The 72,089-nt window shown below is 34.5% G+C and overlaps 4 protein-coding genes across 8 annotated transcripts; 1 reads left to right on the top strand and 3 right to left on the bottom strand.

The window, feature by feature from the left end:
• Positions 1-18,423: 18,423 nt before the first annotated feature.
• Positions 18,424-36,350, bottom strand: LOC129889340 (tRNA (cytosine(38)-C(5))-methyltransferase 2). 2 transcript variants are annotated; one of them, XM_055964603.1, is made up of 9 exons: positions 35,930-36,345; positions 34,985-35,078; positions 34,732-34,850; positions 34,479-34,601; positions 31,798-32,113; positions 31,595-31,689; positions 20,205-20,270; positions 20,029-20,093; positions 18,424-19,220 (listed from the first exon to the last, which is right to left on the bottom strand). In XM_055964603.1, the coding sequence occupies exons 1-9, from the start codon at positions 36,104-36,106 to the stop codon at positions 19,145-19,147; spliced, it is 1,131 nt and encodes a 376-aa protein (XP_055820578.1). In that variant the 5' UTR covers positions 36,107-36,345; the 3' UTR covers positions 18,424-19,144. The 2 variants fall into 2 exon arrangements, 1 of the variants encoding a protein (XP_055820578.1); XR_008766885.1 differs by having other exon boundaries at positions 19,149-19,220; positions 31,595-31,696; positions 35,930-36,350.
• Positions 24,538-26,148, bottom strand: LOC129889341 (uncharacterized). Its single transcript, XM_055964604.1, has one exon. The coding sequence runs from the start codon at positions 25,775-25,777 to the stop codon at positions 24,683-24,685; it is 1,095 nt and encodes a 364-aa protein (XP_055820579.1). The 5' UTR covers positions 25,778-26,148; the 3' UTR covers positions 24,538-24,682.
• A 9,113-nt stretch (positions 36,351-45,463) lies between the features above and the next one.
• On the bottom strand, positions 45,464-45,847 carry LOC129890661 (uncharacterized). The gene has a single exon (XM_055966166.1). The coding sequence runs from the start codon at positions 45,845-45,847 to the stop codon at positions 45,464-45,466; it is 384 nt and encodes a 127-aa protein (XP_055822141.1).
• A 3,117-nt stretch (positions 45,848-48,964) lies between these two features.
• LOC129889339 (pentatricopeptide repeat-containing protein At3g54980, mitochondrial-like) lies at positions 48,965-54,022 on the top strand. 4 transcript variants are annotated; one of them, XM_055964602.1, is made up of 4 exons: positions 48,965-51,677; positions 51,773-51,838; positions 53,291-53,364; positions 53,946-54,022. In XM_055964602.1, the coding sequence occupies exon 1, from the start codon at positions 49,062-49,064 to the stop codon at positions 51,615-51,617; it is 2,556 nt and encodes an 851-aa protein (XP_055820577.1). In that variant the 5' UTR covers positions 48,965-49,061; the 3' UTR covers positions 51,618-51,677; positions 51,773-51,838; positions 53,291-53,364; positions 53,946-54,022. The 4 variants fall into 4 exon arrangements, with proteins under 4 accessions (XP_055820577.1, XP_055820576.1, XP_055820575.1 ...); XM_055964601.1 differs by having other exon boundaries at positions 53,291-53,808; XM_055964600.1 differs by having other exon boundaries at positions 53,291-53,808; positions 53,902-54,022.
• The last annotated feature ends 18,067 nt before the right edge of the window (positions 54,023-72,089 follow it).

Below are 72,089 nucleotides of genomic sequence, written 5' to 3'. Positions count from 1 at the left end.
GATGCATATACAGGTGTTAGAGATCCTCAACAGGCGCATCGTTGAAGATCACTTCTACTCTCAGATTTGGTCCTTTCTCTTTGCATCGGGAGGCACTCTGGATTAGTTATCTTTTCTTTAAGTATTTTTTTTGGATAGCCATGGACTTGTGTCGCACCCTATTTTCGAACGGGATCGAAATAGTTCGCAACATAAGAGTGGCTATGCCTCTGATTTTGAAATTGTTTAGAGTCGCCACCTAATTTTAAGGAAAAATATTAGGAAAACCATTGTAAATGTAAACTCTGTTTTGATTTGCGAAACCTGTGAGATTTTAAGTAAGGGTTTTAGTTACTCGAGGGGAGGTATTAGGCATCCCTCAGAGCCTATCCGAAGATAGTCCTTAAATTTAGTTTTAGAAAAATGATTAGGGATATTTATTCATTTTGTTTGTTTTAGAAATATTAAGAAGAAGGATTTTATTAAATTTGAGAAAATGGTGAAAATATAAGGTATGTCATATATATACGTCTTATATATGAATGAACCAAATTTAATAATAATATATTTATTGTATGGTAAAAATAAATAATAAATAATATACTTAAAATATATGAAAAATTTATGTATGGAAATGCATATGTATACTTTAAAATCATTTAAATAAATAAACTTACCTAATTTATGGTAACTAAAATGAATGTCTATTATTAGCAATGGTTACTTTATTTGTAGCCATTATAAAAGAAAATAAATAAATAAAATGAACAAGATAATAGACAAGTGTAGATATATGGATGTATAATGTGTCGTAAATGTAATTTGGGTGCAACTTCTAATAAGATTAATGATGCCTAAAAATCATTGAGTTTTAAAATATTAAACTACCTCAAATATATACAAACAAAAATATTTAAGGTCGACAGGAAAAAATATCTATATTCTTATTTTTTCTTCGGATCAGCGCCGGCTCATTAATCGGAAGACAAAATGTGAAGATTTGTCATTTTTCTGCTCGGATCGACTTCCATCATTTACGAAGGGCCTAATTACCCCTATCCCTCTTAAATTTATTTATTATTATGACCCTAAAGCGATCTAAAAGAAAATAATAAAAAACTAACGTCTTAAAAGATGTCTAAACGTCCCAACTTAATATCCAAGAGGCATTGGACGCACTATTTAGAGTAGATTTTAGACCAAAGGAAATATAGGCATCCTAATTAGACACATCGTCAAACAAAACAGATAGGACAAGCAGTTAGCACATAAAATCTCAAATAAGCCTCTAAATTAATTAATTAACATACTTGAAAACACATATAAATTGTGAAGGTCATAATGATTATGTGTGTGCGTACAATCAGACACAGGTATTATAAACATAAAAACTTGAATAATATGACGGACAAATTTAATTACTTAGATGATTATAATAAAAAGAAGTATGCTTGATAATTTTTAGTTATTAACTAACAATATTTTATAGAATACTATTCATATGACTTTAGTTAAGAGCATGCTAAAAAATTTATTAAACGCTATGGATATGGTTTTCTAAATGTTGATATACTAAAGATGCATTAAAATATAGACATGATTTCAAATATAGAATAATATGATAAATATTTATTAGAACGCTAGGGGCATGAATTCTACTCATAATTGTTATGAAAAAATATTTATGAAGGCCTAATATCCATATAATTGACATGTTAGAATTATAATACCTATAAACATAATTGTTATATGATAAAATATGCGAGAAATATTGTTAGATCTCATGGATCCAATAGGCTCAAAATATTCTTACCGACATAGTTTTCTATATGCTTGAAATAATATTAAACCCTATAAACGATACCTAGATGATTAGTACGTTGAAATTTATTTTAAATATTATTTATAGACATGGTGTCTAAATGAAATGATATGTTGAAAATTGATTAAAATTGTAAGCATGGTTTTTAAATAAAATAACATGACAAATATTTATCAAATCCTATAGACATGGTCTCTATATATAAACTATGATAAACATTTGTTACAATTCTAGAGGCTTGGTTTTAATAAAAGGTGCTAAAATATTTATTAAAAATCTAGAGGTATGATTTTTTTTGTTATAATATTATACTAAAAAATATTTTTATAACGGCCTATAGACATGAATTCTACATAACAGATTAACTATTTATTAACTTAAACGCATGATTTATATATATTGACCACATTCTACATTAAACATGATTTCTATATGGTTAAAAATCTTATGGCCATGGTTTCCAAATAAAGTATATACTGAAACATTAATTAAATTCTATAGATGTAGTTTCTATATGAGTCAATATGATAAAAATATTTGTAATCTTGTAAGCGTAAATTAACTCTTATAAAATACTAAAAATATTCATTAAGTACTAAAGACGTGATTTATATATATTTCTTACGGTGAAAATATTGATTTTATATGCTTGCAATATTATTCAATTTTATAAACATAGTTCTATATGACATAATATTATAAAAATATTTATTAGCAAATATATAGGTATTGTATCTATTAAAGTAGCCTATTAAACTTATTAAATCTTAAACATGATTTCTATAAAATTTAACATGCTAAAGTCGTGTAGGTATAGTTTCAATTAATATGCTAAAAAATATTAAGCTTAAACCGTGACATATAATTTAATTAACATGCTGGAAATTATCTATCGAAAGCGTATGTACATGATATGTAATAATAGAATGATTGATAGTTTGAATAAAATATACAAGAGTTGGGCATGTTGTTTAATATATATAAATATATGAAAAATATTAAAATTGATAAACTAATTAAAGTGTAGGGTTTATCAATATTTATTTGTGTGGTAAACGTATTTCATCTAAAATTAAAATCTGAAAGTCAACAAAAATAATTAAAATAACTAATTTCTTTCGATATTTGTTTAGCGCACGCAACCACATAAAATTTGTGTCAAAGTAAAAAAAATTGCAAGTAGCACGTAGATTTCCCCTCCCCTTAGACTATCCCCAATTTTATTATTATTATTATGAAGAGTAGAGTTTACAAGATTATTACAAAATTAAAACAAAAGGTAAATGAATAAATAATACAAAATGTAAATGAAATAATGACATTTTAAACTTTCGCACTCCTCGTGTCTTGAACTTTGAAGTTCAAGTCCTGCTAAATCATAAAGAAAACACAACCAATATACAAATATATATAGAGGTATATCATGATTATATAATTTTGCTACAACAAAGCAAGCAAATAGAACAAGAACACATTTCAAAATAATAAACCAATATATCAAAGAAAATGGGAACTAACCTGGATACTTCATGTATTTATTTTGACAAGATATAATATGTAAGAACCTAAAGTAAAGACAGTACAATAAAATAGGAAAAGAAAGTACTAACCGGTTAATATGAGTTTTATGTCAATGAAAAGCGGTAGCAATATCCGAGATCCAAACAAGTCGAAGTAGCAAAGAGGCAAAGGAAGAAACTTAAAAGCAATTATCAAGTTTTCTTTCCTTTTTGTTTTGGAGTTCTTCTCCCCTTTTCTTTATTTTTTTATTTTTCTGTTTTGTTCTCCCTTTCTCGTGTGTGTCTTTGTGTCTACTTATATTGATCAATCTATGGGTAAAAATGCCATTAAGTCCATAAAGACAAATGGTCAAAAACTTTAATTCAAAAAAAAATTCAAATAAGTGGACAATTAATCAAATTCTATCAACTTTCCAAGATTTACTCCTCAAATTACTCAAAAGATGTTTCATTTCAAAATAGTGGAGCATTAATCTTAAAGTGGTGGGACATTAAAATATTTAAAGTTGATAGTAACTTTACTTTAAACTTTCATAAAAGGACAAAATTAATTATGACACAATACAAAATGATTATATCATATTAGCAATTACTATAATTATTTTTAACACTAAAAACTTTAATCAACAAAAATTGTCATATTAAGTAAAACAAACTTAACCTTCTTCCTAAATTCAAATGGGAAAATAAGATGTCATTTATCAATTAACTAATCCGATAGACATCCGGATTAAACGATATGTATTTTATACAATGGTGAATAATACCAATCTTATTGTAAAAAATTCTCAACTATACTTGTATATAATTAAATACAAGAATGTAAACATGGACAGAAAAACAAACAACACAAACATATATAATAATCTTAATCGATTAATAAGCAAGTAAACATCTAAAAATGAACTATATTTTTGTGCATAATTAAAATGTAAGAACATGAATATGAACACTAAAATGAACATGAACATAAACATGAACAAAAAATAGATATATGCTTTGTAATACTAATCGATTAGGAACTAAACAAACAACTTTGAATCTCAAATTTAACAAATCATTTGAAGTAGACAACCAACCCAACATTTTTTTTAAAACAAAACTATAAACGGAGTCTAATATAAAAAGATCTAAATCTTCCAAGCAAAGAACTTATCAAGAACATAGAATACAAAATATCATCAAAACAACATATCTACAACAATCATATGAAATTTAGATTTACAAGAAAACATAACATACTTATCTATATACACATATAATGAAGTAAAATTTAAATATAACCATACCAACATATACACAACAATCATATGAAATTTAGGTTTGCAAGAAACATAACATATATATCTATATACACATAACGAAATAAAAGTTAAATGAAACCATACCAACATATACACAACAAACAATCGTATGAAATTTTAGACTTGCAAGAAACACAATATATGTATAAATCTATATACGTATATAATAAAATAAAGATCCGTTTTTGATTTGTCGTCCTGTTCGTTTAGCAACGACGCTCGAAGGTCGTCGTCACTGGTTGGAGGCCGCCGTTGTTGGTGCTGCTGTCTGTCGTGCGGCGGCTGCTCGTTGGAGAGGGGCTGCTGCACGGTGGAGGGAGAGAAGAAAAGGACGCGAGTAAGAGAGAGAGGGAGGTGGCGCGGTGGAGGGAGAGAAGAAGAGAGTGAGGGAGGCGACGGCTATGGCCTTTGTTGTCTCTTCTCCTTTGGAGAAGATGATGAATAGAGAGAGAGTTAGGTGAAAGAGGTAGAGAGAGAATAAGATAGTTTAGGATTTTTGGGGTGTGGAAAAGATAAGAACGAATGGGAGCCGTCCGATCAAAATGCAATCTACGGTTGAGATTGATTAATTGTCAAATACATGTTGAATAAGTAAAATGTCATCTAATTAATTGTCAAATACATGTTGAATAAGTAAAATCATAAATTCATAAAATTATAATATTATATATATAAAGTAAATATGCATGTTCATACAATATAAATATTTGCGTATATACATATAAATACCACATGTATATAATACATACTAAAAATAGCTGTTTAATAGGTATGTTAACATAAACAAATTAAAATATATAATAAACTTAAATAATAACCCTTTTATATACATATGTACATAAGACCTATTAAAATAGATGTAATATGTATTTATTAATATGAATAAGTAAAATTACAAAAATAAACTTAGTAAATAACATATTTTATAAAGAAATACTTATGTATATACTAAAATAGATATGACATACATATTAACTAAATTCACAATAAACTTAATTAAGTAATAACTTTATATGCATATGCATATAAGTCGTATTAAAATAGGTATGCAATATGCACAAATTAATATGAATAAGTAAATTGGTAAAATATACTTATTTAAGTAATATTTATACAAAGAAAACACACACACGTATAATATATACTAAATAATGCGGAAAAAAAAATATTTGAATGTACAAAGCTTGTTATTTTCATAAACGGTAAAAAAAAAAGATGTTAATAATATTAACAAAATAAAAAAAAATATTATGAGCTATGAACGCCAAAATATATAATTTTTATCATTATATTTTATTTTATTTTTGTAAAAAAAAAAAACTAAAAATATAAATTTTTTTATATATATATAATATAAGAAAAATAATTTTAAAAATGCTTATCTATTAAGATAGTGATTCGAAAAAATAATTATAGGTCGGTCAAAATTGGGTGTCAACAACTTGTCATTGGCATCTTTTGGATAGTATTAAAAGCTTCATAGACAGATAACGACAGTGTTGAATCATTGTTTTGGTTTTCAATACTATTCTTTGACATGGATTTGAGTTGAGATTTAGTTAAATATGTTATTCTTTCATGAGTTGTTGATTTGGTTAGCCCACTTGATTGTCCCTTTTTTGTCATTTAAGTCTTCCGCTGAATGAATGAATGTGTGATTGGACCAAGTATTTTGATTGGGGACCAACAATGGTCTTTGAGTGTTGGTCATACCCAGGATACCCTCTCGGAGCGTGACAGTCTCTCAGGTCATTTCGCTTAAAAAAAGGAAGAAAGGTAAAATGACCTTTTTTTACTCAACTCATTAAGTAATGTTTAGGTTAAGTGGGGTAACCCTTTAATTCTTTCTATAGAAGGCTTAGTTGAAGAAGCACCAAGAAATTTGAGAATTTTAATTAAGGGTGAAAAAGGACTTTCAAAATTAAGAAAAAGTGACTCAAGACTTAATTGTTGAGTAGAGGTGATAATTTTAAGATAAGTCCTAATGATACTAATTTTAAAACTCTCAAGTTTTATTATTTACATAAAAACTCTATTTTTCTCACCCTACCCTTCTACTGTCGTCGTCACCACCTCCACCACCACTAACTCTTCATCCTCTTCCCCCATCACACCACCTCCACCATCATTGCCATCTCCTTCTCCTCCACTGTCATCGCCACAACAGCCACCACTTCCACCTTCGTTGTCATCACCACCTCTACCACCATTAATTCTTCATCTTCTTCCTCTATCACCACCACTTCCTAGTCTTCCACCACTACCACTTTCTCCTTTACCACCGCCGTTGCCACCTCATTCTTCTCTACTGTCACTGCCACAACAACCACCACCTCTACCTTCGTTGTTACCACCAATATCAACACCTTTTTTGTCACTATAAACACCCCCTCCTTCAACAATTGCTAAAGTTGTTACAACAACTAACTCATATATTGCAACAAATAGAGTCATATATTGCAACGGGTGCCCTATCTGTTGCAACATATGTCATCTGTTGTAACAGATAAACATATGTTGCCATAGATGGGACATATGTTGCAAAAAATGACTCTATTTGGTGCAACATATAAGATATTTGTTGCAACAGTTATGATCACATCTATTGCAACATATTGCTAATTTGTTGCAACATGCAACCTGTTGTAACATATTGCTAACATATTGCAACAAAATATAAAAATAATGACCAAAAAAAAATAAAAAAGTGCAATAAAAATCGATGAACGTCGGTGTTATATCCCGCACTTTTGGGCATTCGTAAAGAGAAAAAAATATTTTTGGCTTGCAAGGAATGAGCTTGTGAATTATTTTATTCATTTTAATTAGTACCGGTGTGATGTTCATGAAACAATTGGTGTGGAAATGCGGAGGAAGGCTGAGAGAAAAATTGGGAATTTTGAAAACTAGTTTGTGAATTACTAATAAGACTTATGGTTTTGTTGGGCTCAAAACCATAATAATAATAGTAATATTGAGGCTCAACAAAAGAAAAGGCCCAAGTCTTGGAAAGTTAGCCCATTAATTAGGTAGCCTATATATATTTATGTTGATGACTTTTAAGTCATCTTTATCCATTAAGTTCTCTTTATCAAAAAGAAACTACAAGAAAATTCTAGAGAAAAGGAAGGAGAGAAAACTCTAGCTAGAGAGAAGAAGAGAGCTCGGATTTGGGAGAAAAAAAGGTGAGTTCTCCGATTTTGTTCCATGAATTAATTATCTAGAGTATATCACGATTATATGGAGGTATTAATAGTATAAAATCATGGCTTGGAGCAGCACTAAACGGGTAGCAAGCAGCCACGACATTTTAATCGCGTTAAAAGAGTTTCCGAGGCGGGTTTTGGCGAGTTTTGGCCAATTTCGAAAAAGGTAAGGTCTTTCCTTTCAATTTGAAGTTTATGGTGTTGTTATAGGGTGTATTACACATCCTTTATGCTTCTGGAAGTGTAAGAACATCATAGAAATGCTCAGCGAAAGAAACAATCTAAATTGAAGTCGTCGTAGTTAAATTGTAGTCGAAATGAGGCGTTGTGCGTGTGAGGGCTGCTGCTGGTCGTGTGGTGGTGTGTTGAAGGGCCTAAAAATGTTCTAAAGGAGGTGGGGGAGATGCTGGTTGCAGCCACACGACCCCCTCTTCGTATGGTTAAAGGTTTTGCAAAATGAAAACTAGAAACTCTATTTTTGTATCATAGTTTGGAGCTAGTTGTTTGGAGCTTGTATTGTGTAAGGTTGAAGTGATTTAATTGTAAATATGCTGCTAGTTGTTGTGGTTGGTATGATTTTTGATATTGTGTTCAAGTTGAAATCTCGGGGATGTTGAAGTTATAGGAGAAATGCTGCCCAATTTTTGGTAGCATCGGAACTAGTAACAAACTAGTCGGGGGTAATGGATAAGGAAATGACTCCTATTAGTACTTGGTTGTAGAGTGGGCTATTGGAAAGTGAAAGGCTATTAATATTAGTATTACTTTCATGTCAATAGGTTAAGGAGGTATCAAGGCAAGTCGAATTTCAATTAATCCCGAAAAAGGTATGTGAAGCCCTTTCTTCTCTTGGCATGTTTTTGGCATAAGTATGTAAAACTACCCTTCTTCTCTCTTGATATGTCTTTGACCTAAGTTATGATGAAATGTTTATGGTACCGAGTCCCTTGATGGGCCAAGTATGATATATGTTACTATCTAAGGATCGGGCCGAATGTTCCTCCGCATATTTTGCTATATACGGATCGGGACGAACGTTCCTCGACATTACTATATGATATACGGATTGGGCTGAACGTTCCTCGGCATATTTTACTATATAGGGATCGGGCCGAATGTTCCTCGGCATTACTATTTGATAAATGGATCGGGCTGTACGTTTCTCGGCATTATTATATGAGATAGCACTAATAGCACATAAATGCTTATGATAACAGAGTGATGTGGTTATTACACCGGGTCCCCGAACGGGCCGGGTACCGTATGTGATGATAGTATGTACGACTTTATTTTATAAGATGTAGGTACAGTGGTTTGTTGAATGTTGTACTTGCCCCCTGCATTCCTATGTTAGTTGTGCCCTCCTTTTGATGTTTTATACTTTACATACTCAGTACATATGTTGTACTGACCCCCTCTTTTTGGGGGGGCCTGCGTTTCATGCCCGCAGGTACAGGCGCTTTGGGGATCTGCTAGCTTAGAATTCCACTCAGCAGTTCAGAAGCGCTCCATTGTGCCGGAGCCTAGATTTTGGTACTAACTCTCGATGTATATATTTATTTGTTTATGGGTACGGTGGGGCCCTGTCCCGCCTTATGTTACTGTTCTTACTCTTAGAGGTCGGTGGACATGTACGTGGGTTGTGTATATATGTACGTGAGTTGTATATGTATGTGTGAACAGTTGTGCCTATATGTTATGATAGCCTCATCGGCTTATATATTGTCTTGCATGTTGGCACGCTATGACTCAAATAGGAGACATGTATACTTATAGCTAGCAGGGATATATGCGAGTGTCCAGTTCGGGCACCCGTCATGGCCCACGGGGTTGGGTCGTGACAGCCGGTGGTGATAACAACGACAATAAAGACCATAAAAAAGAAGAAGAAAATAAAGGAAGAGAGAAAGAGAATAAAGAAGAAGATGAAAGAGAGAGAAATTTGAAAAGAGAAAAAAAAAAGAGAGAAAGGAAGATTAAAAATATAATAAGGGAAGACTTTTCAGAATTTTCAAAATATTAATATAACCCCCCAAAGTTTTTAATTACTCTAATCAAGTCTACTTTTTATTTAATCCCATTTGATCAAGTCAAAGTCATCAATATTAAAAATAAGACTTGAAAGACACCTTATCATGATCCAAAAAGTGAGGTCATGATGACACACATCCCAATACCCAACCTGATGTGTAAATCTAAAAGTAAAACTCATACGAGATTCCCAAAGGGGAAGTCATGCCAAAAAAATAAACGAAAAAGGACAATGAAGAAAAATATCTCAAAATCTGATGTCATAAGTTTAAAGAGCATCTCGTACAATATTCAAATTTGATATACAACATAAGTCTCTAAGTAATATTAAGACTTGAAATAAAAGATAGAATTAGTGGTGATCCAGATCCTAGGATCTTACCACTAATCTGAATATGTAGAGTCCGCTAGAATGATCAGTTGCCACATGAGGTACTCTGACTAGGATCTGTATAAAAAAGGGAGACAAAAGTAGGGGTGAGTACAATCCACATGTACTCAAACGATTTGACCGACTGAGAATAAGAAATTAATCAAGCATATAAAATAAAATAAGGAACACTTCCACCTGCATACAAAAAAGTCCCATTCTGTTATTGGTACCGCCAATTTATATAGAACGATGCAAATAAAGTAAACACATAAAGACAGTTCAATATCACAATTAATCAAATAAGTCAAGTAGTACAAATAGTAATGCAATATAATGCAACATGATGATGCAATGATGTGGTGGTATGGTGGAATCAAGACTGTCGCACAACCTGTCGTATACACCTATCGAGCTAAGACTTTTGTACAAGGACTCATGAGGAACTCGCAGTCCATATACCAAATCACAATCTCAATATCTCATCAACTTGCCACCACCTAACTCGTGGTCAAGGATATAAAAAGGTGTCACATTTTCTTTCTCAGAAAGAATTTTTAGATTTCTCAACTTTCCATGATCAATGATATGATGAATGAGGATGAATGCATCACAACACATATGACATGGAGGCAATATTCAACTGAACATGTAATATAAGGTTCAAAGTTCTCAAAACTCAACTTAAACATGATATACACCCTCAATAGATAGTAATGGGAAGTAAATACATTGAACTAAATGTTCACCCTTTTTGAAAACGTTTCAGTACTCAAGTATGCTAAAAAAAAACCAACTCAACCCCTTAGGTGGGCATTACAAGTCAAATAGTATCCTCAAGCCTCTGTCACAGACAAATCATGAATCACATGCTCTCAAACCAAATAAGATAGCAAATATCACACGGGCTACAAAACACAAATAAGCCCCTACACAGGCATCACAATATAAACAAGCCCCACCACGGGCATCACAATAAAATTAACAGTCCTAATTTATACTACAACCACATCACAAAGTCTATAACATAGAATGACTAATTACCCTATCCAGTCTCAAAGAAGAATAATTAAATCTATCTCGATGGTCAAAACTTCACACGAATGCTCTAATCGGAGCTCAACTCACAAACATCGACTTCAAAATGATTACCCACTATCAAGAATGATAAGAATTCATTAAAAGGAGTCTAATGATACCCATAATGCGAGGTTTTAGAATCGAGGTTAAAATCATCCAAAAATCACTTCGAAAATGAAAAGGCCAAATCTAAAATTTTACTTTAAAATAATGTTCTACACATCAAGAGTAGTTCGTGGTTGAAAACCCCGTTAAAATTGTTCAAGAAACGAGTTAGAAATCACCAAATCTTTAAACTTGAAATTGGGAAGAAAAACTCTCCAAACCCATTTGAAATCTTGAATTTGGAAAGATTTTTTTAATGTAAAATTAATAGGAAAATGATTTAAAGTTGATAAGGAAGCTTACTACACAAGAATTCCCAAGAAATTGCCCTAAGAATCTTCTTTTCTAAGCTCTAATCGACCAATTATGAAAGAAATGAGAAAAAAAGGGCTAAATTCCTAAGTTACTATTCAGGAGCGCGAACTTACTTATCGCGATCGTGGATTACTAATACCGCGACCTCGAAGCACAGGACGATAACTCTTCGCGAATGCAAGCTCGTGGCCGCGATCGCAAAGAGTGAAGAATGAGACTTATCGCGAATGCAAGCCATGGTCGCAACCGCGAAAGGTACCAAAATTCTCCACTGCGAATGCGAGCCTATAGGTCACTATCACAAAGAGTAAATTTACTCACACCAGATAGAAGAAAACAACAGATCACAACGAAGAAAATTGTCTCTGATTGGACTCTCAGAAATCATTCAGGATCCGATAAAAATAAATTGAATATGTTACAACACTGAACTTGACATTCCGGACTCAATGAAATTTTCGAATTTCCAAAAAAAGATCCTTATGATGAAATTACCCTCCCGAACTTCTTTTAGGCCTAAAACTCAATTTTTAGCTTATCTTCCCAAAACAAAAACTAAGGTCCCGAGGCTTTAAGTCAACACTCAACTAGACCAAACTCGATGTTTCGAATACGATGAAACTGACGGAATTCCCATCCGACTTTCAGATCTCAATATATTGATCAAAATCAACCCTTTTAATGAAACTTTCCACTCAAGACATCATGTATCGGAAATCATGCCAATCATCCCTATATCACAAACAAAATATGAAAACACTACATGAAAAGGTTATTTCTCATTAAAAAGCAATTTCTTAAAAATAGGAGTATTACACACTTTTTATTAAATCTTCACAAGAAACTTTGCTTGGAGTTTCCCGAGACATCAAAGTGCGCTCTCTATGCCTTTCCACTTCAGTGGCTGCAAGGAGAGAGTATTACCAACAAACAAGATTTTTTTGAAGGAGAAGCATACAATGATACTAAATTATTAGACAACTATTAGTCTTTGTTTAAGAATTGTGGAGATTTTCAAGAACTCAAGTTGGGTTTAGTGGCGGATCCACAATTTTCGTTCAGAGAGTTTAGAAAAAAATAAGCATGTCAATAGTGTTGAAAAATTAGTGAATCAATTTAGATATAAACGAATCGGATCATATATGAGCGAACTTAAATTCAATCATTATTATCTAAATTAGATATTTTTATCAAAAAGTTTATTAAATATATAATAAAATTTACTTGGAAATTATTTTTTAATTGAAATGTTACTATATATTAATAATTTAAAGAAACCCATAACTTTACAATATAAAGCTATTTAAAAAAATTGACAAAAGTCTTACCAAAAAAAATAAAAATTGACAGATTAATTTAAAAAAGAAAAAAAGAAAAAATAAGAATGAAAATTCCTCCATCGAGATTGGATCTCAGATATAATGGGTAGATCTTAACCCCTTAACTGTTGCACTATGTATTAGTATTGTTTTGAGGGAGCTCAATATTTAATATATATACACAAATCACCAATTTAACCCTATATATACACAGTATAATTTTTCAAGTGAAGGGGTTCGGATGACCCCTTGGCTCCATGTGGGTCCACCCTAGTTGGGTTAATTTCAAGTAGGTAAATTCTCTACGCCTGCTCGAATATAATTATGAAATACATATTTGGGATGCAGGGTAAAATGGAAATCAGCATTTAATTAGAAATTTTTGCACCAGCTTTCGAAATGGATTTTCTGATGAATTAGGGTTCTTGAAAAAGGAAGAAGATGAATAGTGAATTATTAATAAGAGTGAAGTTTTTGGGTGTTTCTATTCATGGGCAGAATTAATATTGAACCTTATAAGTTGGAAAAATAAATAAGGAATTCGCTTCAAGTGATTGTTAAAAATTGGATTAGTTTGGGTATAAGTGGAAAATATTAGAATGAATTGTTGATGAACCTATAGGTTATTGATGAATATATATATATATATATATATATATATATATTGTAATTAAGTGGTGGAAGCGAGCGGTTGTTTATGTGAGACTACATAGATATTTATGCTAGTTTAATTATTGGTGACTCCTGATACTACGATTAGCTAGGAGCGTACCAAAAATATGTGAAGCTAAAACTTCCTTCGTCATTAAGGCACCACCTATATCATGTGTTTCTCCTATAGAGGTCAAGTTAATTCATTCGAACCATGAAGTAGAACCTTCATATTTTATTCGCGCCATCCACTTGCCTAATCATTTAAACTTAAAGGCGTTCATGTCACTCCCTTCAAGTCGAGTTTTCTAACCAACTTATCTAGTGGAAAACATAGTTGTCTGGATGTCCATAACTTAATCAAGAATAAAACAGTTAGGATGAACTTCTTGAGGAGTGATGGTGCAACGCGTCACCTCCTTTTTTTTTGAACTTTTACCTTTCTTAATATTGGTAAAATTGCAAGAAGAAGAAAGGCAACAAAAACATACATATGTGAGCAAACAAACAAAGCAATTGATCTCTTGCCCCTATTCTTGTATAACAAGAAATTGAAGTCTCGTATTTATTATTATCACTTCCTCAGGAAATGCATTTAATGAATGCCCAAAAGCAGTCTTGCAGCCTGCACCTAGTGCAAAAGATCACTTAACATCATCATGATCAGTTATATCCTTATGACAAAAGAAAACTAGACCAAAATAAAACGAACAACTCAAAAGAAATGCATTAGCACATCACCAATATCGTGAAAATTACTTTCAATTAGACCATTTCGACCTGACTTCTAGACGTATTATAACTAGACTTAGCAGCTCCAGCAGTAGTGTCATCATTATAAGCTGAAAATCCTGCAGATTTCTCAAGCCTATCACCTTGTCCCCAAATTGCATAAGCTTCCTCACCATGTGCAGCTTCATCTCCAATTTCCATATCTTCCTCTGACATTCTCAGTGGTACAATGAGCTGCACGAATAAACATATCAAGCTAGTCATCACAACGTTCACCACCACAATGAACAGAATCCCGAGAAGCTGGAGACCCATTTGCCTGAGTCCTTTGTGGGCTTGTCCGTCGTGAATCCCATAGAAGAGGCCATAATATTTGTTATAGTAGCCATAGAAAAGGTAACATAGTCTCGGGTTAGCAAAGAGCCCCGTGAGGAGTCCTCCCAGGCATCCAGCCACAGCATGGGTATGGAAGACAGCCATTGTGTCGTCCACTTTTTGAAGAAGCTCAGATTTTTTGTGTACTACCATCATTGTGAACCATGGAATAGAGCCTGAACATAGTCCTATCACTATGGCTGCCCATCCTTGTACAACACCTACACACCAACATGTCCTAAGGGTTTAAATTAAGTTATACTGTATACACTAATGTCGCGATCAATAAATTTTTACATGTCATGTACTCATACTCTAGGTTATAAAATTGTTTTGTTATAAACGTTAACTCTTAGTATGGGTGGAGGAGCCAAAAATTCTGTCTTTGCCTCTGTAGTACAATGTAAACCTAATAATGTAAATATTTAAACACTCAGTGTGCAGTCTTAAGCTAATGATTATAGAGTGCCTAAAATGACAAGAATGCCCCTAATATGCCCTTCTCCCTCCCCTTCTTCAAACCCCGATACATATAATCTCTAATCAAGGATAGATCAAGAGCCGTATCTAAGGAATTCCTTGGTTCGGGCTGAAGAAGTAATGTCACTCTATCATTATCAAACTGACTGCAATCTTTTTCTGTCTGTGAAGATCCCACCAGTGCGCCCTCTACTTTTAATAAGCCATGAACTAGATCAGAATCATTCTCAACGAGTCCATAAGAAGTGCTGAAAGTTATATATTTAGATACAAATAAAATATATAAACATAATGATATTTATTATGGTAGTTTCCAAGAACTGGTACTTTAAGTTTGTGTTTTATTAAACAATTAAAACACCCTGTAATACTTGTTATCTTTGATAGAAAATTGTTGTTTTAAAGTACTTGTCATTTTAGAAACCAAGAAAGAATTAATAATTGTTTTTCTTCAGTTTTTCCCTTTGCATTTATACAGTACAACAAACATGATCTTTAACAGTAATAGCTTAATTGTCGCTAAATATGTTTTCGCAGAGGCATATACATTTTAGCACTCCATAAATGCCCTTATAGTCTATAACGACATTGGATTAAATGACAATTAACTAATTAATGCTGGTAAAGACTTTAACACTCCTTGTTAATGTGCATATATTTATTACCATTAAAAGCTGTTTTTGTTACTGTGAAAGAATGTGCATTTATGTGGTGAAAGATCAAAGAATAGTAGAAATTAGTGGAATAACTCTTACTATTAATATTTTTTTAAAGAGAGTGTAACAAGAACACAAGGAGCATGTGGTGAAGATAAAATTGTTATGGTACCTGCAGCAGGTGTGATTGCAACTAAGCCAGTGATCATGCCTTGTACAGCACCAATAACAGAAGGTTTTCCAAAGAAGATAACATCAAGAATGAGCCATGTTAACAAGCTTGTAGCAGCAGCAACATGTGTGTTTAATACAGCCAAAGATGCATCAATGTTGGCTGCATATGGATCACCTCCATTGAACCCTGACCACCCCATCCACAGTAGTCCTGCCCCAGCCAGCATCAGAAGTATGTTATTTGGTGGAAATCTCTCTCTGTCCTTGGTTGACCTTGGACCCACCTGCAATAATATTATAACATCATAGAAAAGTGCTCTTCAATAGAGAGAAAAAAATATGAATTTTTAGAAATAGTGATAGTTTGAGGCCCTAATTATCAAACATAGCGACCGTTAAGATAATTACCAAACGGAGCAATAGTTTCTTGAAATTCGCTCTTTAGTAGTAATACAACAGTTTCTGAAATTCGCACTGTATTAGTGATATAACAGTTTCTAAAATTCGTTCTATATCAGTAACACAACAATAGATACAAAGTGAATTGTTGTATCATAGGGAATTTCGTATTACTGATACAAAGCGAGTTGGTGTATTATTGATACGAGTGAATCGATGTATTACTGATACAAAAAGAACTTCAGAAACTCTTATATCACTGATACATAGAGAATTTCCAAACTGTTGTATAAGTGATACAAGGTGAATTTCAGAAACTCTCACTATATTTGGTATGTAATAATTTAAATTCTCCCTATGTTTGGTAAATATAGTTGTATAAGTTTATCTGATTAGGTAATTACTACACCAAAAGTATCCTTAAAACTAGTGTTCTTAAACATATCCAAACAATTCCATAGCTATAAGAATATGTTACTAAGGATAAACAGGGGAAATGTTGTGTCCTTACCCAATAAGCAGCAGTAAAACCAGCTACACCAGAAGATAGATGAATGACATATCCACCAGAATAGTCAATGATACCATTAACAGATAGCCAACCATTAGTTGACCAAATAGTGTATGCACCAAAGGTATAAGAAAACGTTAGCCACAATGGTACAAACAACATCCAAGCATAAAAATTCATTCTTCCAAGCAATGCACCCGCTATCAAAACCAAAGTGATGGCTGCAAATACAAACTGGAAAAACACCATCGTCGCATTAGGAAACATCCCCAGAAATGCTTTCTGAAAGAGGTAATCTTGTTCTAACGCGACGTCTACTTTACCCCATATTGGTATAAGTTTGTCCCCAAATGACATCCTGTATCCCCAACAAACCCAACATAGTAGTACACAAGCAAAGGCGTATAAAACCATGAAGGCTGAATTTACTGCCCATTTCTTTTTCACTGCTCCTCCGTAGAGTATTATTAGGCCTGGTACACTTTGTAGCCCCACCAGGGTGGCTGCTACTAACTGCCATGCATTGTCACCTTTGCTCATCCACGGGGGATTCGCGTCCCCCGGGATCAAGTTTGAAGGGAGCATAGAATAGTTAAAAGCTGGAGGAGATGATAAACTCATCTTTATTGTTGTTGGGTTGTCAGGAGTTTAATTAGGAGAACGTTGGTTCTTCATTTTTTGAATTGTGAATGGATTATATATAGAGTAGATTAGAGTTGATTCTCACGTCAAGCTGTCTTTCTACAATGGTGAAGTTTTTTTGTCATTTTTTTTTTATTCTAGTGAATCTTATATGCTATTTATGTCATAATTAGTTAAATATGATTTGTAGGTCATTGGTCACTACGCTAAAGTTTTGTAGTGCTAATTATTACTACGGTTATTACAATGTTATATGGCAGTGTAACGACATTTGCAAGGATATCCTAGGAGAGCTGCTGCAACTTTTTGATCCCTTTCGATCATTATATTAGTTTTTTTTGTTTTTGTCTCAGAGTTATTTTCAAATTCTTGAAGAAGAACTTGTTGCTCTAGATTGAATACAATAAAAATTACGAAAAAGAGTCATATTTGCTAGTGTTCTCACAAATAAGTTATATTTGCCTTTCACTATAAGAATTTCACTATACATTCTTAATTCAATTGTCTTCAACTTAGGGTCATATTTACCCCTACTGCATTAAATCTTCAGGGTCCACCTAAATTTTCCTATGTGGCGTCTATGTTGACACATTTTTTTCCCAATTAAATCTGATTACACATTTTAAACTCTATTAATCCACCAGCCCCACTCAATAAATAATTCGAAAACATAAGTTTCAGTGTTCATCCATGTTGGATATCATTTCACAACTCAAATCTCATCCAAATTAAAACTCAACTTTTGTTATTGTGATAGGGTAATATTGTTCCAACAATTATAATTATTGCACTGATTTTTTAAATCAGAAAATAACAACTACCAAAAAAATGGAATCAAAATATAATTTCTGAGTGCAATAATTCTAGATAACATTTTTTGCATGCAACAGATATTTCTTAAGAGCTTTTAAAGTTACAATATTGAGTAATAAACATCACTTTAATCTGTTTAATCATGGAGGATTAGTGAAATCTTCTTCTGCTTAATTCAAATGTTTTACTTTTTTCCCAACCTTGGAACTATTTGGATAGATCTCAGAGATGAAATTAGGCAAGCACCTCTGGCGGCTGGCAATGGCTTCAATTTCATACATTTCAAAATATTGTGAGTGAAGCTGAGAACCATTCTATGCAGCCAATGAGCAGAATGCAGAAGAAGCATCCCATGTTTCTCTCTTTAACACGATTTGCTGAAGTCAAAACGCAACCCCCTCACCTGGATCAAGTCATGGAAATGCTGGCTACAGATTGTTCTTCTGCATCAACGTGTCAGCACTGCTTTTCTTGAGTGCATCCTTCTACTAGACCATCAGGTGAAAAACTGTTGGCTGTGAATTTTTATCCAGCAAAACTTGTACAGATGGAGCTTCAGATAATAGCATAATCATAATCATGAGGGGTTGATGAAGAGATATTCAAGCAATGGAGCAACCACTCCCACACTTAAACTATTTCCTAGCATTACAGTAATCATCAAGGGTTGATGAAGAGATATTGAAGCAATGGAGCAACCACTCCCACACTTAAACTATTTCCTAGCATTGCATAACTGCACCAAAAAAACCAAAGGCATATGTTAGCAAGCGATTCTTTTATGAAACCCAGAACAGATTTGCTGCAATCTCGTAAAGTAAAGCCAGGATTCCAGGACGAACACCTGGCCCTCCTCTCTCATTCTTGCAGGGATAGCATTAAAACTAGCAAAAGTGACAACTGCAATTTCACAAGGCAACCTCAGGCAATTTTTGCATAGTATTAATGTACTTGTTTGTTTGTTAATTTAATTGTACACTAGTGAAAATATGCATTTAAAATAAGGTCTAATCACCTTTTATCCAACTCAAACAATGAAGTGATCAGAATCATAATATACTCCCTCTTTCATGTTAAATGACACTCTTTCCATTATAGTCAGTTCCAAATGAACGACACCTTTCTGTATTTGGAAATTCTTTAACTTTAAACTTCATGTTTTACCCTTAATGATATGTTCTTATAGCCAAAAAAAAGGACGTGGTGTGTTTAAGACCACAAGTTCTAACTGTGATGATGATATGTAAATTTCTTTCTTTCTTAAACTCCGTGCCCGGTCAAACACCACCATATAAAATGAAGAGGAAGGGGTACACTGTTTCGAAGATGGGAAAAGTCAAAATGGCTCGTAGCAAGACAGGGCTTGGAAAATTTTGTAAAACATCAGTACAAGATCGACAATGTCCTTAAGGCCTATGCAACATCAGTTTCTATGAATAACAAACAACAATTACGCACTAACTATTTGACCTACAAAATCACAAGACTTGAGGAAAAAATGATTCATTAATAATGAAGTATAAGTACTGGGAGAAAAGATGTACCGTTGGCGAAGACTGATGTGTTGTGGAAACTGGAAGTCTTCTGGAAAAGAATGCAAATTCGCAACCTACAATCAAGAGCTGTGAGATGTCTTGAATCTATAGTGCTTTATTTCCCAAAAGAAAGCAAAGAAGTAAGAAGAGAGAAATATTTCTCAAATCTGAAGAGAAATGAATACCTCCCTAGGTGTGAAGTATCTAAGAGACAGATTCTGCAGTGAAGGTGTTCCATTCTCTGTCTTTTCCTGTATTTATGAAATGGTACCCCATGAAATCATCGGAGAGAAACATTTTTAAAAGCGCAAAGCACAAAAACATGACAAGGTGCATGAGGATTGAAGAGCGTAAACTGAAGTGCATGCTTCCTTGAAGTCAAGTGTACAAGTTACAAAAAATTGAACACTCCTGAACACATAAGAGTTAAGCAACATAATAGCCAAATTACAATTAAAATAACTAATGTTAACCTATAATATACAATAATGCCTCTGTAGACACGCAGTGTGACAGCTCCTCAAAATTGAGATTGCTTGTTACTGGGATCACTTTTACATCATTGTTTGAAGCACATGCTTCTCCATGAGGCGATAATTCCTCATTTCGCGTCGCTTTAAGCGATGAACCAATGACTTTTAATAACACGGAGAAAATAGAATGAATAATCCAACATCAGTATAAAATATCCAGATCAAACTAAATAAAACCGAAGACCATTTTGATTAATCACGGGATCAAAGGAAAAAAAAGACTTTCAAATACACAGCACTTCATCTTAGAAACTAGAGAAACCAGCCTTAATCAAATGGAGCAGTTTAGTACTCCCTCTGTCCATTTTTACTTGTCCATTATACTAAAAATACTAAAAATAGATGTCCACTATTACTTGTCTAGTTTGGAAACCCAGGAGATAATTTGTCATTTTATATCTATTTTACCTTTATTATTAAGTGCTAGTTATTTCTAATTCATTTCCCAATGAGTGAGATGACTGAAGAAATCTAATCCAAAATGGTGAAACTACAAGATCTCCATTAGAGGAGTGTATGAAGGCTGAGAGATCTATATTAGATGAAGATCAAAAAGAGAGTTATATACAATTGCTTCACTATGTATTTATAGATGCAGAGAAGCAGAAATTGTGTGCTGCAGCATAACTAACTTCACAGCTGCAGCATAACTAACTCTAACTAATTCTGACGCATTCTAACTGCCTCTAACTAATTCTTCCGGGACATAATTAGATGAGATTAGGTGCAGCTAACATTAGCCAATTCCATCATCCGCAATACTCCTCCTCAAACTAGGTGTACTGAAAATGTTCAGGACTCCTAGTTTGGAAAATAATGTGTCATGTTGAATCTTCCCAAGTGCTTTGGTCAGTAGATCAGCCTGCTGGTCCTTGGTATTGATGTAGGTGGGCTGAATCAGGCCACTAGTCACCTTTTCTCTAATGAAGTGGCAATCGATTTCAATATGCTTAGTTCTTTCATGGAAGACCGGATTGGCAGCAATTTGTATTGCTGCCTTACTGTCACAAAATATGGTAACAGGCCTTTCAATTGTGATCTTCAGTTCCTTGAACAAGTTAGTAGTCCAAACCACCTCTGCTGTTAGAGCTGCTAGGCTTCTATATTCTGCCTCTGCTGAGCTTTTTGACACAGTGACCTGCTTCTTGGACTTCCAAGAAATGAGGGAGTCACCTAGTTTCAATAGGTAACCTGTAACTGACCTTCTTGTGTTGGGACAAGCAGCCCAATCTGCATCACAAAACCCTGTGAGCTTCATGCTCTTCCCAGAGGACATCAGTAATCCCAGCCCAGGCTCATTTTTAATATATCTAAGCACCCTCAAGGCTGCATCCCAATGTTGAACCTTAGGCTTCTGTAGAAATTGGCTCAAAGTTTGGACAGTGTAGGCAATGTCAGGCCTGGTTATGGTCAGATACAATAACTTGCCAACCAATCTTTGATACTTGTGAATGTCAACAAACAGCTCACCATCATCATGATCAACTGTGGTCAGTTTCACATTGCATTCAAGTGGTGTCAAGGCTGTCCTTCTTGCTGCCAAGCCAGCTTCAGAAATGAGTTCTAATGCATACTTTCTCTGGTTCATCAAGATTCCCTTCTTGGACCTACTAAATTCAATCCCCACAAAAAACCTGAGCTGCCCCAAGTCCTTAATTTTGAAGTTGTGGTGCAACACTCTCTTGGTTTCCTGGATTAGTGTTTGATCATTCCCAGTGATGATCAAGTCATCTACATATACTAGGATCATTACCACACTACCTCCCTTTCTTTTTGAGAAAAGGGAGTAGTCAAAGTGACTTTGCTCATAACCAGAATTCACTAGAGCTTCAGTCAATTTGAAGTTCCATTGTCTGGAAGCTTGCTTTAGTCCATAGAGGGACTTGATAAGCTTGCAAACTACAGGTTGCTGTCGCTTCTCCTGAACATGTAGTCCTTGAGGCAATTCCATAAGCACGTCCTCAGAGAGATCACCTTGCAAGAATGCATTGTAGACATTCATTTGATATATGTCCCAATTTTCAGCTGCTGCAACTGCAATGATGATTCTGACTGTCACCATCTTCACAACTGGTGAGAAAGTCTCTTGATAGTCTATCCCTGCAGTCTGATTATACCCTTTGGCAACCAGCCTTGCTTTGTATCTCTCAATCTCACCATTAGATTGGTATTTGATCTTAAATACCCATTTGCATCCAATGGGAGACTTTCCATGAGGCAAAGGCATGAGCTCCCATGTATCATTGTCCTGCAAGGCCTGTAGTTCCTCCTGCATGGCCAAGATCCATTTGTTGTCTTTGACAGCCTCTTCATAGGTCTTAGGTTCTAAGCCAACTGAAGTTTTACACAGGTAAGCTTGATAAGATGGTGAAAGTTGAGCATAAGACATATACTTGGCCACAGAATGGGGCTGCTGTCTGTCAGAACTCCTGCTAGTGGTAATGTAGTCCTTATGCCAGATTGGGGGATGAACAGATCTTGTGGACTTTCTGATGGCATGACAAGGATTCACATCATTACTATCAACAGTACCATCAGGGGAATCAACAATAACTAGATCAGCAATTCCATCATCTGCAATGGTGTCATTATGGCTTGATTCCATTCCTTCAGTAGGCATAGTGTCATCTGCAGTATGATCACTAGACTGGTCATCTGTAGTCATCTGTGGTTGTGCAGTAAGTACAGGTAATTGTGCATCCTGCAAGTTAGTGAAAGGGAACACATGTTCCTTGAAAATGACATCTCTACTTACTAAGAACTTCTTGTCTTGCAAGTCATAGAGCAGGTAACCTTTCTGTGTCATAGAGTAGCCCATGAGAACACAAGCAGCTGCTCTTGGGGAGAACTTGTCATGTTTAACAACTTTGGTTGCATAGCATAGGCAACCTATTGTTCTCAGGTGATCAAGTTTGGGTTTATGTTTGTGAAAGACTTCAAATGGAGACTTCCCTTTCAGCACAGTTGTAGGCAATCTATTTATTAAGTATATTGCTGATAGAACACATTCACCCCAAAACCTTATGGGAATTCCACCTTGAAACCTGATAGCTCTAGCAACTTCCAAGATATGTCTGTGTTTCCTTTCCACCACTCCATTCTGCTGAGGAGTGTGTGGACAACTACTTTGGTGTATGATACCCAATGATTCAAACAACATTTTACATTCTTGGTTAAAGAATTCACCACCATTATCTGATCTCAACACCTTAACAGAACAAGAGAATTGAGTTCTCACCATCAAAAAAGAAATTCCTTAATACAGTGATAACATCTGTTTTTAGCCTGAGTAGATACAACCATGTCATCCTGGAACAGTCATCAACAAGACTCAAAAAATATCTATATCCATTATGAGTGGCAACCTTGTATGGCCCCCAGACATCTAGATGAATTATATCAAATACATGCTTACTTCTAGTAGAACTCATAGGAAAAACAAGTCTAGTCTGCTTAGCTAGGGGACAGACTATACATTCATTACTAGCATGCTTACTACTTGCTAATGATAGCTTTCTAAGCACATTTATTGAAGGATGCCCCAGTCTTCTGTGCCAAATGACTTCTTCCACTTTATTAGTCTCTACTGCTAGCAACTTGACCTCTTCATCCATCAGTGGTTTAGAAGGATGTTCTACCAACAGATATAAGCCTCCAGACTCTTTACCAATCCCCTTGACTCTCCCAGTTGAGAGGTCCTGAAAGACACAGAACTCAGGGAAAAAATTTACAGAACATTTCAATTGTCTAGTGAGTTGTGATACAGATAACAAATCATACTTGAAGTTAGGCACAACCAACACATCTCCCAAAAGTTCCCATGTGTTCCATCTATAACTACCAGTACTGGTTATTGTAGTGCATTGTCCATTAGGTAAGTAAACTTTGTTTCTACTTCCCTCAGGTACTTCTGATGCATTTAACAATTTATTTATGTTAGAAGTGATATGTTTGGTAGCTCCTGAGTCCACTATCCATCCCTTATGATTGGTATATGTTGTGAGAGCTATTTCATTATCATTCTCATTACCACTTTGTGGTATAGAAGAACCAATATTAGTACCTGCCATGTTGACTGTCATGTCACCTGTTGTTTCATGAGCTCTATCTTTGCTCAACAGGTTCAGTATCTAATTGTACTGTTCCTTTGTGAAAGCAGGTCCTGGTGCAAAATGATAATCAGCATCCTGTCCCTGCATAGATTTTGCAACTGCACCAAATGGATCATTGTGTTCAACTTCACTGTGTTCAATTGCATTTGCCATTCTGGTGTGGCCTCCTCCATTTCCTAATCTCCTCTTGTATTTGAGGTCAGATGGATAACCAATGACCTTGTAGCATGTTTCCTTAGTGTGAACTTTCTTTCTACACACTTCACACTTTAAGTTGAAATTTCTCCCTTGCTTATGAAATGCTGGTTTTCCTGCATAAAGTGCAGATGGATATGAATTAACTGACTGATGTTCATTCACATGTTCTTTCCCTTTACTAGCATACAAGGCTGTAGAAGAGGATTCTCCCATATCTCCTCCTGAATATGAACCAGCTGTGATTCTTTGACTTTCATCAGCCATGATCATTGAGTAAGCCTTGTTGACTGATGGCAAAGGGATCATCATTAGGATTTGACTACGGGCTTGATTGTATGATTCATTGAGTCCCATCAGAAATGCATACAGTCTCATATACTCCAAATGTCCTGCATACTCTTTAGAGTTGGGACAACCACATGATGGAGGTGCAATCAGTGCATCAAACTCAACCCAAAGTAATCTCAACCTAGTGAAATAAGCTGAAACAGATGAGGTTCCCTGAGCAATGGTGCATATGTCTCTATGCAACTGGTAACCTCTAGATCCATCAACTTTGTCAAACCTTTCCTTTAGATCTGCCCACACAGTTGCTGCATCTGATGCATACATGATCCCATTCATGAGTTCCTTCGAAACTGAGTGGACAATCCATGATAGGACAAAAGCATTGCATTTCTCCCATTGCTCTTCCAAATCACTACTGTAATCACTCCTTTTGCAGGTTCCTTTGACGAATCCAATTTTGCTCTTAGCTCTCAGATTGAGCAGCATCGATCTGCTCCATATCGTATAGTTTTCGACTCCTGTGAGCAGAATTGTGGTCAAGGGAATCCCTGGAGTATCAGAATTATGAAGATGAAGAGGATGGTTACGTTGCTTCTCCACATCATCCATTGTATCTGTGCTCACCATTGTTCTTCACAGATTCTGAGTGCTCGAGTTCACAATCTGTAACTGATCGACTTCGCTTGAATCACTGACTGATTCGCGGCTCTGACACCATGAAGAAATCTGATCCAAAATGGTGAAACTACAAGATCTCCATTAGAGGAGTGTATGAAGGCTGAGAGATCTATATTAGATGAAGATCAAAAAGAGAGTTATATACAATTGCTTCACTATGTATTTATAGATGCAGAGAAGCAGAAATTGTGTGCTGCAGCATAACTAACTTCACAGCTGCAGCATAACTAACTCTAACTAATTCTGACGCATTCTAACTGCCTCTAACTAATTCTTCCGGGACATAATTAGATGAGATTAGGTGCAGCTAACATTAGCCAATTCCATCATCCGCAATAATGACTTTTAATGATAAATTAACACTTTATTTATTGCTTCTTAAGGGTGTGCCAAGTCAAACATGGACAAGTAAGGGTGGATGGAGGGAGTACTTTAGTTTCAGAGAAAACAGTAAGTCGCAAAAATTCCCACTTCCATAAGCAAATCAGTGCATATTATACAACCATAAGTAAAAAAATAATAAAAAATGACAAGTAAATAAATTGTTTTTCAAGTAGATAAATGACCATAACTATTTTTTTACAAAGATGTTTTCCTGGTCAATTTGTGCATACCATGAGTATTACACCGGTACCTGCATCCTTCCACTAGTAAATGTATTGGATAACTCTGTCTACCAAGACTTAATTTGAGAAGAAATTAACTTTACCCCCTTTGCTGAATTTGAACCCAGGTCAGAGACACTTTACTTTGTGTTAAATACAAGGTAAAACTTGTGTGAGAGTGGTTGTTGCTTGCCAAGTGGCATTTGTGGGCCCCAAAATAATGCATTATTCCTCTCTCCCTATCTCTTCACACACCATCCCAGCAAGCCCAAGCCCAAGCCCAACTCCACTCCTGTCCACCACTTCTCTTTCTTTCATTTTCTTCTTCCCCCTCCTCATCCCATCACCCCTCCCTCCCTAGTATCCCCTATGGAGTATGAGGTGGCCATCATGAAATGTAGGCTTCTTTCCGAACTTCAAAATCCACAAGATGGTTTTGTGGGTATTTAAAGAGTAGAGAACAATGTCCAAGATAATTAGAAGTCCAAACGGAGAAGAACGAACTAGGTTTTATTATTAACATTCAATAAGAGATGCAATCCAAAGGGAGAAGGGATATGAACTCATACATGAATTACTAACTTGTAGTAATTTAACAGAGGTTCAAAAGAATGGAACAAATCTCTATCTCTCAAAGAATAACCTAAGCTCATCATCCAAATAAATCTCCCTTCAAAGAGAAAAACCTACTAGCCTATTTATACTAGGATTCATTACTCTAAGAACAAAAAAAATACGAAAATACCTTTTAACGACCAAGGACATGTGTCTTCCTTCTCCTTTTGGGCTTTTAATTGTCTTGGACCTTGTTCTCCACTCTTTAAATATCCACATAAACATATTGTGGATATTGTCTTTCTTCTTAAAGGGCGGTTTATTTTAGAGGATGAGTTTAGGTTACTGTTTGAAAATTGGGGTTGAACCTCTCTTAAATTACTACAAGGTAGTAATTCATGCATGAGTCATATCCCTTCTCCCTTAGGATTGTATCTCTTATTTGAATATTAATCTAATTAGTTCCTAAATTCCCTTCATTGTTTCTTTGAGTTAGTTAATTGCATTTCAACTCTAGAATAATCTTTTCTTTCTTCCTATCCTAGATTTAAAATTATTGATTGCATTTACATATGTCTAGGTAATTACTACTTAGGTGTGTGTTTATCTTAACAATTCTCTTATTCTTCCTATCCTTTTATTGTTTCCCATAATTGTTCTCGGTGTTCATGTGAGGTTGAAGAATCCACCTTCAATTTCTTTGAATTCCCGAGCATGTTTCACATCATCTCCTCCCATACACATTTATCCATCAGCATCTTTAGGTGAAGTTCCTGAACCGGTAAGGCACAAAAACCTTAAAATCCACTCAACAACCTCTAGGTATAAAACCTTCCACAAAGGTTACCCCGAACCAAGCTGGCATAACAACATATCTCTCCCCACAATAAGCATCATTCACAATGGCCCTGGCACATTATTCTACTTTGACAACAGGGGTTATCCCAGTTGGACCTGGTTTTTCAACAACAACAACAACCCAGTGAAATCCCACAACATGGGGTCTGGGGAGGGTAGAATGTACGCAGACCTTACTCCTACCAAGGTAGGACGGCTGTTTCCTGGAGACCCTCGGCTCAGTAAAAGCATAAATGCATAAAAAAAATGTTAGATAAGAATAGAAAATTAAAAGCTTTATGAGAAAAAAAACAACAAACAAATAACGAATAGATGACAAATAAATACAAATAAATAAAGACTAATAACAAATAACGATTAAATAAATAATGAAAGCGTCACAGGTAAAATTGAGTAATCAAAGCATAGAAAGTAATAAATAATAACAGAAATAACAGAAATCAGAAGTCAAAGCGCAAGAGATCGTAATGCACTACTACACCTATGAATAGAGAAGAATAACGAGACTATGAACTAGCCTTCTATCCTAATGTGGGTCCTCCACACCCTCCTATCTAAGGTCATGTCCTCCGTAAGCTGTAACTGCGTCATGTCCTGTCTAATCACCTCTCCCCAATACTTCTTCGGCCTACCCCTACCTCTTCTGTAACCATCCATGGCCAGCCTCTCACACCTCCGCACTGGGGCATCTGTGTCTCTCCTCTTCACATGTCCATACCATCTCAGTCGTATTTCCCGCATCTTGTCTTCCACCGAGGCCACTCCTACCTTGTCCCGAATAGCCTCATTTCTAATCCTGTCGCTCCTAGTGTGCCCACACATCCATCTCAGCATTCTCATCTCAGCAACTTTCATCTTTTGAATGTGAGAAGTCTTAACTGGCCAACACTCCGCCCCATACAGCATAGCCGGTCTAACCACCACTTTGTAGAACTTGCCCTTAAGTTTTGGTGGCACATTCTTGTCACATAGCACTCCGGAAGCGAGCCTCCATTTCATCCACCCTACCCCAATACGATGTGTGACATCATCGTCAATCTCCCCGCTGCCTTGCATGATAGACCCAAGATACTTGCAACTACTTCTCTTTTGGATGACCTGAGCACCAAGCCTAACTTCAACATCAACCTCCTGAGGTGTCTCACTGAACTTGCACTCTAAGTACTCTGTCTTTGTCCTACTCAACTTAAACCCTTTAGACTCCAAGGTATGTCTCCAATCCTCCAGCTTAGCGTTAACTCCGTGGCGAGTCTCATCGATCAGGACTATGTCATCCGCGAAAAGCATACACCATGGCACCGCACCTTGAATTTGTCGCGTCAATCCATCTATCACCAAGGCAAATAAAAAAGGACTAAGAGCTGATCCTTGATGCAACCCCATCACCACTGGGAAGTGCTCTGAGTCCCCTCCTACTGTCCTTACCCTGGTTTTGGCTCCCTCGTACATGTCCTTGATCACCCTAATGTATGCCATAGGTACACCTTTAGCCTTCAAACATGTCCATAGTATTTCTCTTGGGACTTTATCATAAGCCTTTTCTAGGTCGATGAATACCATATGCAAGTCCCTCTTCCTCTCCCTATGCTGCTCCACCAGTCTCCTCATAAGATGGATGGCTTCTGTAGTTGAGCGTCCCGGCATAAATCCAAACTGGTTCTCTGAAATAGACACGTCTCTCCTCACCCTCATCTCTACCACTCTTTCCCACAGTTTCATAGTATGGCTTAGTAGCTTAATACCTCTATAGTTGTTGCAACTCTGGATATCCCCTTTATTTTTGTATAGAGGGATCATTATGCTCGACCTCCATTCTTTGGGCATCGTTGCCGTTTTAAAGATGACATTAAATAACCTAGTCAACCACTCCAAATCTACCGAACTCGTGCTCTTCCAAAATTCCCCAGGAATCTCGTCAGGTCCGGTTGCTCTTCCCCAGCGCATCCTACGAACGACACTCTTAACCTCCTCGACCTTAATACTCCTACAATACCCAAAATCGCAACGCCTCTCTGTATGTTCTAAATCTCCCAACACAAAGTCTCTGGTTTTTCAAGTAAATTCAAATTAAATGCTATCAAGTTTCTTGTCTACCACATTTAATTTTTTATCCCATACATGTTTCCAGGAAATGATTGTACAAATTTTTGGAAAAAATTAGACGAGAAAATAAATCTTAACCGAGTAAAAATCATTCCTTTTTCCGAGTAAAAGATCATTCTAATTGATGTTTGTTTGTTGGAATTAAGTTGTTGTGTAAGGCTTTTGTTCTTAGAGCAGTACACTTTTTTTTAAATAAGGATTTAGAGCAATACATAGTTGGGCTTCATTGGGCACAATAGTCGATCCATCTTCCACTTTCATTTCTTCAATTAATAAAGTCACTGCTTGTATGTTTAATACAGTTAGTGCTATACCTTAGGCCTCAATTAGCAGGGTAGGGATTTTGCTGGGACTGATGAGTGTAGAGGGAGAGATGCATAAATGATGCATTATTGTGGCCCCACAAATGCCACTTGGCAAGCAATGACCATCCTCACACAAGTATTACTAGTTGTATTTAACATAGCCAAAAATCCCTCCCCACTCTTCTATTTATTGACTTTAGGGGTAAGAAGCATCCAATTCAATGTCTTAAGCATGATTAGGGTTAAGGGAAGGATTGCAGCTAGATAGTAGGCGGGGGAAAGCGTCAAAATTCTCGTCTCTTAGGGGCCGTTTAGTAGAGTGTATTAACATTAGCTTTGTGTATTAGTGATACCTTGTTTGGTAAACTTTTTATACAATGTATAACTAATGCTTAGTTATACAATAGATCTATTGTATATTAAGGTGTCTGTTACTAATACCATGGATTTCTAGGTATTAGTAATGCAAGGGGATATAATGCATGCATTAACATGGTTAAAGACCCAATTACCTCTCAAAACCCTTTTTACGTTTTTTCCACCATAATTGTGAAGGATATCTTTATAAATAAATAATTTTATGCAATGCATGTTATTTTTAATATACCAAACCAAACAATGCATAAGAAATAATCTATGTATAATTAATGCAAGCATTACTAATGCAGGCATTACTAATACACTTTATTTAGAATTATTTTTATAAACCCTACCAAACGACCCCTTATAGTCTTCATTCCACCTTCATTGACCACTAGAACATTCTAGGTGTTATAACTGCTTCTGTTACTGTAATTTTTAACATCTAAAAGAACATTTCACTATTGAGGGGGTGGAAGAGAGATAAACCTCCATAACGACGCAGCAAAGAGCCCATGTGATCAGTGTGAACAAAATGCACATGAATCTCATAGAACAAAAAGCTCAAGTGAGGGTTTTGAATTAATTTAAAGACAGAAAGAGGCATAATAGATGAGGAAAAACTCTCGTAAAATTATGAAGACTGTGGAACTACTTATTGTAATGGGTTATGAAAATGAATAATAATCAACTTATCCTCCATGTTATACAGAAGCACGGTTGCATGTATGATATCTTATGTAACTTAGAGTTTCCAAAAATTTACATTCAGCTATTCAGTTTCCTTCTCCATTTCTACAGAAACCCTGAACAATAAATACTAACTCCCATGGAGTAGCGAAAGAGAGTAAGATTATAACCAACTTTTCGAATCTACAGGGTTTCTTTCTTAATTGTTATATTTTATTATAAAGGCAACTGGAAAAAAAAAACATATTCAAGGAGAAAGTAAACGTCATGATGATACTTTAAAGCTTTACCTGGACAGTTGCCAACAGGGAGCCAGTACCCTTCACATATCTGTAATAGCTTTTTGTAAAACAACAGCAACGCTTTGAATGAGGATAAACAATATCTATGATCTTTTAAGGATGTAAACCCAACAACAATTGACGAGCAGAGAGAGATATATTATGACATAAGAAACAGAGGAAGCTGTAGGAATCAACAGGAAGAAGGATACCCATGGCACTTCCCCATCTTTCAATCAGGCTTGATGGAACAAAGCACACATCATTTTCCTCATCACTTCTATCTGATTTTACAGAATCATTGGCATGGAAAGAGTAAGTTGATGAATCCTTCCCATTACCAAAAGTTTTAAATACAAGAAAATCATCTACAGGTTGACAAGCTTGAAGCAGCTCATCCCAGTACTTTGGTGACAGCAGCTGTTCCTTTTCCATTGTGCTTTCAGTCTGTCCAAGTAAAGGACCTGGGGTCCGAAGAAGCTGATTGTTAAATTCAGGGACTTCAAAGGATAAAGGTTTCCTTTTGGCCTGCAGTAAAGTAATTTCAGTGATTTAAATTTGTGTTTTGCAATATAAAGAAATTAATAACCATAAGTTGATTGCATTACATACATAAGGACAGAACTTATTATGAAATGAATTTTGGTCACCAATAAGCCACATTTGCATTCTAATTTACTGAACTCCCATGTCTAACTAAAAAAAGGGCAGCACGGTGCACTTAAGCTCCCGCTATGCGCAGGGTCCGGGGAAGTGCCCGACCACACGGGTCTATTGTACGCAGCCTTACCTTGCATTTCTGCCAGAGGCTGTTTCCAAGGCTTGAACCCGTGACCTCCTGGTCACATGACAGCAACTTTACCAGTGACTCCAAGGCTCCCCTTCTACTCCCATGTCTAACTAGTCTTTAACAATTTGTTTTGATTATTAAAGGTTATTTCATTGAAAATACAGCAACAAGAAAGTGCTTTAAAGAAACATACAGAGAGAGAGTAGACCATCACTGCTGCAAGTGTAAGGAGCAACCTAACATGGCATCTAGTATCATTTGCAATAGCCATGTTACACCCAAAAGAGGTGAAGAAGATACATCTGTACTTCATGCTAATTACAGATCCAGTTTTGCTTTCAAAAATTCTTGCATTCCTTTCTTTCCAAATGGTCCATGAAATAGCGGAGGGGATTGAGTTCCAGGTTTGCACTTTTGCCTTTCCCATCCCATTAAAGAGCCAGCTTCAGAAGCTCCATTGAGGTCCTTGGCACTACCCAGCTTACTCCCATGATGTTAAGAATGAAAAGTGTTGATTATTCAATTTCTAACTCAAGCAGGTCTTCTGCAATCTATAAGCCTGTCCATAAAGTCACCTAAACTTTTCCAATACTCCCTTCGTCCCAATTTATGTGGAGATGATTGAGCACGGAGGTCAAGAAAGAAAGACAGACTGTTGAAACTTGTGGTCTAGAAAAAGTCATAAACATTTGTGTGGCTATATATCGTCTCATCAAGGGTAAAATGGAAGTTTATAGTCAAATGATTTCTAAATAAGGAAGTATGATATTCTTTTTGGGACAAACTAAAAAGAAAAGTATGCCACATAAATTGGGACGAACAAAATACTAGATAACTGTTTATTGCCTATGGGTTTAAGGGACATAACAGGTAAGAATAATGGACTAACATAAGGATAACTCAAGACAATTACATTTTCTCATAGCAAAAAAATTCTCAAGGTTTGCATGGTTCAAAACTTAAAATGGATAATGGGCCCGCCTCTCTACCCTTCTCTGCTTGAAGACTTTCGTCTGCCACAACGTTCGAACCCTTGACATGCACATATAACATATACATTACGCGTTGCCCTCTTACCACTACACCAAATCTCTGGGGGCAACTAAAAACAATTACTTTAGAACAGATTAAGGGCTACAACAAGGTATACCAAGCTACGTCTGGCCTAAAATCAAAACAGTACTGCATTTTTACCTTTAAAATGTTAGTCAACTACGTGACCCAAGTTCTTTATAAATGAAACATCCAACTGTAATCTAAAATGTATGATCCCTAGTAATGATTAAGCATATAAAAAAGGTAACTGAAAAAGCAGTTAACAAAAAAATATCGTGTACTGAATATTATTTGGAGGTTTAAGAGGAACCATGTTAGTTACTAGATGTTAAACATTTGACTAAGCTTTCATATCTTTGCTCGTCTCTGCCCAATATGAACATTGACTTTGACACTTAGTAATCAAACAAAACGATATACTTTGCTCTGCACAACATGTTTGCTTAAGCACAATGAACTTTAAGTTGTGAAAGATGCAACTTACAAGTTTCAATATGTTAAATTTAGTTGTTGAGAAGAATCGACAACAATCAGTAGGTAAAACTACCTATCCTTTCCCATTATCTGGGAAAAATAGGAAAACTTTTACTTAAACATGCCGGTTAGCTTCATAAGCCAAAGAGGAGAAATACCCAAGTTCTCCCAATTTGTTTAATTGTTTTCTTTGTGCTCCTCGGTGATTTTTCCCCACAAAAGACTCTGTCTTTAATGAGGAAATTTTAGTCAGTTCCCATAATGCATCTCAATCATTTCTCATCAGTCATATAAGTATAATCCATCAAACAATTAACTATACATCAATCAAAAACTAGTTGGGTTAGGTATATGAAGTCCTTCGTTTCTATTCCGCTCTACTCAGCTCATTTCATTTCAACACATCATTTAATAAGTGTAATTCAAAATATTAACAACATCACGGATAGACAACTATTAAAAAAATAAACGAAGTCCAGAAAGTGCGCAATGAATGAAAAAATACATGTGATGAAGATGGACACTAGTCCTTTTTATTGATACAAACCCAAAGAAGAAGACATAGAGACATACCAAGCAATAATAACGAGGCCGAGAATATGGCAGTCCAAATTGCAGCGGACTCAAAATAAATTCTTGTGTAACAAAATTATTCTTTTCCAATATTTCGACCAATATCGCATGGGTATCAGAAGTCTGCAATAAAGGGAAAAGGCTTTATATATATTCCAAGGTGACCATCTGCCCCAATATAGCATAAGATAGCTGGATAAATTAGTAAAAACATAGGTGGCAGAATGAAGCATGGATTGGGAAAGATACAAACCTCAAATCCTACAACATTTTCCACAAAAAGATATGATGGAGGCCGCAATAACTGTGGTACAAGTTCCAGAATTTTAAGAAATGATGATGCACGCGCATCACTAGAACCTTTCTGGAGTCCTGACACACAAATGTAACAAAAAGGTTTCAGTTAATATGGCCATAAGAAGAAGAAGAAAAGAGAAGCAAAATGGGGGAACATGGTTGCTGGCCTGTGCACCACAGTTATAAAAAAAACAGGGAATGCAATTCACCTTGTCGAGTATACGGCTGACAAGGAGGAGAAAGTAACCAAGCATCAGCATTGTAGCCGTCAAGATCAGCGGCATTCAGAGTCTGAATGTTACCCTATTGTCACCCAAAAATATAAACTTTATCAATACTAGTTAAGTATCATAAAAACATCTGAAACTACCAATGGATAAACAAGTCCTCAATGAAATTCTTTTTTGATAAGTACAAATTATCAGTGACATTTGTATAAAATTCAATACACTAAAATGCTCTCTCAATTTCAAATTAAGCTTCCAAAATATATTTTTCATGTGAGAATAAAATAAGTTAACTTTTCATACATAATAAAGAACTCACTTTTACTTCCTCTCCATACAACTTTTTCTCTACTTACTAAATAGAAAAGAAAAGGAACCTAAAAAGCTTAGATATGCCACATGTTCCTTCAATAAATACTAAATAATTCAAATTTTTTACTGCAGAGACAACCACAACTATATATGTTTTGTTACTATAACAGCGTTTATTAGTCTTAGTCTTAGAATGAAAATACTACCCCATTCAAGTCTCTAAATACAACTAACTGAATAATCTTGTATACGACAGGATTCTGTATTTTCTCCTTCATGTTCATCGACAGAATAAAGACTGAAAAAGCTACTCCCACAATCCTAATTTACATGACATTCGTCACAATTTGATACGTTCAAAATGTAGGACACCATTTCACTAATAACACTTCTATACAAACTTTCACCAGTTTTTAAAGTTCAATAAATTAATCAAACTTCCAACTCTGATATGATATCTTCTCCACTAAATTTACACTAACTAAACAAATATTCTAAACTTAGCATCCTAAAACGAGACGGAGTACAATTTTTCAACAGTGGACGAGAATCAGTAAAAGTAAATAATTTGTTAAACAAAGCAATTAATTATGTGGTAATTTTCTTCTGGAGCACCTGAAAAGGCCGGTGAGCGAAGTTGTGCTGGTAAACGTCATTAGCGATGTCGTTTATGTCGAAAGCTTCCACAACGGTGGCGTTGACGGCGGCTTTGAGCAGAGAATACCGCAAACCGCCAATTCCACTGTAGAACTCCAGCACTCGCCATAGATTTCTAGAACCTTCCGACTCCATCAACTAGCTTTTTCCAACAATTTGAAGCTAAACTGAAAGGGATTCGCAGCTTTGCTATATTTTTCCGGCGCAGGCAAAATACCGTCGGCGGGGATGCTCTGTAATTGTCAAGAGTTTTTAACTCAAATGTGTCCCTTAAGTTTTGAAATTCATCTATTTTGGTCCCTTATTCATATGACCCTCAACACATGTAAAAGGCATGGCACACAATCTTGCCAATAAATTTGACTCTATTTTGGGTGTATTGAGTGTGCATGAGTAGACACTTAAATTTGTATAAATTTAAATATATAGACATAGTCATTCTACTTAGCATTCTACATGATAATGATAATTTTGTGTCTTATATGACATTCTACGTGTATTATGTCACGCAGGATACGCGTGTCTATTTGTTTAATTTTATACAAGTTTAAATATGTACTTGTGCATATCCAAAGTTGGAGGATATAAATGTTAGTTAAAACCAAGTTAAATGACATATTTATGTATTATGCCTACGTAAAATATATAATCATTTACTATTAGTTCCCCAAGGCTCGTTTGATTCTGAAGACAAGTTATGCTAGAATTTGTGATGATTAATTATAATATTGAAAATGGTAACTGATAAAGTTCTTGTCATGTGACTAGGAGGTCACGGGTTCAAGCCTTGGAAACAGTCTCTGGCAGAAATGCAAGGTAAGGCTGCGTACAATAGACTCTTGTGTCGGGCCCTTCCCCGGACCTTGCGCATAGCGGGAGCTTTAGTGCACCGGACTGTCCTTTTTAAAAAAATTATAATATTGAAATTAATTATATTGTTATTAGTTATTGTGATATTATTTTTATTTAAAATTTGATTTATTGTATTTAAAATAAAATGCATTGCATAATTTTTTTTAAATGGGGGTTATTTGTTTTAAAAGAACACTCTATATCATATTTCGTAGAAAAAGGTTTGGGGGGACCTTAGAGATATTGTTGTCATTATCACTGTCTTGTCTCGATAACTAACTAATTCAATACTATTATTTCATCATCTGATAGAGCAAACTTATTTTGATACTAAATACTAATTTTGATATAACTTATTCTATGATGGTTTAAAATTTTTGCCACAAAATTATTTGTAATGGTTTATCATACCAAATGACCCCCTAATAACTTGTGCGAATGGTTGTTACCTATTGTATTGTATTATAACAATAATATACCCAATGAAATTTCACAAGTGAAGTCTGAGGAGGGTAGAATGTACGCAAACCTTATCACTACCTCATGGAGATAGCGAGGCTATTTTCGGAAGACCCTCGACTCAAAAGTTACAACCCTAAATAGGAGAGAAAAAAATATATATACATATAGCATAATGGCAAAAAAAATGAAAAGCAAAGCAAATTTTACAAGACAAGAATAATAACGATTGCAAAGTAAAGTGATAATTAAAGGCAGTAACAACACAACTATAATGGCACGCCTAGACCTACGACCAACCCTAAACCAACACAAGACAAGATACAATTCTATCTCTATAGCCTTCTATCCTAATCCGCGGCCTCCACTCATTTCTATCTAAGGTCATGTACTCGGTGATATGAAGTAGCGCCATATCTTATCTAATCACCTCTCTCTAATACTTTTTTGGTCTATCTCTACCCCTCCGCATAACCCCCAAATCCAACTGCTCGGACCTCCTAACTGGAGCGTCGACACCCCTCCTATACACATGCCTAAACCATCTCAGTCTCGCTTCTCTTATCCGGTCTGCCACAGAAGCCACTCTCACCTTCTCCTGAATGACCTCATTCCTAATTTTATCACTCTTAGTGTGTCCACACATCCACCTCAGCATCCTCATCTCCGCAACATGTATCTTCTGAACATGTGAGTTCTTTACTAGCCGGCACCCCACTCCGTATAACAACGCCGGTCTAACCACCATTATGTAGAACTTACCTTTAAGTTTAGGTGGTACTTTTTTATCACACAGGACTCTAGAGACAAGCCTCTATTTTATCCATGTTGTCCCAATGCGATGCGTGACATCCTCATCGATGTCCCGACTACTCTGGATAATGGATCCAAGATATTTAACGCTTTTTGTCTTGGAGATAGGTTGAGTGGCAAGCCTCACTTTCATGCCCTCTTTATCCATCGCACCACTGAATTTGCACTCCAAGTATTCAATTTTGGTCCTGCTCAATCTGAACCCTTTGGACTCCAGAGTTTGTCTCCAAATCTCCAACCTATCATTAACGCTGTCCCGAGTCTCATCAATTAAAACTCGTTTGCAAATAACATACACCATGGAACCTCCTCCTAAATAGACCGTGCCAACTCATCCACCAAGGCAAAAAGAAAAGGACTCAGTACAAATCCCTGATGTAGTCCCATCTCAACAGGAAAATGCTCCGAGTCACCTTCCACCGTTCTAGCATGAGTCTTAGCTCCATCATAAATGTCCTTTATCACTCTAATATACACCTCGGAACACTTTTAGCCTCCAGGAACCTCCAGAGAACATCCCTCGGAACTTTGTCATAAGCCTTTTCAAGATCAATGAATACCATATGAAGATCCATTTTTCTTTCTCTAAATTTCTCCAACAGTTGTCGCACCCTATTTTCGAGCGGGTCGAAATAGTTCGCAACATAAAAGTGGCTATGCCTCTGATTTTGAAATTGTTTGTTTAGAGTCGCCACCTAATTTTAAGGAAAATATTAGGAAAACCATTGTAAATGTAAACTCTGTTTTGATTTGCGAAACCTGTGAGATTCTAAGTAAGGGTTTTAGTTACTCGAGGGGAAGGTATTAGGCATCCCTCAGAGCCTATCCAAAGATAGTCCTTAAATTTAGTTTTAGAAAAATGATTAGGGATATTTATTCATTTTATTTGTTTTAGAAATATTAAGAAGAAAGGTTTTATTAATTTTGAAAAAATAGTGAAAATATAAGGTATGTCATATATATACATCTTATATATGAATGACCCAAATTTAATAATAATATATTTATTGTATAAATAAATAATAAATAATATACTTAAAATATATAAAAAATACAAATGTATATTTTAAAATCATTTGAATAAATAACTTACTTAATTTATAGTAAAATAAATGTCTAGTATTAGCAATGGTTACTTTATTTGTAGCCACAATAGAAAGAAAAATGAATAAGATAATAGGCAAGTGTAGATATATGAATATATAATATGTTGTAAATCTAATTTGGGTGAAATCTCTAAAGATTAAGGATGCAAAAAATCATTGAGTTTTAAAATATTAAACTATCCCAAATATATATACAAACAAAAATATTTAAAAGTCGATAGGAAATAAAATTATCTACGTTCTTATTTTTCTTCGGATCAGCGCCGGCTCATTAATCGGAAGACAAAATATATAAAGTTTTTGTCATTTTTCTGCTCGGGTCAACTTCCATCATTTCCGAAGGGCCTAATTACCCCTACCCCTCTTAAGTTTATTTATTATTATAATCCTAAAGCGATCTAAAAGAAATAATAAAAACTAACGTCTTTAAAAGGTGTCTAACGTCCCAACTTAATATCCAAGAAGCATTGGATGTACTATTTAGGATAAGTTTTAGACCAAAGGAAATATAGGCATCCTAATTAGACACATCGTCAAACAAAACAGATAGGACAAGCAGTTAGCACATAAAATCTCAAGTAAGCCTCTAAATTAATTAATTAGCATGCTTGAAAACACAGATAAGTTGTGAAGGTCATAATAATTATGAGTGTGCATATAATCAGACGTAGATATTGTAAAATATAAAACTTGAATAAGATAGACAATAAATTTCATTATTTTAAATATATGAAGGCAATGTTAATTACAAAGGCGATTGTAATAAAGAAGGCATGCTTGATAATTTTAGCTATTAACTAATAGTGTTTATAAATCCTATTAATATGATTTAGTTAATAACATGCTGAAGATTTATTAAAATACTATAGATATGGTTTCTAAATGAAATAAAAATTTATTAAAATGTAGACATGGCCTCAAAACGGAATAATACAATAAATATTTGTTAGAATCTTATAGACATGATTTTTATACATAATAACGTCACATTACAGGGGATATGATTTTAACCGGCAAAATCAATTTTTATCTATGGGTATGATTTCTACATAAAACAATGTTTTTAAAATATTTACAATCAAAAGATATGCTGAAATTATTATTTAAACCTATGAACATGATTTCTAAAATATAGAAATATGATGAAATATTTATTAAAGGCGCAGAAACTATAAGCATGATAACTACAATAACTCGTGTGAGTTCTTCCTAATATTTAGAATACATTTTTTACTACTTTGCTGAAAATCTTGGATAAAGTTTATAAATATGGAATAATATGATTTTAAATAAAGAGAATGTTCTAATATAAAATTGATTAATTAACAATTATTCAAATAGTATGAGGATTGGTAATTTAACTCAAACGAGGCAAGATTTTGGGCATATTATTACTTTCATATGTATATTTAAAGGAAGTTCAAGACATTAAACTAGATGACACGTTTTAGATACATAACAAGGATAGTAAACTAAGATTTAGTCTTTCAACGTCCTAACAAACATAAAATCAACGACCTTATTAACAAACTATTGCTTTAAATTAGATCTAAACATGATATTAATGACATGATTTCTAAATTTTATAAAAAAACTATAGGTATGATTTATGGATTGACAACACACTATATTAGACATGATTTCTATGTGAATCAATATAATGAAAATATTTGACATCTTATAAGCATAACTTAATTTCTATAAAAACACTAGAATATTCATTAAGTCCTATAGACATGATTTGCTATATGATATTCAACATAAAATCTCATGCACATGATTTTTAAATGACTAGCATATTAAAATTTTGAATTAAAATATTTAAACATGATGTAATTAAAATTGTAAATCCAATGAACATAATGTCTACACAAAAATGGCATTTAAATCTAAATATGATTATTACTACATTCAAAATGATTTAGTAGATCCTACATATATAATGTCTAGATAACTAATATGATAAAGCTATTATTTGAAACTATATTCATGGTTTTAGTCTTAAGGTACATGTTATAATGTGGAAATATCATCAAAGTAATTATTAAATGAGATTTTTTTATAAACAAAGATAACACATATAAAATAAACAAATTATTTTTTAAACATGTATGATGATAAACGATATTTAACGAACTATTCTTAGATCGTTTTTATTGTTATTTTTTTAATATATAAAGTAAACATCTTGTAAAAAATATAAAATTTTATATCGTGAATAAATGGACCTAAGCATGTGGAAATGAGTAGTATAACTAGATCCCATGCATTCAAACACATATAAATTTATGATAAACTAAAAAATAAATAAATAAAGCAAGTAGCAAGTATATTCCCTCCCCATATATTTTCCCCAATTTTCATTATTTATATAGAGAGTTACTTACAAAATTATTACAAAACCTCATAGAGAAGCAAATAAATAAAGTAACATAAATTACAAATAAAAAATTTGAAGTAGAGTAATAAAATTTTAGATCTCCGGTCCAGGCGAACTCTTCATGTCTTGAACTTTAAAGTTCAAATCCTGCTTAAAGCATAAGCAATATACAAGCAATATACAAATATGTAGCGATATATCATGATTATACAATCTTACTACAACAAAGCAAACAAACAAAGCAAGAACATATTTCAAAATAATAAACTAATATATTAAGGAAAATGGGAACTAACCTGGATACTTCATGTATTTATTTTGACAAGATATAATATGTAAGAATCTAAAGTAAAGACAGTACAATAAAATAGGAAAAGAAAGTACTAACCGGTTAATATGAGTTTTATGTTAATGAAAAGCGGTAGCAATATCCGAGATCCAAACAAGTTGAAGTAGCAAAGAGGCAAAAGAAAGAACTTAAAAGCAATTAAGTATTTTTGTTAAAGCGCTCTCTTGTGTTCTAATGTATTTTGTTTTTCTTATGTGTTTCGTCCCTTTTTTTTTGTCTGTTTGTTGTCTTTTTTCTCTGTTTGTCGTCTTTCTTTTCTTCCCTTAAATGAAGATGTGAGTTCTTAATTTATAATGAAGAAAGGTATTCAAGAAAATCAACAAAAGTAATTTTACTATTCTTAGTCAAGACTTTTTTCAAATAATTCAAACAAAAGAGCAAACATTTCAAAAGGGGTACAAAATTTCAATAAAGTCAAACAAAATTTTCAACAACAAATCAATTAAGATTTCAACAATGAAATCTATCCAAATTCAAACAACCAAATCAATTTAGTCAGATATATTCAAAACAAATGGTGAAAAAGTCAGAAAGAACAACTCTATTTGTCAAAAGAAAATCTCAAATATCATGCCAAGAGGGACCTACTATCATTAATTGTACATAAATTATTACTTTAATTTACAAACCAACTTGTCTCATAATTAGGCTAAATATACAAGAAAAGAACACATACTACACAACACGTAAATATCGATCATTTATTCATAGCTAACTGAAATATCAACAATGGAGTAATATAGTCACAATAATACTCGTATACTTCAAAGGCCGACTAAGCAAGTTAATAACAAACATTACATTCACATACACAGAAAGAAGGAGGGGACAAGCATGGTTTTTTTTAATTTTATTATTATTATAAAGTAGCATGAGTGCTAACTTTATCTAAAGTGGTGGAGCACCAACTTTGTTTTAAATTTCAACTATACTTGTCCATAATCAAATATAAGATTATAAACATTGACAGAAAACAACAACACAAATACGTATAATAATCTTCATTTCTAAGAAACAAATAAACATTAAAATAAATGATCTACATTTTACGTATAATTAAAATATAAGCTTATGAATATGAATAAGAACAAAAACAAGAGCAAAACAACATAGTATGCTTTGAAAACTTAATTGATTATTAATGAACAAAAAATCTTTGAATTTCAAGTTTAATAAATCATTTGAAGTAGACAATCAACCCAATATTTGTTTTGAAAACAAAATATGTAAATGGAGTCTAACATGAGAATACAAAATATAATCAAACCAACATATACACAACAATCATATGAAATTTAGATTTGCAAGAAACAATATATATATAAATCTATATATGTATATAATAAATTAAAAGTAAAATGAAATCATACCAAGACGGATCTATGAAGATCCGTTTTTGATTTATCGTTTTGTTCATTTAGCAACGACGCTCGAAGAGATCGTCGTCACTGGTTGGAGGCCGCCGTCGTCACTACCGCTGTGCGCCGTCGGAGGAGCGAGGAAGGAGCAGCAGTTGCTGCTGCTGCGTTCGTGTTGCTCGCTGGAGGTGTTACTGGAGAAGCCGCTGCTGTTCGCCGTCGGTGGCTCGCCGTTGCAGCTGCTGGTCGCTGGGAGGTTGCTGCGCGTTGACGGAGGAGCTGCTGGTTCGCAGCTTACCATCGATGGCTGCTGCTGTTGCAGCGATGGAGAAGCTTGGCTGCGCATAGTGTTGTTGCAGCTGACTGTTGCGCGTCACTGCAGCTTGACGTCGCAGCGTTTCGTCGGCTGCTGCGGTGTGTTCTCCGGCGGCGGCGCGGTGGTGAGAGGGATGCTGGACAGCGAGATGGAGTAAGAGAGAAAAAAGAGAAGATGGAGGTGGCGACTTGTTGTCTTCTCTTCTCTTTGGAGAAGATGAAGAGTTGAGAGAGAGAAAGAGACGGTGGATCTTCTTCTCTCTTGTTGGAGAAGAAGATGAATAGTAGAGAGAGAGAGAGAGAGTCAAAAATGATGAGAAAAGAGAAAATCCCCCAAAAAAATCTTTTAGGGTTTTGGGTCTTCTTGTAATTAGAAATATGAAGTATGATCTCAACCGTTCATCAATTTTGATGAACGGTTGGGATTAGATCTTGACATTTGATAAAAATGGAATGGATGGATATGATTTAAAGGTGGGTTCAAGATTTAAAAAACTGAGTTATATATGAATTTAATTTAGGGAAAAGACTATACTTAGAATAAAAATAGAGAAAAATTGAATAGATTGCTATCTAATTAATAACGTATATATATATATATATATATATAAATACCACATGTATATAATATGTACTAAAAATAGATGTGTAATATATATTATCATAAACAAGTAAGAATATATAATAAACTTAAATAATAATCCTTTTATATACATATACACATAAAATATATTAAAATAGATATGTAATACGTATATATTAATATGAATAAGTAAAATTATAAAATAAACTTAGTAAATAGTATATTTTTTATATAAAGAAAATACTCATGTATATACTCATGTATATATATATATATATATATATATATATATATATATATATATATATGTTGCAACGTATGCACACTAAAATAGATGTATGACATACGTACTAACTAAATCTACAATAAACTTAAATAAGTAATAACTTTATATGCATATGTATATAAGTCGTATTAAATTAGGTATGCGATATGCACAAATAAATATGAATAAGTAAATTGATAAAATATACTTAGTTCAGTAATATTTTATATGAAGAAAATACACACATACGTATAATATATACTAAATAATGTGGAAAAAAATATTTGAATGTACAAAGCTTGTTATTTTCATAAATGATAAAAAAATGATGTTAATAATATTAACAAATAAATAATATTATAAGCTATGAAATCTAAAATATATGATTTTTTATTACTATTATTATTATTATTTTTTTTGGTAAAAACTAAAAATAATTAACTTTATAAATATATATATAATTCAAGAAAATAATTTTTTTTTAAAATGCCTATCTATCAAGATAGTGATCCAAAAAATAATTATAGGTCGGCCAAAATTGGGTGTCAACAACAGTCTCCGCATAAGATGGATTGCTTCAGTAGTTGACCGCTCCGACATGAATCCGAACTGATTCTCTAATATTGACACTCCTCTCCTCACCCTCAACTCTACTACTCTCTCCGATATCTTCATAGTGTGATTAAGCAATTTGATATCCTTGTAATTATTACAGTTTTGGATATCACCCTTATTTTTATACAATGGGACCATAGTACTCCATATCCATTTATCAGGCATCTTAGCTGTCTTCAAAATAACATTAAACAACCTAGTCAACCACTCCAAACCTACATTGTGAATGCTCTTCCAAAAGTCCACCGGAATCTCATCGAGCCCGATCGCTCTCCCTTTCTTCATCCTGCTAATAAAACGTCTAACCTCCTCAACCCTAAAACACCTGCAGTACCCGAAGTCCCGAAGATTATGAGAGTGCGCCAAATCACCTAATATACTGTCTCTATTTCCTTTTTCATTTAAGAGTTTGTGGAAGTAAGCTTGACACATTTGCAAGATCTAAGTCACGGGCTTTTCTCTCTCTCACTTTGGAGAGCCTATACAATTTCTTATCCCCACCTTTTTCTCCTAACTCGGCATATAGGCGTTCAAAAGTTGTCGTCTTAGCACTGGGGACCGCCGACTTCGCTTCTGTCTTCGCCTTCTTATAGATATATTTAAGCCTACTCTTATTATCCTTATCCACATACTCCAACCATTCCGTATAAGCAACCTTCTTAGTTTTCACTTTGCCTTGTACTTCTCTATTCCACCACCAATCTCCTTGACGACTATCAAAGATTCCTCTTGATACCCCTAGAACCTCGGTAGCTGCTTTTCTAATGCAACCAACAGTCATGTCCTATATGTTGTTCACATTCCCGCTACTACTCTAGGCCCCTAAACCAACCAACTTCTCCCCCAACTCCCGAGAAAGGACGGGAGTTAGGCCCCCCATCTAATTCTCGGTCGGTCATAAAGGGTCTTCTTTCTCCTATCCCTCTCAATCTCCAAGTCCATCACCTAAAGCTTATGTTGGGTAGTAATATTCTTACTTGGAATAACCTTACAATCCTTACAAAAGGCCTCTATCACCCTTCCGGATGAGTAAGTAGTCAATCTAAGTCCTAGCTACCGTGCTAATTAAAGATAACCAATTGATTATCTCTCTTTAGAAAATATGAGTAGCAATAACTAATTCAAAAGTTTTAGCAAATTTCAGGAGAGATGTCCCGCCGCCATTCCTTTCCCCAAATCAAAGCCTCCATGAACATCATCAAAACCATTAGAAGTTGTCCCGATATGACCATTGAAGTCTCCCCCAATGAAAATCTTTTTGGTACTCAGTATACCTCTTACTACCTCATCTAAATCCTCCCAAAAGAGCATTTTGACTTCCTCATCCAGACCCATATAGGGTGCATACGCACAGCAACATTCAGAATAAGTTTGCCTATAACTAGCTTAATAAATATCATCTTATCACTGATCCTCTTTACCTCCACCATACACTCCCTAAGATCCGCGTCGACTAGAATACCTACTCCATTCCTATCTCTAGAGCCTCATGAGTACCATAATTTAAATTCGTCCACATTCTGAGCTTTGATACCTACTCATCTAGTCTCCTGAACACAAGCTATATTAATCTTTCTCCTCTTAAGACTTTTCACTAGATCTATGGACTTCCCTATAAGCGACCCTGTGTTCCATGATCCTACTCTCAACTTCAAAAAACCCGTCCCCTTCTTACCACTATTTTCCCTCGCCTTCAACCCCAATTGAAAAAATGACCCTAGTCTACCATCAGTTACCAAAGCCACTAAAACGATATGAATTACAAAATGATAAACTGAGAACAAATAAATTCAGAGATTACAAGCAACGAGATAATAATTGACAATAAATAATGTATAATAGAGAGACAACACACACTAGCTCATAGGCAAATCAAGAACATAAACACAAATTGAATGAGGAAAATGAAGAACAATACCTAAAACACTAATGGTAGGAACTAAGAAAGAAGAACACTAAGGAAACTAATCAGAAAGTGATACTAAAATATAAATAGGAGCACAATTAATCAGTTGAGGGAAGGAAAGATAGAACCTGGCCCGGAGAGAATGTGACAAAGATTCTGACCAAAATCCTAAATGTCATCAAAAAAGTTGGACGTTGCTGGAATCTGCTTGAAGCCGTCGAAAAAAGCAAGAGAAGACCAAAAGCTTTGCCAGAAAATTGCCAGAGAAGCCTTTTCAGTCTGATCTGATCCTCTGCGGACAAATCTATGCCTTCTAGATCTCATTGAAGTTGTCGGAGTAGATCTGAACTGCCGGATGGAAAAATCAAAAAAGAAAGAAGAAAGAAAGAGAGAGGAAGAAGAAGAGAAAAGCAAAGTGAGATCTTTCGAAATAGTGCTCCGCTAGAGTAGCGACGGCGGCGTCGGGCAGTAGGTCTGCCGGAACAGTGGTTCGGTGAGTGAGAGAGGGCCGGAACAGTGATCGATTTAAATATAATGTTTGTTTCAATTGTTTCTAAAAAGGCTATTGTAGTGAATCATTAGACGACAAAAGTCTCATTTAATGTACTATCGATTTGGAGTAATCATCCTGTTATCTTATTTTATTTTTATTTATTATCTATTATATTTATTTTATTTTTTACCATATCTTTTTATAATAGCTCTATCTTATATTCTATTTGTTTTCACAAATTTAATCAAGTTTTAATATAAATATTAGATATTGGATTAAAAAAAAGGTGAATTTAACATTAATTTAGGGGCTTCATTTTACATTTATGTCATCCAATTTTGGATGTGAACATGTAGACACTTAATGTTGAAGACCTAAATATGAGCTGAGACCAAATTAAAAAATATATTTATATATTATGTCTTAATTTTAATTGGGTCGCCGGGTGATTTATGTTAGTTAATTAACATTATATACGTTCAAATTTTGTAAACTTAGAACTAGTAATGTTCTGATTATATTTAAAGAACGATACGTGTTCAAATTTAAATAATACTCAAAATTATATTTGAAGAACAAAGTTACACTTAGAGCCCGTTTGGATGGGTTTATAAGTTGGCCAACCAACTTCTAAGTCATTTTTAGCTTATTGTGGTGTTTGACTAATGTTAAATTTAAGCCATAAAGTTCTTAAAGTCACCCAAAAATGAAAAGTTAGAAATCCTAATTTTTTTTTGAAGTGCTTAAAGCCATTTTCTTTGACCATAAAAATTACTTTTATATCCCTTATATTTTAACTAAATTCCCAAAGTACTCTCTTTATTCTTTAACCCTAAAACTCAAAACAATCACTATCTTTCAACTTATTTCGTATCTTTGACTCAGCTTAATATGTACATCCATTCATACTTAATTGCCAACATCATTGTCGTTACATCTAATCCCATGACATTTGGTTCGTTTAATTCCTAGAGTAAACATAGAGTACTCTGTTTTGTCAAAAAGATTTTAAAAAAAAGATAGCATAAATGGGATATGTATTTATAAAAAATATAGTGGAGTGGTTTCGGTTGGAAACAAAAGATACTAAAGCAACCACATTACTTAAACAAACTTCATTAGAAAGTGTAAATGAGACATGTATTTATAAAAAAATTAACTTAAATAAATATTTTATAGTGAAAGTGATTTTACATTATAAATTACTTTTGATTAAAATCAACTTTAGAGTTTAAAAATCTTTTAAATCAACTTATTATGGTGTTAACAGCTTTAAGGATATTTCAGTCATTTTGATAGAAAATAAGTGTTTATTTACCAAACACATCAACAACTTATTTTCAGCATAAACACTTTTATCTAAACACTCAACTGTTTATTTATAAAAATAACTTTCAGCACATAAAAATAATAAAAACACTTCATACATTATTTTTTTTTAGCCCATCCAAATGGGCTTAGTTTTGGCCAAAAAAACATTTTAGGATATCACGCAAAACTTTGCGCAGATCAGTCAATGACCAGATTCTTGGGGATTAGGGTTTATTATGCTTCTGACTACTACTAGGGGTCTTAGCGCTGGCAAACAAGCTAAAAATGAAATCTTTGCTCCCTTCCTCTTCTTCGCAGATTCCTCCATGGCTAATCCTCTATTGCAGACGCCATTTATGCACCTCTTCAACCTCATCTTCACAAACAATTCAACAAACAAAAACTCTTCAACCTTCCCCTTCAGATTCAACAACCGATTATCTTGATACTGACCATTCTTGTGACATACCCAATTCAGAAGATGGTAAGTTTACCAAGAATCATGTCGTTGGTGTTCTTCTCAGTCATAGAGATGACCCTGATTCAGCTTATAGGTACTTCCAAACTGCTAGACGACAAAGGGGTTTTCTACATACTAAATCTGACCCTTTCTTTGTTCTGCTTCACATATTAGTCAGTTCTTCAATGCATCATCATAAAGCTCGGCGTTTGCTTGATTATTATGCTTCTAGTGACTCCGGTCCCTCTGCTACTGTTATTTTTAATGGTCTAATCAATTGTGGTAAGACTTTTGATTTTGAGTTAAATCCTAGGATTTTTAATTTCTTGATGAATAGTTGTGTGAAAGCTAATAGATTGAATGATGCTATTGATTGTTTCAATGGGATGGTGGAACATGATATAAAGCCGTGGATACCGATTATGAACAATCTTTTAAAGACATTGGTGAGGCAGGACATGATTGGAGTAGCCAGAGATTTGTATACTGATATAGTGTCTAGAGGAACCCATTATGATTGTCGTACTGTTCATATTTTGATGGCTCCTTGTTTCAGAGAAGGGAAAATGGAGGAGGTTGTGAAGCTTTTCGAGGAGGCTAAGATGAGTGGGATTAAGCTTGATGCAGTATTGTATAGCTGTTGTGTTTATTTTGCTTGTAAGGAACAGAATCTATGTTTAGCATTGAAGTTGTTGGAGGAGATGAAAGACAGGGGTTGGGTTCCTTCTAAGGGCACGTATACAAACATAATTTTGGTTTGTGTGAAACAAGGGAATATGGTTGAGGCATTGAGGTTCAAGGATGAAATGCTTAGTAATGGCCATCCGATGAACTTGGTGGTTGCAACAAGTTTGATGAAAGGGTATCATGTACAGGGTAATTTATCAAGTGCTTTGGATTTGTTTGACAAACTGGTCGAGTATGGACTCACTCCGAACAAGGTGACATATGCAGTTTTAATAGAAGGTTGCTGTAAAAATGAGAATGTTGAAAAAGCAATAGAAATTTACAGGCAAATGAAACTTGCAGGTATTAGGTCTGATGCTTATGTTGAAAATTTGTTGATAAGGGGATTTTTGAGTCTTAACTTGTCAGATGAAGCAATGAATGTGTTTGATGGGGCAATAAATTCAGGGACTGCCAATGTTTTCGTTTATAATAGTATAATAGCCTGGTTGTGTAAGAACAGTCAAATGGATAAAGCTCAAAACATATGGGATAAGATGGTTGATAATGGAATTTTACCTACTATAGCTTCGTACAACAATATGATTCTCGGAAATTGCAGAAATGGGAATATGGACAAAGCATTGTATTTGTTCTCTCAGTTGCCAGAAAGGCATTTGAAAGCTAATGTTGTAACGTATAGCATTTTGATTGACGGGTACTTTAGAAAAGGTGACGCTGAGAAAGCTGAGAACATGTTTGATCAAATGGTCTCTTCAGGAATTTCCCCTACTGGCTACACATTCAATACCATACTCAGTGGTATGTCTAAGGTTGGCAAAACGTCAGAGGCAAAAGATTTGCTTAAAAAGATTGTGCAAGGAGGAGACCTCCTTCCAACATGCATGTCTTACAATAGCCTAATCGATGGATTTTTGAAGGAAGATGATGTCAGCTCAGCATTGGTTGTTTATAGAGAGATGTGTGATAGTGGGATTTCCCCAGATGTTGTCACTTACACAACTTTGATTGATGGGTTATGCAAAAGCAATAACATTAATCTAGCTTTAAAAATGCTGAATGAGATGAGAAATAAAGAAATTGAGTTAGATGTCATTGCATATACTGTTCTTATAGACAGCTTTTGCAAAAGAAGAGACATGAAAAGTGCTTCTGAACTTTTTGATGAAATCCTTCAAGTTGGTCTCTCTCCTAACCTATTTGTTTATAATAGCTTGATAAGTGGGTTTAGAAATGTAAATAATATGGAAGCAGCACTAATCTTGCGTGATAGGATGATCAATGAAGGTGTTCCATGTGATCTGGAAACATACACCACATTGATTGATGGGCTTTTGAAGGATGGAAAAATAGATCTGGCATCTGATTTGTTCACTGAGATGCTTGGAAAGGGTATAATGCCTGATGACATCACATATACTGTTCTTGTACACGGTCTTTGCAATAAAGGTCAGGTTGAGAATGCGTACAAGGTCCTAGAGGAGATGTGTAAAAAGAGTATGACTCCTAGTGTTCTGATTTATAATACACTAATTGCTGGATACTTCAAGGAGGGAAATCTGCAAGAGGCATTTAGGTTGCATGATGAGATGCTTGACAAAGGTCTTAAGCCCGATGATGCGACCTATGATATTCTTATCAGTGGAAAGTTGAAAGGAAATAGTTTGGGTCCAGGTATTTCAATGCCACAATGAACCAGATACCCTCTAGCAATTTGTTGACAATATACTTTGGCTGTCACTCCTGTCTGCAAGGTAAACTGAACTTGGTTACTAGTTGTTGCAGTGAATTAAGTTAGATTCCAATGAGATTTGGCTTAACTATGACCACTCATTTCTCTATCTCTTAGGTTGACAGCTTTAATGCTTGTGGTCCAATGAAGTGCTTTCGCTTGGTCACCTCGAGTCCCTCGAAGGTATGAATTCTAGTTCTTCATCTTTCTAAGTTTTCATCTGTTCCACTGATTCATGATTTCATTGAATGGTTTTATCTGATTTAGATATGAAATTGAATCTATGAGTTCAAGCTGTCAGATAAATGTTGGTGAATAAGTAAAAAACTGAATCTTTGTCTTTTGGTTGGTAAATTTAACAGTTTAATTTGGATATACTCGTCGTGTGCTGGTGCATTGTTTTATTTGGACCTTATAGAAAGATGAATTCTAGATGACCTTTTTGATGGGTAATCTTATTCTTATTAACATAGAGGCACCATTACTGTGCTGTATATTTACTGAGGAGATTGAAGTAAAAAGTAAGCTCCCTATTTTCAGCTGAGAAGCTGTGGACATCCAATAAGCTATCTGCCCATTTACTATTTCCATCTTTACACCAAAAATCTGAAAAAAGAAAGACTTCTTATTTTTAAGCTATGAATAATTGGATATCCTCTGGATCTGCTTGCAGAATATCTCAAGTCTCTTTCTTTCCAAATGATCCACTTAAATAGGGGGATAGCGTCCCAAATCTTCCTTATGGCTTTGTTTAGTCCTTTCCTTGTCCAGCTATGCAGTTGCTCCTGCTGTATTAGGCATTACTCATCTTACATCAAATATAGTGAGGAAGAGATTCCCACAGTTTTGATGCCATTTTGCAGTGTAGTAACAAATGATTGCTATCTTAAGCCACCATTCCACGGAGGTATGATTCCCCTCCATTGAAATTTGCCAAGTCAGGGTGAACGCCTAATACATTCCAACTTAATATAGAGCCCTGTTCTTCCAAATTCTCATCCAAGGCCATTGACCGTGTTGGTCAGCAGTATGTAGCAGATTTTTACACTGAATTATTTGTTTTGTAGTTAGTGATGAATACTCAAAGTTTTAGGGCTTATATGATCTTGTTCCACAACTGAAATCCCCCCCCCCCCCTCAAGCTTGCTCAAATTTTATGCTCCTTTGAGACCAAGCAATTTTGCTATGCTCTCTCTCTCACACACACAGAGACACAGATCCTTCTTGCTTCGAGTCTCGTGTCTGATCATTTCTTACTCTAGGATGAAGGCCTGATATGAGAAAAACTTAAAAAGGTGTGATCATAAAGAGTTCAACCATCTTGTCGAGCCTTTTGCTGAAGTATGTGAGAAAAAAGTCAAACATGAATTATAGGAGTCTCTGGGAAATAAGGAGGGTGAGACTTGCTTTTTTGTTTTTCTTCTTTACATAGGGAAGTTCTAGTATTCCCCCTTATATATTTTTGTAAGACTGGAAATGAGGTGACAAATAATTGTTCCTTGTTAGGCATAGCAGTGGTTGAAAAAGCTGATGAAATTGATTTGCAGATGATTGCCTTTTTCATTTAAACAGGATGACCTGGTCTCTCCTTTTCAGCTTGTAGTTCTGCCTAACTTTGTGTAAGTTTATGCACAGGTATCTGAAGAGTCCCAAAGAGGTAGCATTACCTGATTTCACTTCATCTGTGAAGGTTACACAGGAAAACTAAGGTACTACAGCGAAACAACTATAATTGGATCTCTTGAAATCTTGAAAAGCAGACTGTAGAGACTTCCACTGAATTTACACTTGCAAAGCAAATTTGGTAATTGGTCCAGGGATGCATCACACTTTTGCTTCTCATGTATCTCAACTGGACTTGTGAACATCACTCTGCTTGATGCTCAATTGTATGTCCTTTGCAGAGGTCTCTCCTGAAGAGGAGGTCCAAGTGCTGAACTATTTATGAGAACATATGCAAGTGATAATCTGTCCTAGGGTGAATGAGTTATGCGCAAAACATATAAATTGAGGACCCTTGGCTTTGTTTTGGACCTGAACTGTCCTCTCCAAATTACTTTATCAAAAAAAGAAAAAAAGTGTATTTAGAAAGATGAAGAATAAAATCTCCAGATAAATACTTATGAGCAAAATGTTGGATGTAAGCAATAATGGTAAGAGTTTCAATAACCATATTAATTGCATTATTAACTAGAAATCCTCAGAAAGAAATGCTTAACTTTCTTTTGGTTTCGTTTTATCGAAAGCTTGCTGAAGGCAGTTTATCTGTACACTTATATGTGCTCCTCAGCTTGCTGATGCAAATGAAGATGAAGAATGCTATCCTGAAATAACAATTTATATCGATCACACCTCTCAAATTTTCAAGACGGAGTCTCTGGTATTTCAAGTACTTTGGTGTTTAGGCCTTTGCACTCCTGAATTCTTATGTACTTTGGCAGCAAAACTGAATCATCGGTGCAAAAATGCATCAGAAATTGTTGTTATGATGTCCAAATATTTTGTTGAGTTAGGCACCCCACCCACCCCCTCTTTTTGGTATAAGTCAAACCAATATGAATTGAGGAGGAGAATGGTGTCAAGTTTAGAGGGGATTCTTTTCATGATATATTGTTTTTGTAAATGGTAAGCAAAGGTTCAAATAATAAACATTTATAACAACATACTTTGAATAAAAGAAGGAAGTTGAATGCTGATACCATTAATTATATTGGAAAATATGAAACTACAAATAAAACTAACTGATTCTATAAATAACTTGTCTAAGCATAAATGAAATGATCAATACTGTGTTCATGGGAGTTGAACAGGTGGGAAAGTAGCTAGACATTTACTAGTAAGACAAGCAGCCCAGGTACTAAAGCAACCAATTCCAGGAGTAGTAGTGCAACAGGAACAATTAAATCCTTGTTCAAATACTTTTTTGTTTTTGTTTCCGATCGGTATTTGGTATCCGTTTTGGGATCGATTAAATCTATTTTATTTTAGAGGTAAAGGGCTTTTGTCGACAAGATGGGTTATTTGGATGATAGGTACTCTCCACCTTCAATCCTAAGGTCGTCGGTTTGAGTCACCAAAGAAGTAAGCTTCCAGGAAAATGTCAAAAATTAATTCTTATCTATTCAAATAGTAATTACATAAATGTAGTTATAATCATGTAGAAGGTATTACGATCAATTGAACCCATTGACGGTATGTTATATCATCCAGTACTGCTAGTTTTAATATACACATTTGATTTAATTATATATAAAAAATATAGTGATAATTTTTTTTTAGGAATTTTCAATGTGGCAAACTTGAAAATTTTGAAAAATTAAAGCAAAAAAAAGAATATTAGTTAAAACCCAAAAGTACTATCACTTAGAGTGGTGTTACCTATATTTTAGAAAGACAAAAAAGATAGATATAAGATTTAAATTTCTTATCTCACTTAAAGAAATACATCTAATCATCATCTCATTATATGATAGTTTAAGCATGGGTTTACGGCTATAGTTAATTATTGTTTTTTTTTAAAAATAAAATAAAATATAACATTACTTTATATGATATGGGAAAGAAAGCATGGGTTCACTTGAACCCGAAGAACTCCTAGATACGCCCCTAATTTCTGAAGCTCAAATTCGTGATTTCTAATTAAGCGTGAAGCTCAACCAGGAAGACATCATTTTGTTAACATAAAATAAAAATCAACCTCTTTTTACAGAGATTTCAACTTATTGGTCAATGATTTTAGGGATGTAGTAAATAGGTTTGTAAAATTGGAAAGGAAATCACATTTACACATTGCACTATAATTCTTTTCCTAATTTGGCTAGCAATACTTGATTTAAAAAACAAAAAAAAGAAAAAAGATTTCCCCATCATTTGTCTTTCGAAGGTCTATTAAAATTTGTTGAATCACATTAACATTTATATAGACTAGCCTCTCACGCACCCTGTAGTAATAAGTACACAATTTCAAAAATTAATAAATAATATTATTAAGAAAATTGCACTCTATTTTTTCTTGATTTTTGGATTTTATTCTAAGAAAATATTTCTTGCATATTTTCATATGATATCATCTTAAGTGAATTACTTAATTGAATTATTTATTAATTAACACATACAAATGTGTGTTTAAAAGCTCGATGTCGTTTTTCTTTTTTACCACTTGTTAATAAATTTCACACTAAGCAAAATAATCATTTGATATTTTTCTAATAATGAAAAATAGTCATTTAATTATATCCAGCTATTTAGGAACTCAAAATCAACTAAAATTTCATATTAAATTATTCTTTATTTGAAAACAACCACGTCCTCGATATTTTAGGTTTTCTTTTTCATGCTACTTTAATTTTCCTGTATCAATTTAAAACTTCTTTGTGCAAGTTTAGAAAATTAAGCCTGGATGTTTTAAAGTAAGAGTTGAAGACTTTGCTTATATAATTCTATGGTGGATAGACTTTGTTAATATAAGAGCACAAAGTCCATTATCAAAATATTATTCATTTTTTATTTTTTCAAAATAGAGTTCATATTGAATAAAAATAGTCATATAATTGTTTTTTTAATATTTAAAATTGTTAAATTAACTAAAATTTTATTTAATAAATCTATCCTTATTTGGACTATGTAAAAAATAAAACCAGAAAATGAATTACAATAACATTTAACTTATTTATCTTATGTACAAACAATATAATGTTAAAAGAACACGTTAGAAATAGAAACTATTTTGTAATTTGATCTTATTAAGCTTGGGTAATATTTTTTAATATTCATACCACATATACATTTTCATTCCTAACAGAGGATTACAATATTTAGACTTTTATTTAGGAACTTCTATAAGTGTGACATACAAATAAACACATTTTTAGAAATTTAGTGTATCGTTGATATAAAATGTACACACACATTGTTTTATATTAATTAGAATCCGTAAACATTAAAATTATTTGATTTAAATCCGTACATTAATTTGGGACTATATTAAATTCAAGAAAATAGTCCAAACAATGTGACAATCCAAGTCAAATAAATGTGCCACTAAAATCATACCACGTGTTGAAGTTATGTGGCAATCCAAGTCAAATTGAATAAGCCACTAAAATCATGCCACGTGTCAAAGTTATGTGGCAATTCAAATTAAATTAAATAAGTCCTAAGAATCATGCCATGTTCCAAAGTTAGGTGACAATTCAAGTCAAATTAAATAAGCCACTAAAATCATGCCACATGTCAAAGTTATGTGGCAATCCAAGTTAAATTAAATGAGTCACTAGAATAATGTCACGTGTATATGTGACATGTTCTGACCAACCAAATTAAAGCTCTTCACCAAAGTAATCTGATTGGTCAATTTAAACCGATCAATCAAATCACACAGGCATACCACTCCCTATAACTATAAATAGGGGTCCTCATTATTCTCAGAAAGGAGGAGTTTTGGAAAGAACAAGAAGCAAGAAGAGAGCTCGTGGATCAAATGCCGCAAATTCTCTACAAAGCTACAAAGTTCAAGCAATCAAATTCAAGTTCAAGTTCAAGATCAAGAACGAAGGCAAATATCAAGGCGTTCAAGATCAAGTTACTTGTTTATATTTATTATTCGTCATAACCATACAAGTGTTCGTGACGAATAATTTAAATATAAGTTTGAAGGCGAAGATTCAAGATCAAGCTATTCAAGCCTTTGACTCTAAATTAAATTCAAGTTCAACATATTCCATATTATTTGAAGAATCAGAGGATTATCATTGAGATTGTAGCACATACTACATTTTAAAATCAAATATTACACTTTGTTACTCCAATTTTCTTGTCTTGATTATTTATTTTTTTCGGCACAGAAATTTTTTGTTTACAAATTTTGGCATGCCCAGTGGAACCATCTCTACCTCTCATCTCTTTACATCGATCATCAAATTTCAAGAATATTTAAATGACATCTAAGAAATTTGACTCCAGGACTATTGTTGCTAAGGCTACTGATTCCAAGTTTTCCTCTGAGGTGGAGAACATACTGGATGCTATTATGGGAAGTTTGGGATCCATCACTAGAAACAGGGCAAACTTGCTAGGACAACAAACACTTCAAGTGTCGTCCGCATCCGTTCCTATTTTTGATCTTCCATCTTCAAAGGGGGCAAGATTCTTTCTGAATGAATTGGAAGAAGGAGAGACTATAGTTGATATTGTTGAAAAGACGTTGGCTCGATTTAGTCCTTTTAACACAAGGAATTGCACTATTCAAGATGAAGATGATGTCTTAATCAGTAGATCTGCCCCAGTGACTCCACGTAACTTATTCTAAACAAATTTTAGTTTGAGAAAAAATTTGTGCCTTACTCTATCATCCATAACGGTCATCCAAGCAATGATGACTAACGCCTCAACTGTTGAAGAACAACTGGCGAGTTTAACAATGGCAATTGAAGGTCTAACAAAATATGTGCAAGATCAGGATAATCGAATTGTCAAGTTGATGAACAGAGTTGAAAATGTTATGGAAGGGGACTCAAGTCATGCACCTGTAAAACGTCTCATGGTACAAGAAAAGAGAGATTCAGTTATAAGGCAAGTACATGTGGGTGATGAACTACAAGTATCTGCTGAAGGAGGAATTCTCATTCATCAACTGAAGGACTTCATTATAAGAACTATCAAAGATAAGTATGACGCGTCTTCAAAGTCATCATTTACATATGCAAAGTCATACACTTCAAGAATCGATGTTTTGAAGATTTCTGCAGGTTATCAACCTTTAAAATTTCAACAATTTGACGGAAAGGAAAATTCAAAGCAACACATCGCCCATTTTGTTGAAACTTTCAATAATGCTGGAACATATGGAGATTATCTGGTTAAACAATTTGTACGCTCCTTACAAGGAAATATCTTTGACTAGTATACAGATCTCGAGGCTGGCTCTATTGATAGTTGGGAATAACTTGAACATGAATTTCTCAATCATTTCTATAGCATAAGGCGTACTGTGAGCATGGTTGAACTCACAAATACACATTAATGGAAAAATGAACATGTCATCGATTTCATCAACCGATGGAGAAATGCAAGCCTCAATTGTAGGGATAGGCTTAGTGAAGCTTCTGAAATAGAAATATGTATTCAAGGAATACGTTGGGGACTTAGTTATATCCTACAGGGTATGTCACGACCCAACCCCGTAGGCCGCGATTGGTGTTCGAGTTAGGCACCCAAACGTACCCTAATTCCAAATTAGCCTTTTTAACCGAATAAACATATGTAGTGATTAGTAGAAATTGCTAAATATATCATAAAAGTAGATATAGGCACGAGGGTTGATAGACCATCATAAAACACACAAAACCCAAACCATATATATAAAACCCACAACATAACTCTGTCTACAGACCTCTACAGATAATAGCATAGTCATAAGACGGGACAGGGCCCCGTCGTACCCCTGACCAACATATCCAAATATACAGAGATAAAGTCAGTACCAAAATACAAGCTCCGAACAAGGGAGCACCGTCAATAACACATCAGATGTCCTAAACCGACAGATCAGCAAATCAAATTTCACTACCTGCGGACATGTAACGCAGCCCCCGAAGAAAGGGGGTCAGTACAAAAAATGTACCGAATATTTAAAGCATGAACTGTACTAGATAAAATCATAATCTGAATAGTATGTACAGAATACAAAATAAATGTTCAGTATTTCAATATGCTTATCATAATCTCAAATCATATATGCAAAAACATATGCCATATTCGGCCCCATTATGGGACTCGGTGAACAAAATGTGGTCGCCCTCCCATCGTCGGCGCCACGGCACAACATAACACCAGAGTAGGAAATATCTCCGTAACAAATCATATCATATCAGATGGCCATATCAAATCATATCAGATCATATCATATCGGATCATATCATATCCCAAACATAGGTGTACATGGCACAGCATAACTCCGTGGCATAACATACACCACCCCATGTACATGTCATATCTGCCCCCTCACATCGGGACACAGCGAACAACGCAGAGAAATACGCACAAAAATATATCCTGGCCCAGGCTCAGTGGAAAAGTGGTTACAGTATACACGAGTAGAGTGGTGAGAAACTAAATACAATTTAAAATTTAAAATACTTATACAGACTCGATAGCATGATTTTGATAATAAATCATATATAAAAAGAACTTGAATAATAATAATAGCGCAAATCTTTCCAACCTCACGATAGTCTATGTCAAAATAGTTTTCTGGAATCGTCTCCATATTTCAAAATATATTATGGGACTTAACGAAATAATTAGTCATATAATATTCAGAAGAGTAGCAAAGAATTTCTCTCAAATACTACCTAACATAAGTCAAATGGAATAACAAAGAAAAATTCATAATAGTGGGGCTCACCTCGGTCGAATGAGGTGGCGTATACAATTTACGTGCATTAAACTTTATAACGTTATTTATAAGAGTTTCAAGGTAGTCGGATTTCATTTGTGCAAATTCTAGAAGTTTAGACAATTTTTCCAAAATATTCATAAATACCTAATTCAATTCTATTGAATAGAAAAAGAGAAAATTTGAGCGTCGATTCCGAAGAATGGAGCGATCCCCGAGGCTCGTATCCACACCTATTACATCTAGGACATGCCAAGAGAAGAAAAGGTAAATCTTTACATACCTTATCGGCTTTTTACGGTTGCCAACTTCAATTTCCGTTTCCACCAAAATCTACAATTGGTCACATTTACCAATTACTATTCATAAGACTTTAAGAATTCAATTTTCCAATACTTGTCTATAAAAATTTTGGCAGCATCTCCCCTATATATATGACAACCCCGAGATTACAACTCGGCCACAATATCAACAACCAAGCCAACAACAACACCAATACCATCAATAATCAATTTAAACACACTATAACATAAATTGTTTTTTTTCCAACTAGTGCAACAACTTTCAACCAAACTTTGCATTTTCAAGTAAATATGAATATTTCATGTCCATAATTAATTTCAACTCATTCCAATATAGGTAAAAAAATATTTCAAGTAAGTTATCCAATTTTCATCAATTCCATATTTTACTCAAAAATTTCATAAATACAATAAAAATTTTATAATTCATTTTCTTCTTTCAACTTAATAATCAAATTCATTTCCTTCTTTCAACTTCATAATCAACAACAACAATCCATATTTGAACAACTTTACTTCCATAATATTATAAAATCATACTAAAAATACATAATTCCCTACAATCCATTTTAATACCAACTTAAACCATTTAAGCTTCCCTTTTGTACCAAGAATCACAACAATAATTAACAAGCTATACAACCTTAATTTTTCCCATCTCATCACCTAACCCATATTTCCAACTTCAATTAATTTCATCCAATTTCCATTTTCAACATCAAATATTTATCATACTACTATTCAAATACTACACCAAAAATACTACACAAAAATACTACACAAAAATTGAGTAAATCTTACTCATATAAGAACATGTATACATGGCACCATATTACCATACAAACTTTCATATTTCCTTAAATTCTACACACCCCTACTTACTACAACATCAACAAACTTCATAACACAAAGAAATTGGATTAATTCTTACCTTTTCCTTCTAACTTCTTCACTTAACCAAAGCTCCAAATCAACCAAACAAGCCTTCTATCTTCCAAAATAAGTTTACCATGTTATGAAGGACCCTTGATATAGTGGAAATACTAGAAAATTATAATTTTTGGGATAAAATTTCAAGGAGTAAAATTACTCCCTCCATAGCCGATTTTCTCTCTTTGATTTCTCTTCTTTCCTTTGCTCTTCTCCTTTCTCAAATTGTGTAGAGAATTCTAGGAAATTTATGATTTAAAGCCCCTCATGAGAAATTCCAATTTTGCCCCTAACCTTTTCTAATATTTCCAAGTTGAAATTCCAATTTTGCCCTTAGCCTTTTATAGTATTTTCACATGTGAAATTCCAATTTTACCCTTTAACTTTTCCAATATTTCCACATCCTAATTTAGTCATAAATTTTTTTGTATCCAATAAAATCAAATATAGTCTTTCCCTAGACTTGTTACCGTTATTCCCAAAATGTTCTAATGTTAAAAATACGGGTCATAACAGGGTATTAAACCCACATTATTTGACGAACTATCCACACGTGCTCATGATATGCAGTTGAGAATATCCGCAAGCGGAATTGAAGGACCACCTATTTATGACCCTCACAAGAAAAAAAAAAAAATAGAAGTAAAGAAAAGAGAAAATCGGCATCCAAATTTGGAAATAAGGAGTCAATGAATGTTAATGCCATACCTTTGAAAGTGGCTACAAATCTAAGTAAGAATCAAAGGGTGAAGACCACAATTTTTTAGAATAACGCTGGTAGAAAGCCGACTTTCAAGGAAATTCAAGAAAAAGAGTATCCATTCTTAGACTCAGATGTTCCAATAATTTTTGAAGAGCTTTTGCCATTAAAACTCTTTGAGCTACTTGAAATAAAGCGTCCAGATGAGGCTGGGAGGACTAATGATCCAAATTAGTGTAAATATCATCGTTTGATGGGCTATCCTATTGAAAAGTGTTTTATCTTTAAGGAAAAGATCATGGACTTGGCCCGTGAAGGAAAGATATTTCTTGAAGACGAGAAGGAGAGTTCAAATCAAGTCACTATCACTTTTGGTTCACTTGATCCCATAGTTCTTTTCAACTTTGTTGAAGTACATGATTGTGGCGATGTCCTAGCCACATCACCATAAAAAATAATTAAATTTGGTGACTTCGAATTTATAAATGTTAATATAGCATTTCTCGTTCCTTTGATGAATGAAGTAATAGGGAAAGATAAACCTCTAGAGGAAAATCAATCTTTTGTACTTATACTAATGATGAAGGATGGATTTTGGTAACACGACGAAGACGTTGTAAAACGATCCTGCAAAGAGAGCCAAGTAAGCAAGTGACAAGAAAAAAGATGAAGAAACTACCAAAAACTCAAATGGTAAAGAAGAATGTGAAGAAGTCAAGAATTGGGGGAAATTACTGTTAAAAGCAACGTTCTCCGATGACGTTAGAGGAATTCTTGCCAAGTTGGCTCCATGAAAAGATTTCTCATTGTGACACCAAGGCCTCGTGTTATAACATTGATAATTAAGAGACAACGGAAGAAGACTCATCGCCGTCATTACTTCCATCACATGAAGGCCCTATCAAGTCTCACTTTGAATAAGTGGACACTTGTGATGCGAAGTTTACATTCACTAATGATGATCTTTTGTTGGGTGAAGTGTTGCATAATCATCTTTTATATATGGTAGATTTTATGCGTAGACATAAAGTAAATAGGATCACAGTAGATGGTGGATTTAGGGTCAATATTCTCTTTATTCGCACTGTGAAAGAACTTGAAATCCCGATAAATAGACTGTCGGAAAGTCATCTTGTGATTCAGAGATTTAACCAAGGGGGCAGAGAGCCATTGGTGCTGTCAAATTAGATATAACGATGTGAGATATGCGTTCGAGTGCATGGATGCATGTATTGACTCAAAGACCTCGTATAATATCTTGTTAGGAGGGCCATGGATACATGAGAACAAAGTGGTACCATCCACCTACTATCAATATTTTAAATACTTTGAAGATGGGGTTCAAAAGAAGGTAGTTGCTGATGATGAACCTTTCACCGAGATAGAAGCGCATTTTGCAGATTCAAAATTCTACTTAAAGAATCTTGTCTCAAAAGAAGTCAAAGTTGATAACGTGATACCAATTAGAAAAACTGACATCACAAAGAAGGTTGATGTAGCACCTGATAATGCGGGGGTTATGATTGAAAAGAATAAAACGCTTTCAGATATGAGCAAAGTACCCAAGACAAGTGAGGTATCTTCAAGTAAGAGAGTGATTCCTATTTTTCACTATGTCCCAAAGGCAAACAAGGTCAAGATCCCACCCTCTGAGTCGCAGAGTAGCAAGTTGACATTTCCTATCAAGCAAATTAATCCAATCAAATCACCTTAAAAATGATAAAAGGATTTGTCAGACCATCAAACCATGATTCATATGAATCACTTCCTAAAAAACTTACAAACGAGGGTTTTGACCCAAATGCTTATAAGTTGTTTGTGAAAGTAGGGTACAATCCCAATAAAGCTTTAAAATAGGGAAGCTTCCAAATGAAGTTATTGAAAAGGCAAATCATGGCCTAAATCCTACTCAAAGAATGATAATAGAAAGAGGGTATGTTGTCAAGCAATCGTGTGAATGCTTAGGTTACAAACAACCGTCACCAATTTAAATCTCTATAAAAAGGATGAGCATCAACACATTACCCTTGTGGAAGAACCTATGATGTTCAACAAGAAAACTTTTGTGTTTGATTGACTTAGTGGCATGCTCTGAATATTTCTACATTTGATCAGCTTAGTGAATCAACTCCAAAAACTTCAGTGGTTGATCAGTTGGGACCAATGAAGAAAAAATATAAGTGCCAAGGAAATTATAGAACAATGGAAGAACGGGTACATACTCAAAAGCATAATTCACTCAAAAATTGCCCTGTTTGATTCCTTCTAGAATGAGGTGAGAAACAAAACTTGTAGTTTCATGTGGAGATGTTCTGAAAGCAAGAAATCATACCATAATTCACACTAGGAAGCGATATGAAGATGAAGAAAGTGTGGGATCATCAAATCACATCAGAATTTGTGACGAGAAAGGTGTTTCACTACATGTAAAAATAGAGGATGGGTTTGTAGATATTCAAGCATGCCATCACATATCCTTTAATGATGATGATCCTCAAAAAGATGAGGATACTGAAGATGCACCACCTAAACTCGAGAAAGGGGTAAAGAATACTGTTGATGCATTGAAGGAAGTAAATCTTGGAGTTGATGATGATATAAGGCCTACATATGTAAGTGCTTCACTGAATGACGATGAAGAGAAGAAATATATTGAGTTGCTTATGGAGTTTGGACGTATTTGCTTGGAGTTACAAAGAAATATCAAGATTAGACCCTACAGTTGCAGTTCATCGTTTTGCTGTAAAATGAGGCACTCGTCTTGTTAAACAAGCTCAACGTCACTTTAGACCTGAACTGCTTCCTTTAATTGAAATTGAAGTTAACAAGCTCATTGAAGCAGATTTCATTCGTGAAGTCAAATATCCTACATGAATTTCAAGCATTGTACCTGTAAGAAAGAAGAATGGCCAAATCTGAGTTTATGTTGACTTTAAAGATCTTAATAATGCATGACCTAAGGATGAATTTCCTCTTCCAATCCTTGAGCTTATGATTGATGCCACGATTGGATACGATACAATGTCTTCATGGATGGTTCATTTGGATACAATCAAATTCGCATGGCACCAAGGGATGAAGAACTTACTGCATTTTGCACTCCTAAAAGCATATATTTCTACAAAGTAATGCTTTTTGGTTTAAAAAAATGCTGGGTCTACTTATCAATGAGACATGCAGAATTTTTTTAATGATATGCTTCATAAAAATATTGAGTGCTATGTTGATAACTTAGTGGTGAAATCAAGGAAAAGTGATGACCACTTGCAAGATTTGAGAATGGTGTTCGAACGACTTTGAAGATACCAACTCAAAATGAACCTTTTAAAATGTACCTTTGAAGTTACTTCGAGAAAGTTTCTTGATTTTATTGTTCGACATCGAGGAATTGAGATTGACCAAAATAAGATAGATGTTATTTTGAAGATGCCTGAGCCAAAAAATATTCATAAGTTAAAAAGTTTGCAGGGAAAATTAGCATACCTTAGGAGGTTTATCTTAAATATAGTTGGGAGATGTCAACCATTCAGTCACCTTATGAAGAAAGACGTTGCTTTTGAATTGGACGAAGCTTGTATCAATGCTTTCGAAAATATAAAGTATTATTTGATGAAGCCTTCGGTACTTGTAGCTCCTATACCTAGAAAATCATTGATTTTATATATTACATCACAAGAAAGGTCAGTAGGAGCACTTCTAACACAAAAAAATAATGAAGGAAAAGAAAATGTCTTGTATTACTTGAGTAAGATGATGACACAAAACGAGATCAAGTATTCACCTATTGATAAGTTATGTCTAGCACTCGTATTCTCGATTCAGAAGATAAAGCATTACTTCCAAGCTCATATTGTACGACTTGTCTCTAAAGCGAATCCTATCAAGTTTGTCATGTCCAAGCCTATCTTAAGTGATCAACTAGCAAGGTGGTACCCCCAATTTCAACAATTTGAAATTGTATATATATTTCAAAAGGCAGTAAAAGGACAAGTGCTAGAAGATTTCTTGACCAATCATCCAATTCCGAATGATTGGGAGTTATCTGATGAGTTACCTGATGAAAACACAATGCTAGTGGAAATTCAGCCGCCTTGAAAGATGTATTTTGATGGTGCTGCATATCGTGAAGGAGCCAGTGTTGGAGTGGTGTTTGTCACTTCCCATGGAGAAGTTTTGTCGTACTCCTTCACTCTAACACAACATTGCTCCAATAATATTGTCGAATATCAAGCACTCTTACTTACTCTTGAAATGGTTGTTGATATGGAATAATTACAACTATAAGTTTTTAGGGATTCCAAGTTGGTGATCAATCAAGTCTTGGTTAATTATGAAGTAAAGAAGCTTGAGTTACTCTCATACTGCAATTATGCTCAAAATATGATAGATTGGCTTGGAGAGGTGACTATTCAACTATTGGAATTGGAAGGAAGGGAAAATTGGAAGATGAATCTTTTCCCCGGAGCTGGAATAACTTATTCTTCCTGACCCGATTCATGTCCCTAGAAAGGAAAATAAGAAGGCTAATACGTTGGCAACTTTATCTTCTACATTAGTATCGCCTAATCAAATGCAAGTTGTGGTTTGCCAAAGATGGATAACTCCACCTCCAGATGAGCATAAAGAAGAATTTCAACAAGTTATCACCACTTCGGAGGCTAAAATTTAAGATTGGCGACAACCAATAATTGATTACTTGTGTTATGGAATATTGCAAGAAAATCTTCGAAGAAGGACAGAAATCCGACGACAAGCCCCTCCTTTTCTTTATTATTAAAATACACTCTATAGGTGATCGTTCGATGAAGTTCTCTTACAATGTTTGAGGGCAGATGAATCTATTCAAGAAGCACATTCTAAAGTATGTGGAGCGCATCAATATGGGCCAAAACTTTATTTTCACATAAAAAGGATAAGATATTATTGGCAAACCATGGTAAAAGATTATCTGAATTACGTCCGAAGATATAAAGCTTGTCAATTCCATGCAAATTTTATACATCAACCCCTTGAAGTATTGCACCTAACTATTGCCTCATGGCCATTTGAATCTTGGGTTTGGATGTTGTTGGACCATTACTTAAGTCCTCTGGTGGACATTTGTATATCCTGGTTGCAACTGACTACTTCTCAAAATGGGCAGAAGCTATTTCTCTTAGAGAAGTGAAGAAAAAGAATGTTGCTAACTTCATTTGAGATAATATTATCTACTGTTTTGGTATTCCTCGATACATGTTGACAGATAATGGCAAGTCATTTGATAACAAGTTAATGACGAAGATATGTGATCTTTTTGGCTTCAAGCAACGTAATTCCTCTATGTATTATGCTGCTGCTAATGGTCTCGCTGAAGCATTTAACAAGACACTCTGCAACTTGTTAAAGAAAGTTATTTACAAGTCTAAGAGAGATTGGAATGAAAGAATGGAAGAAGCTCTTTGGGCATATAGGACTACGTATCGCATGCCAACACAAGCGACTCCTTATTTGTTTTTATGGAGTTGAAGCAGTTCTTCCACTTGAGCGTCAAATCCTATTATTGCGCCTTGCCATTCAAGAAGGACTCATTGATGAAGAAAATGCTCGATTACGCCTTGAAGAATTGGAGGCTCTTGATGAAAAAAGACTAGAGGCTCAACAAAGTATAGAATGTTATCAAGCTCGTCCAGCTCGATCTTTTTATAAGAAAGTTCGTCTTAGATGCTTCCAAGTGGGTGATCAAGTTCTTGTTGTAAGAAAGGCCATTATTACTTCTCGTCGGTCTGAAAGCAAGTTCTCCGCTAAATAGGATGGACCATATGTGGTACAAAAATTATACTCAAGTGGCGCTTACAAACTGGTTGACTTAGAAGGATTGCACGTTGGCCCCATTAATGGAAAGTTCATAAAGAGATACTATCCTTGAAGAAAAGAAACACGCTCCTTAAGGTACGAGCATAAACTGCATGTTACTCCTGTCCCGTAAGAGTATAAACTGTGCACGACATCCAAAAAAATATATCCGCTAGGTTAAAAATCTCGAAAGAGGCGGCCTAGGCAAAAGTTAGGACATAATTTTTTTAAAAAAGAAATTAATTTAAAAAAATCACTATTTTAAAACTATGTTATGACTTGATCCTCTTCACCGAGGTACGTAGGCACTTGGAATTACATTTTGAGTTTAGTCGCATAAGTATCCAAAAAACACATAGTCTCACTTGACCCTTTCGCTGAGGTCCGTGGATCTTAGAGTTATATCTTAAGTTTAGTATCATAAGTTCAAAAAAAATGGGGCACGCTATTATTGGAGCATCACAATATTCTTGTAGCTTTTCATATATAATGTGTGAATTAGAGAGGGCCAATCAAGACAGAATTTGAGTTGACTTCAAAGAAATATTTATATAGATCCATAAAGCTGTTAGCTGTGAATATTGTACATGTTGTAGTTCTATGAATTTTCTTTTCACTGGATCAAAAAAGATATTATTATTTCGGTTTTTCTACACTAAGATATATGTATTTTTAATAAGATCATGTGAATATGAAACTGTCAGCTTTTCTGCATGTGAAAGTCATTTTTAAAGTTTGTTTATAACGATCCTGAGGAAATTGAGCTATAAAATTTTGATATGTTTTAGATTAAGAAGTTTGGTTTTTGATAAATTAAGTCTCTCATGGCTTTGGTGCTCTCATACAATGATATCTCTCTCGTACTATCGAAACACACAAAGTGATAAACAACGATATTTAGAAAAGTCCAAGCTTAATGTGATTACGTCAATGCATCAATATAAGCAAATAACTCTTGAAGCTGAAACATAAAAAAATACTTGAAGAAATGTTCAATATAATGCAATCAAAAGGATTTCTAAAAGAGTGACAACTAATAAATCAGAATGCTTTAAAAAAAGAGCAGAAAAAAAATAAATTCACAATAAGCTAGTCTAAATGTAGCTTATAATTAGCTAAGTCTTGAATAGAAATCTCTAAAACTCTTTTCTTATCTTCCACATCACTAGAGGCATTCTCGGTCGCTGGAAAACATCGGCGCATTTGTTGTACTCTTGTTCCGATACTGAGACTTAGATTCGACATCTTCGACTTCTTTTTTGGCAGTATCTCAGAGGGTTTTTAACTCCTTCAGCTTTTTCCTCGCCTCCTTAAGGGATTGATAGATGTCAGACAATTTTTCGAATTTCTCATTCTTTTCATTCTAGACAAAATCAAGGTATTTCTTGGCATTTATTTATGGCTCAAATTCTTCAATTTTCAGGGCTTTATCAGCAAGGGATGATCATGCTTGGTCATAGGAGGTGGCAAGTTCAAAAAGAGACTCCAATAAGTTCTTCAAAGGAGAAATATCCACCCCATTTCATTTACATCCTTAAGAATTACTTGGACCTCATCCTTAAGAGAAGAAACACGTTCGACAGTGAGATCGACAAGTTTAGAGCGAATCTTATTCCAAGCTCCCTCGACAAAATTCATTCGAAGTTTTGAGATGACTTGCTTTTCATCAAAAATAGACATGGACATTGCCAGTTTCTTATGAGGAGGAGATTTTACATTTGATGTAGTTCTTTCATGTGGGATGAAAGTAGCCTCTCGCTCTGATTTGGGTAACAAAATTGATTTTCTTGAAGTCGGACCCTCTACAGATTCATTACTATCTTGTGGCTTGCTTTGGTGAGAAGTCTCCAACATGCTAACATCATTTGCCTACAAAAAATAATAAAATAATAATAAAAAATAATAATAATAATAAAATATATATATATATATATATATATAAATGTAAAAATATCATTGTTAGTGGAGTCATGTGGTATCATGGAATGAAAAAAATCATTAACTCTTTAATAGCTGTCAAAGTCCTTGAAGAACTAATATTGTTGTCAAAAATCTCTACCGGATGTGAACTAGCATCATTTGAAGTGTCAGAAGGTAGTTTCAATTGCTTCCAACAACAATCACTACTAGTGTTATTACTAGCTTGAGATGACCGCTTGTAAGAGGTCCGTTGAATTTGAGTTGAATACTTTTCTTTTTGGACTTCTTCATGAGAAGATCCCTTGATCTTGTCTGGAACAACAACTTTAGATTTCAAAATAGGAGGTTGACTCACAATTAAGATCTCATCATCTTGCTTTTGAAGAACATTAGTATCCAGACCAACACCACCCACCAAGGACTGTGTATAATTTTCAAGAAAATTTTCATGCATTTTTTCCCATCAAGACTTGTAATTGATCGAAAGGAATTTCTTTAAGTTGGACCCACTAGGAGGAAATGTTGCTCTTGCCCTAGATTTTATCAGCATATAAATTTGTGCAAGCCTTAAACCCTTGGCTAATGAAGCTTCACAAAAATCTCAATCTAATCGACTAGGAGCATCTTGAAAAAAGCCAAATTGACGACTGAATCTATGGGGACTATAAGGCTCCATAATAAAGATATTTTCATCCTTTAAAGTGAGATAGTTTGAGCGAAGGCTCATAAAAAAATTCGATTAAAATTCCTTTTTGGTGTCGTCGTCGCGGTAGTAGTGAGCATTAGGCCTTTTGATCAATATTGCATCCCAGGCAATGGTTCCCCCTCCATGTATATGCTTCTTTGTATTCTCTTTTTCAAAAGACCTAGCAACACCTTTGTCAGAAAAGAAAGCCATAAGAGGATCAGCCGGTCCACCTGCTAATGGGTAATCAGTCTTGAAGTAATAGGCCAACCAACCATACACATAATGAATTGGAAAATAAGTTTGAACGAGATCAAGTCGTGAGCATCTTGAAATTGTGTTTAGACCTTTGTAAATATCGGCTAAGACTGGAATTTCAAGGCTAACTTTTCGTCCACATGTTAAATGAAAGGCGATTCTGAAGACGGCCGGATAAATAAAATCATCCTCCTTTGTAAAAAGCACAAATACACACAACTAGCAAGATAAAAAAGCTGTCAAGTATGTTTCATTGTTCTTGTGACTCTTAACTTCTAACTTGTGAAACAAAGCTTCTTCAGCAGAAGACCAATTAATAGACTGCCCAATTACGCTAGTTGGGTTATGCGATTACTTGAGACAGGTGGACTTCTTTTCTCTTCTTAGTGGGGGTTGTCCATATTTTGTATCTTTCTTACACCAAAACTCTGCCCATCTTTTCACAAAAATGTTCGGGCATGATTATTCTCTACTCGGATTCGATGAAAAGCATCAAATAAATGCTCACAAGAGTGAAGGAGAAACCTTTTTCCCTTATCAAATATGCCTAAAAGTTTTGTAACATTTGGCACGACTTCCTCATAAAGACTTCCTGTTATGGGTAGACCACCAATCACGTGTAAATCGCAAAGTAATATAGATAGTTCTCCAACTAAGGTAAGCAGTGTATTTGTAACAGGACACCAAGTTTCGCAGAAGGCTTGCAAGATGTTAGTGTTACGATCATAAGTATAAAGAGAACCATACACATTATCATATATTTTTGCATCCTTCAAAGTCTGGCGATTCTTATTAAGGATAACTTCAGCCCACTCCTAATAACCTGAATATAGTGAAACTCTCCATCAAATGTGAAAGGATCATTCTATTGAGTCTCTCCATTTATGATTCGTTGACCCAAAAATGGTAAAGAAGTTGCAATATTTTTGATACAATGATTAGGAATACAAAGTACCCACGTCTTAGGAGGACGACTGTTATATTCAAGAGTTCAATCGTCTAAACCAGGAAGGTCCTCCAAAGATGGACATGAAGCAGCATAGTGACCAGCTAATAGCGTACCTACAAGCAATTTGGTCTCCATCTTGCTTTCCTTATGATCTGATATTACAAGGTATCGCGATTCTAAAGAAGAGGACGTCAAATCTCTAAAGTAAATCATGATTCAATCTGGAAAAAAAGTATTTTATTAATACTTAAATTAGTAATTCAATAATCATAGTTACGAATCCCAATAATGAATGATTATATTTTTTGAGCTTGGAGTATGCCTAGTATAAATGGTGTAAAGACTTTATCGATCAAGTAAAGTCTTTGCTTTAGACGATATAAAGTCTTTAGCTCAAATGATGTCATGCTTAGGTTTAAATCATGTAAGGTATTTAATGCCTTAGACGGTGTAAAGTCTTTGG

This window comes from Solanum dulcamara, chromosome 5 (genome assembly GCF_947179165.1).
Source record: "Solanum dulcamara chromosome 5, daSolDulc1.2, whole genome shotgun sequence".
Classification (NCBI taxonomy): domain Eukaryota; kingdom Viridiplantae; phylum Streptophyta; class Magnoliopsida; order Solanales; family Solanaceae; genus Solanum; species Solanum dulcamara.
This window is presented reverse-complemented; position numbering and strand designations above follow the sequence as displayed.

Excerpts from the sequence above, each read along its gene's own strand:
- LOC129889341 (XM_055964604.1), bottom strand. The coding sequence starts at position 25,777 with ATGGTGAGCACAGATACAATGGATGATGTGGAGAAGCAACGTAACCAT.
- LOC129889340 (XM_055964603.1), bottom strand. The coding sequence starts at position 36,106 with ATGGAGTCGGAAGGTTCTAGAAATCTATGGCGAGTGCTGGAGTTCTAC. Across the intron at positions 35,079-35,929 it reads TCGCTCACCGGCCTTTTCAG|GGTAACATTCAGACTCTGAA; the intron begins GTGCTCCAGAAG and ends GGGTGACAATAG. Across the intron at positions 32,114-34,478 it reads GGCCTCGTTATTATTGCTTG|GCCAAAAGGAAACCTTTATC; the intron begins GTATGTCTCTAT and ends ACTTTACTGCAG.
- LOC129890661 (XM_055966166.1), bottom strand. The coding sequence starts at position 45,847 with ATGACTGTTGGTTGCATTAGAAAAGCAGCTACCGAGGTTCTAGGGGTA.
- LOC129889339 (XM_055964602.1), top strand. The coding sequence starts at position 49,062 with ATGAAATCTTTGCTCCCTTCCTCTTCTTCGCAGATTCCTCCATGGCTA.